This window comes from Rousettus aegyptiacus, unplaced genomic scaffold (genome assembly GCF_014176215.1).
Source record: "Rousettus aegyptiacus isolate mRouAeg1 unplaced genomic scaffold, mRouAeg1.p scaffold_m13_p_7, whole genome shotgun sequence".
NCBI classification, from domain to species: Eukaryota; Metazoa; Chordata; class Mammalia; order Chiroptera; family Pteropodidae; genus Rousettus; species Rousettus aegyptiacus.
In genome coordinates this window covers 111,730,007-111,802,095 of record NW_023416310.1, presented here as the reverse complement: position 1 = coordinate 111,802,095, position 72,089 = coordinate 111,730,007, and the positions used below count along the sequence as shown (strand labels likewise).

At 42.8% G+C, this 72,089-nt stretch overlaps 1 protein-coding gene and 1 pseudogene across 1 annotated transcript; one reads left to right on the top strand and one right to left on the bottom strand.

Annotated features, from left to right (window-relative positions):
- Positions 1–18,418: 18,418 nt before the first annotated feature.
- Positions 18,419–18,534, bottom strand: LOC118605688 (annotated as a pseudogene).
- Positions 18,535–22,870: 4,336 nt separating this feature from the next.
- On the top strand, positions 22,871–60,603 carry LOC118605332 (piggyBac transposable element-derived protein 2-like). The gene is made up of 4 exons (XM_036224756.1): positions 22,871–22,930; positions 25,976–26,065; positions 56,100–56,195; positions 58,007–60,603. The coding sequence occupies exon 4, from the start codon at positions 58,365–58,367 to the stop codon at positions 59,625–59,627; it is 1,263 nt and encodes a 420-aa protein (XP_036080649.1). The 5' UTR covers positions 22,871–22,930; positions 25,976–26,065; positions 56,100–56,195; positions 58,007–58,364; the 3' UTR covers positions 59,628–60,603.
- The last annotated feature ends 11,486 nt before the right edge of the window (positions 60,604–72,089 follow it).

The following is a 72,089-nucleotide window of genomic DNA, read 5'->3' as shown; positions in this document are numbered from 1 at the left end:
CCAGCCTCATGTCTGTGCCCCCACAGAGGTACTGTCCCTTTCCATTCTACATCACCTGCATGCACATGCAGCCTGGGACATGGAGAGCCAGGCCCAGGGCAAGGGCCCATGTCCCCTCTCTGTATCCCTTCATCCGCACATGGGAAACGAAGGTGTGACAGCTGTGGGGCAGGTTCTCAGAAAGGGATTCACTGGTGGAGGCAGCCTCACTACTGGCTCTCTCCGCCAGAGGGCCACTGTGCTCCGGCCCTGAGCCTGTGCAACCTCTTATGTTGGGCCAGTGGTCTCTCTCCCCGCCTCCCCGCACTCAAGAACTTGTACCATACCTTTGCTTCCAGGTGCATAGACCTGTGCCTTTGAAGTGACAGAGTTAGTGACAAAAGATAATGTGGTGATGGAAAGATTGGCTGTTTCCCCTTTGCTCAGTGGGTTTTCCAGGAAGCTAATGATTTCTTTGCAGCTAATTTGTGACTCTGACCCCAAAGAGCTGTGCTGTGGGCGTTATCTGAAACACAGGAGAAGGCACCATGGCAGGAAAGTGTGTGTGTGTGTGTGTATGTGGCAGTAGGGGGTATTTTTGTTACCAGCTCTACTCGGTATACTCTTTAGTTCTGAGTTTTCTAGACTCCCACAGGGATGACACTTTCTTCTTCCTGTCTGCCTTCTTCTATCTTGTGCAAGTAATTTGAAACTGCTTCACTCAGCGAACTGTTCCTTTTTAGTTTCAGGTCATGCGCTACTTATTGATTATGAAATCAATTTAATGGATGCAACAAGCATTTAAAAGTGAGTTTGGTTAGCATGAAATTAAATATAAAATTTAAGAGAAGATTATACCCAAAAAGGTGAGTCCGTTGTATATGTGTGTCAAACGTATATCTTAGAGCAAAGTGTAGATACAGATGTTGGTGGTCACTGCCTCGAGAGTCTCTGTTGGAACAGTATCATAAGTAAGCAGCATGTCTGCTCTGAGAAAACATTAGGTATGCAATTGCTAGTTCAAGAACAGAGGGTCATAGAAGGAGAACAGTGGTGGTGTGGCACATAGCCTGGAAGAAAGTGGGGGGCAGGAAGTTCACACCATTCAAGCATGGGCGTGTCTGCCAGGGTGAATGATGATGGTGACGATAACATGATGCTAATTATGTTGAAAGCAAAACTATTTCATCAACTCATATTTCCACCTTTTGACAATTCTTAAGTAGTAATGATTCAAGATTTAATGGCAAGTCATAGTTTACTTCACATTACTTCTTTCTTAGAATTTACAGTAGAAAGTGAAAATGAAAATCTTCAATTACGTTGTAAAAATTAACAAAATTTTCACTAGTTAGTCTCTGTGATGGTGAACTTCATATATCAACTTGGCTGGGTCACAGTGCCCAGGCATTTGGTCAAACACCAATCTGGAATATAAAGGCATTTTAAAGATGAGACTAACATTTAAATTAGTAGACTTTGAGTAAAACAAATTGTCCTATGTCACATGGGTGGGCTTTGTCCGATCAGTAGAAGGTTGTAAGAGAAAAGACTGAGGTCCTTGGAGAGGAGGGCATTCTGCCTTTAGACTGCCTTTGAAAACCAGCTATAATTTCAACTCTTCTCTAGGTCTACAGGTGGCCCTGCAGATTTTTAACTCACCATCCCCCAAAACTTCGTAAGCCAATTCTTTAAAATCTCTCTCTTTGTCTGTCTTCTATCTATCACTGCTTTATCTATCTATAATCTATTTATATGTATGCATCCTACTGAGTCTATTTTTCTGAAGAACGCTGACAAATGCAGTCGCTATTAACATTTTCCAAAAAATAATAAGAAATTATGTCTCAGTCAACTTTTATGTTTTACTTATTTTTATGATCTTAAATTTTTTAGATTCATACCCAGTTTTCACATTTATTTTCTTATGTTCGAATAGCAATTTTCTTGAACAAGGTAAGCTTTGCTTTTATTTTCAATTCAGACTTTCTCATTGGATTATTAGAATTTTGAAAATGTGGGTATTGCATGAAATGAAGAGTGCAAGTTTATGTCTACGCTATTTTATTTTCTGATTTTTCCAAGTAAAAGGAAGTTTGATCCATCTTTCTGTACTTGCATCTTGTACATTTATACTTGCATCTACTAATCATTTTAAGTCACAAGTTCAGGTCTGTGTACTTTTCTGGGCGGCCTTTGGTTTAGCACCACCCACATTCAGTGTGGGTGTATATAATCAACTGTTAAAACAAAGGTTTATGCTATGTAGAAATAACTTAGAATTATTCGCCTACTTTATTTCAGTTTGTTATTGGAAAAGAAACAACTCTATAGGCACATTTCTACCTGTCCAGAGAATCCACACGATTTCTACATACCTGAAATATTAATTATAATAAGATTGGTTAAGGTTGTAAGCATTTTCAACTGTTTTTGAAAAATATAATTAGTTAGTGGACACAACTGATTTTCTATAATAAATATTCTAACAGCTTCCCTTAGCTAACACACAATCAACTTTTAGGAAATAAATATTAAAATCTCTGTATTTTGCAAAAAAGTTCTTAAAAGATTTTCAGTAAGTACATGACAAAAATTGTTCTCCATTATGACAAAACATAGAACTAGAATAGCTGAATAACTTTATGCAGCTATCCTCTAAACATATCCTCCCCTTTCTAAACAAAAGGGGGTCTGCATGCAGTCCTTGTCCTTCACAAAGACTTGTGTGCAGTCTTTTCAAAGTTCACATTAACTATGATTCCAGCTGGTAGACATGGCTGCAGGTAGAATTTTAACTGAGGCATAATAACTTTATTTTGTATGACTATATCACTCTTTATCTTTTGTTTCCTTTTCCTTAATATCTGAAACCTGACCTAAATATTGTCTAATTTAGTGTGACGATTATCATAAAGATGCTGATAGCTGTTGCTGCTGCTGACATTGTGATTAATAACTCTTTTATAATTGGAACCACATACGTTCTTCTGTTTCTTTCTTGGTCGCCCAAATCTTACCATATCCTGGACCCTATGATAAAGGAACCCATGGGCCGTGGGAACGTGGACACCAGAGTGCTTGAGATGCGAAGGTGTGTGATCCAAGAGGGGACCTAGGTGGTCTTTTCCAGAGACCAAAAGGGAGCTGCTGGTGGTCACATCTGAGCTCACACTTCAGGGACAGGGTTAAACTGCCAACTGATAGAACATTTGTCCGTAGTCCTTGCTCTGTGGTTGCAGCTCTCAGCCTCCTACAGCAGAGATGCCCTTGCTACCTGTCTGTATCAACTTTATCTTTTGAGCCACTCTCTTATTGGTCTCTGCTACTGCAGGGCACCTTATACTGTAAATAGCAATCAAAGCCTAGATGAAGAACAATTTCCTGAGAGAATAATCACTGCTGTTTGTGGTGTTTTCACTGCCATGCACTGTCTTGTTGCTTCATTCTCTGTAGTGACTGTATGAGGCTGGTGCTATTTCCACACAGATATAGAGAGGGGGCTCAGAAAGGCAGGTTTGTGGACTGAGGACACAGTCACCCAGTGAGATGCCAGGTCTCACAGCATGCATTACTTGACCTAACGGGACACCCGCAAACTCTGTGCTCTGCATCCCTCCATCATTGTCCACACAGAGGTCTTGGTCCTGAAAAAAATGTGAACTTTTCTGACGTCAATTCATAAATACAGTGCAACATCAATCAAAGTCCCAATATAATATTGTTTTGGATTAGTAGTAGGAAACTCGTTGCGACATTCGATCTGGTAAAGCAAAACATGGTGACAGTCATGAAAATTCTAAATTTGAAAAATAGAATAATGATTGATGTTTTGTTCTAACAGATGACAAAGTATCTTATAAATCTACAATTACTAAGAGTATGCCACTTATACAGAAATGAATAAATATTGAAGAAACAGAATTGTTTTTTGTTTATTTCTAAAATGTGTGTGTGTGTGTGTGTGTGTGCGCGCGCGCGCGCGCGCGTATGAAATTTATTATATGGTAAGGGTATAATTTCAGTACAATGATGAAAATACAGCTAATGAAATAAGTTATTCTGAGACTTGAATAAACATTTGGAAAACATTAACTCTCACACACACAAACAGCGCAATTGGAATGGATTAAAAAACTAAGTTAAAAAATAGTGAATAATAGCAAGAACATAAATGTAATCTTTGAATTAAGAGATAACTTCAGACACCAATGCATAGAATCATGTCCTTCCCCTTGTCAAAGTAATCTGAAAACATAAAACTCAGTGTTCATTCAGAGTCTGGGAGACCCTCATTACCTAACCTCGGGTACCTGTCAGACCTCAGTCCCCCCAACTTCCTCTTACCCCACCCTCACACTGAGATCTTTCTCCTTCAAAGCATTTGCACTGGCTACTCCTCCCCAGGCATGTGTCTCGTGTCTCTGCTCTCCTTTCCTCAGGAAGAGCCGAGACAGAAGATCCTAGACTTCCTGTCACCTTCTCCAGGCTTAACTATCTCATCTCATCCTACATTCTCCATCGGCTGGCTTACTTAGTGAACTTGTGCAACACATGGAAGCAGTGACGTAATTTCTTTGTACTTGTATCTCCAGCCCCTAGGATAAGCCACATACATAAACTGTGTTTAAACAATAATTCATTTTACTGAATTAAATAATGAAACCAAGAGGGCATACATACATAATTAAGAGGGTTCAATACATAAAATTTAAAGCTTTTTTTTGTCACAAAATAGGCAAAAAATAGCAAAGGATAAACATCTCATTGGAAAAAATGATCTACCACTTATATAATGACAAAGGGGAATAGATTTATATATAAAGTGTTCCTTTAAATCATAAGGAAAAGTTAAAAAAAAAAACCATGGAAATAAGGAAAAAATCCCTGAAGAAACACAAACAGTCCCAAAATATTTCAGAAGCTGCCAAACTCACTTTTAATCAAATAAATTGATAATTAGGTAAGACTGACAAAGAGTAAAATGTTCTATAACATCCAATGTTAGCGAATTTGTGAGACTACATGCCTTGGCACACATTGCTGGTTAAAAGTCCAAATTTATTGTTTCTGAGGAGAAATTTAAAGATGTCCATAGAAAAATGTCAACATCATTGGCTTCATTATCTAAGACACATTTCCTAGAACAAGTAGTCAAGTTCACAAGGATTTCAATACATGTGTGTTCAATGTAGCTTCCTTTGTAATAGTGAAAATGGGAATATGTCCATGATAATTAGGTTTTCAGTATGTAGGTGCACAACATAGGTTGCCCTGAAAATACATCTATAATGTATTCAGGGGACAAAATGCCAGGAAGTTCTGAGCCTGCCCTTCTCTGGACTGGTTTCTCAGTTCTTGCATTCCTCTCTTGGAGTAAGGAGTTTGCCATGTAACTTTTACCTTTTATATTTCTAATACCATTTGGCTCCCAACACTTCATTCATTGTTCTGTGCCAAGCTGGAAGACAAATTGCTGTGTGTTGAGGTTGAGGAGAGTTCTTTGGTCTGCCGTCACCAAGGCAGAGACTGCCTGGTACAGGTTTATGACCTCAAAGAACAGGATAAGGGCAAAGATGAATTTGGCCATGACCAAGGAAGGTTGAGTGGTGCAGTGTCCAGTGGGGGCCAGGGAGCCATGGTAAATTGTGATATTGTGATCTAAGAAATATGTGTATGTGTGTGTGTGTATACACACACACATACACATATACACATATGTATGTACATACATACATACATACATACATGTGTGTGTGTGTGTGTGTGTGTGTATAGTCTTCATCCACAGTCCCCAGTTCCTGGCATATAACTCCCCAAAACCTTATAATTCCAAAGTAATTAGATTAGAGCAATAATTTTTTATATTTATTTATTTTTTTGCTAATGGTTCCTGAAATAGCTTTAGAGCAATAAAGATGAAATAGATGTTGTTTGTTATTCATAAAAAAGTCCTCTCAACCACATCCGAGTTTATGTTAATGAGGTGATTTTGGAAGGTCCCTAGATAAGCACCGCATGTGGCTACTTGCCACAAGGGACGCACCCTGTGGTTAGAGGGTTGGGACTCCAAGCCCATGCAATGTACTTATGATGTATTATTGATTGAATTGCACAACTGAAACATGTATAATTTTATTAAAAATGTCACCCCAATAAATTTAATTGAAAAAGAATACCCATAAAAACTCAAAAGAAAGGGGTTCAGGGAGCTTCTGGGTTGGTGAGCGGGAACCTGCCCTTTGTACTCCTGAGTTATAGCCAGTGGTCAGGTGACACCTGGACTTGTGAGTGGCATCTCACGGGAAGGCCTTGTGTGGAACCAAGCCCTTCTGCTAGGAGCTGGATCTCTGCAGGTGGGTGGTGGGCACATTGAGTTAAACAGTAACAGCCAGCTGCTTTTGGAGATTTGGTAGTGGGGGAAAATGACCCCAAATAAACACATCTGAGATGGGGTCCCTGAGAGATGGAAGGAACCCCTGGCATCTCTGCGGCCCACGTGGCTTCATTTCCAGGCCATGCATGTTTCTGTTTAGCACGTTTCTCATGGTGGGCAGCATGAGAGGAGAGCCTGAAGGGTCCTGAGTGACCCAGGGCATGTGTGCATCTGTGAAAGAGTTGTGGGAAAATCCCCAAAGCTCCAAAACCCAGCCTAACAAAAAATCAAGCAGCAACTCGGAGAGGATGATTCACATTTATTACGCGTGGTCCCAGAGGAGCTAGTGCTCTGAAGATCTGGGTGGTGCGCTCAGTGGCAGCATTCCTTATATGCAAAGATTTTACACAAGCTGATTGGTCAGTTTGAACTCAAAACTTCACAAATGTCAGGAGTTGTTACAGGTTACAGGCAGTTCATACAGGAACTTGGGCAATACATCTGTTATTTAGACAGGACAATCCAAGGGGAGGGTAAGTCTTCAGTTGATTTTGAGACCACCCTGCCCTTTGGCCTATGCAGCAAGCATGTTTACAGAAGCAGAACAAAGAGCTGATTACAAGGTTAATCATTTGAGTGGAAAATTCCTGAAATTTCCTCTTCAAGGGGACATCGAGTCCACGAGCAAAGCGTTGCTGCAAGGGGGCAGGAAGGACAGGCATGGCAGTAGAGCCTGGAAGATTCTTGTGCTCTGGGCACAGATGGGGCCCAAACCCAAAGGCAGGCTGTCAGTTTGCAATACGACCTTGACGCAGCTTTCTTCCTCTCACTTCAACTCTAAGACTTACACCCAAGTAGAGGGGTTCACTCTATTCATGTAGATGCCCCCTCACTCTTCTTCAGGCTGCACTGCTTTCTGGTGCCTCTGTTGAAGTGTCCCCAAAAGTTCTACTGGACATGGAACTCCTGGTACTTCTCCAGTTTTGCTTGGACATCAATCTGAAGCACAAATCACACTTTAAGACTGTATTCTTGTGTTCTGGAGAAGACATCTTCACTTTCAAGTATTTGGGTAGCGACGAGGTAAGCAGGTGACTCATCAGCCCAGGCTTATAAAATGACTAGAGAAAAGTATGAGTAATGGCCTCTGCCTTCTCTGTTCTAGAGCTGCTGGAGGGGGAGCAGGGTGGGGCTCAGAGATGCCTGTCTGTCTGGCTGCCCTTGAGTGACTGATGAGGGCCTAGTGCTATTCTGCATGGCCACATAGCCTGGAGGTCCAGAGTATGCTGTGTACTTGTGGAAATCTCGGCTTTCTTCTTGCTGCTTCTCCTTATCTGGAGGCTCTAAAAGCTTGACTGCTGAGCTTAAACAAAACACAGCAGACAAAGGAAATTAACAGTTTATATGAACACCAGGAGAGAGTTCTCATTCACCCTCCCCAGACCTCAAGGAAAGTTCCTCTTTCCGTATTCAGGTTGACCTTTCTCTTCAGATCCTGAAAATTTTCATCTAACAATATTATAATGACTCTGCACCATGACAGCTAGTCACTAGACTTAGCATGTTGGCCACATCACAAGGCATATGATTGTCGAAACACCAGGTTGTACACCTGAAACTAATATGATATACCAAGCATACTTAAATAAATAAAACTTGTCTTCCATTTGTCCTTTTCTCTTCGTTTTGTGGGTAGTAAACACTAAAAAAGAAAAAGTCATCTCATTCCATTTACTTCCATTCCAACTAAAGGACAATGCAGCCACGCACCTCTGGCTTCTCAGGTAAGTGCCACCCTGCTCCTTAATCTCCCTCTGTTCCTCAAAAGCTATGCATCAGTTAGCCACTTAGCAAAGAAGGGAAACACATGGACTAGCTTACAGCTGACTCTGCTGTTTGTGTGCCATAGGGAAGGGGCACCGCCATCCTGCAGCCCCTGAGCTCCCTAAAGGTTGGCAGCCACAGGACAGGCTTGCCCACAGGCAAACACCAGGCAGTTCATGGTCCTTAGTTTTTCAGGGAAGGATCTGTGCACTTAGGTTTGGATGTGTGACTTTAGAATGTGACTAAAGGACTGGTCTTTTGTTCAAGGACTTGAGGAGAACAAGACCAAGAAGTCTGGAGAGGAGGATGCAGATAAAAATTCTAAGGGGGCACAGGCCATGGATATATCTGAGTCCCACAAAGCTGGCTGAGGAGCAGGCGTCGCAGACATGGACCTCAGCAGTCAAGCTGATGAGGTGCTCTCCCTGCAGGCATTAGCAGGCTCTTCTGCCAGTGGCCCCTCTCCTTGGCTCACAGAAGTGAACACAGGAGCAGGGGTGGAGGCTGCAAGTGGATTCAGCATTGTGGGCTTTCTCTCACTGGGGCTGGCCTCTGATTCTACACAGTCCCTGGAGTTTGGGGGGCGGCTGGTGACATGTTGATGACATTGGACTGCTTTGATCACAGAGTAAGCGATGTTTGTCCTTATAAGGGTAAACGAATATTCTGGGTCATTCAGTCTTGTCCTTCCTGCTGCAACCACTTACAGAAGAGAGTTACACAATGCTTTAACTGTACAGCGTTACTTCCTACAACATCACCTGTGACCAGAGAACACATTTCATAGCAAAGGAAGAGTGGCAATAGAATCACTGCTGAAATTCATTCTTACTTCGTACTTTATCATTCAGAAGCAGTGGACTTGGTAAAACTGTGGAATGGCCTGCAGAGCGTTTAGTTCCTGTGCAAGCAGAGAAACGGTACTGTGCAAATAAGCATCTCTTTTCTTACAGGTGTGGTATGTGACTAAACTTGCAGTCAGCCCACAAGGCCTTCTTTCTTGTAACATGATACATGGGTTCAGAACCATCAGGTGAGATGGGAGTGAGTGTCTCCACTCACCGTGATACATAATAATCCAGTTAAAGGGTTTTGTTTCATGTCACTGGGAGTTTGGGCTCACTTAGTGTGCTGGTTAATTTTGTGTCCGTTTGGCTGTGATATCTAGTTTTTATTCAAACATCAATCTCAAAGTTACTGTGAAGATGTTTTTAAAGATGTGATTAACATTTAAATGAATAGACTGTGAGTAAAGTAGGTTATCCTTCATATCATGGGCAAGTCTTACCCACCTACTGAAGGCCTTAGAGAAAAGACCGAGCTCTGCCTGGAAGAAGTGGAGCCAAGTGCAGACTGCCTCTGGATTTGCCATCCCCAAGTCACATGAGCCAATTCCTTTGAGTTAATTTCTCTTCCCCCTCCCTTCCTCCCACTCTCCCTACACACACACACACACACACACACACACACACACACACACACACCAGCTCCATTTCTCTCAAGGACTCTAACTTTAGTGGATTTGAAATTTCTAGCACTGAAAGAAAAAATAATGCTTCTATTAGAAAACACAGATGGTAAAAGGGAAAGAAAAGGTTTTTCTCACCCCTCTTAGTTCCCTGACTGAGTCTGACAAAGACAGATTAATGGAGAAAAAGCAGGCAAATTTTACTGAATTTTTTTTTTTTTTTGTGTACTGGGCACCTTCACAAGAGAATGAAGACTTGAAAAAGTGACCAGAGCAGGAAGTTTTTATGTCTTTTAAATAAAGGGTTTGGGCTGGGCTGGGAGACAGCAAGATGACTGGGAGGTCAGGGCCAGTTTAACAGGGCTGTTGGCCCTCAGTTCCCATCTCTGGTGATAAGGGTGTGTCTCCCTCCTGATGCAAGGGAGGCACCTTCCACGTGGAAGGTTTATCTCCCGCTTTCCGAGAAAAGGAGGAGGTGAGGGCTTCCTGCTTCTGCCCCCTCCCAGACTCCTTTAGCCTGGGCCTTTAATGTGCCTAGGTGCCATGCTTTGAGTAATATTCCAAACCCCATTACTAGCTATGTAATTCCTCTAAATTAGAAGCAAGAACTGCCACTTGGTTGATTTTGGCTTGCCTGCCTCTAAATCAGCAGACAAAAAAGGAGGCCGTTCTGTCAGCTGGGGTGATCAATCTGATTACAACTGAGAACTTGGATTGTTGTCATAGAATGTCACAAGGAGAAGCACCTTGGCAGGAGAACTCTCAGTACAACCTTGCTCAGTAATCCTGGACAACAGGAAAACACAATTGCCAATTGCCCCTTTAAGGCCTCAGATCTCACATGAATTTTAAAGGATGAAGGTGTAGTTTTCTCCACCAAGTGAAGAATTCTTGTACATCCCAGATTCTGGAGGAAGCTCAGGGAAACGTGGATTATGGGGTGGAGGAGGCAGCCATGATGAAAGCTAAGTAAGAGCAGAGTGGACAGTACAGCTGTGTTTTATGATAAAGTGCTGCCCTCCTTCTGTCCTCCTAATTTATATTGAAAACACTGATGGTGGCGTATATTTCACGTCTTGATGAGCTTATCCCTGATAAATTGACATCACTTCTTAGTGAAATGGTGGCTGATGGGAGTTTTATGGTCTTGGGCTTGGAGATGTGAACTATCACCTAAAATAAGGACAAGGTGGGGAGACTGAGGGCCGTGAGGTGAAGCCCTTGCCCCTGTGGGTTTGCTCTCTACTTTCTTCAACATGCCCTATTCCCCCCACATGGACTGCACCAGCAGGCAATGAACCTTTAGTTGGTGGTTGTATTTGGCCAGTGTGTGTAGTGCCATGGGGCAGGGAGAGTGGGGTTGAGTGAGACCACATGCTGGTTCTCATCTTAAGTGCTGCATCCAGGTGTTTCTCTCCCAGAAATCATAGCTCCTACCCTGTCCCCCTATGCACAGCTCTTCTGCCTTCAGGTACCCCTGGTACCAGCCCAGGTCGGTATACTGTCCCTCCAGTTCCCCTAGGGTCTGCTCAAACTTTAGGTGGTTTTCTCTTTATTAAACATTATTCAAATTACCTACTTTGACATCTGTTTCCCAGTGGAAACATGATTAACTCAATAGTTCTGTAGCTGATGGCCAAGGCTGATGATAAACCTGGGTGTTCTGGCCAAATATCTAGACTCATTTCCATCCTACCTCATAGCAAGGTGAGATGGCAGGTGTCAGGTTAGCTGGAGGGCAGTTTTGGTTTACATTATCTTATTAACTCAAAGCAAAAGAGTATATGCCCTTTTGGAGGAGGGGGAGGTAGGGTTCTGTGTTCCTGGTCTAATACCTGGGAATGTTTTATAGAGGAGAGTAGGGTGACAAAATATGAAATAGAGAACTGATGAAAACAAATAGGTAGGATGTAATATTTGGTATGCAGGTGGATTTCATTTTTTAGGAGATCTATAAAGTAAATCGGCTGCATCAAAATCTGTTTCTCTGTTAATATGTGAGCAATGTTGGTAAAAAATGAAAATTATTATACTATTTGCCCCAGTAATACGTATTTTAGGGAGTATCTTAAAGAAATAATTCAATACAAGAAGGAAACCTACACAGCTCATATAAAATAGCAAGAAATAAAAAAAAAATAGCCTGAATGTCTACAAATAAAACAGTTGGAAGCAAAAGTATATCCACTGATTGGAATGTTATGTAATACTTTCAGAAATGTTATGAAGACCAAGCTGATGTGACCTTTTTATGTCATTTAATAAAGAAAATACTCTAGAAACAGCAGAGCACTCTGAAATTTACTGCCTGGGTTTCTTCATTTATAAAACGAGGATAAAGATGGTATCTAATGGATTTATTGTGGAAATTAAATAAGTGAGATCAAATAAGTTTCCTAGAACTGTAGCTAGCAACACTAAGCACTCACTATATCAGATCTGATTGTTGTTATTCTTAGCAGCAAAAGAAATAGAAAGTATGACTGTTCTTTGCTAACCCCTACATGTCAACAAACAAACATCTAGGAATTTGGCACATGTAAAATAATATGTAAAATAATCAGTTTTGGGTAGAAAGTGGGTAATTTGGGGTTTCATACATTTTTAGTAACCTTATTTTTACACTAAACACATACATGTATTAATTATTGGATCTCGTTTTCTACAGACTTAATTTTCACTAGAAAGAAGCAGTCTAAGAAGTTAATAGTTGACAAAGCTGATACTTTGTCAACCCCAATACTTTATGTGTTTATCCAAGAATCAAGCCTCTCAGTATCTGCTAGTATTGATCAAAAGAACAGTCTGAGAATATAAATGTGACATTTAGGGATATGTTTAAATCAGAAAAGTGTAGGCAATTCTCTGGAGGGAGGAATTTGGAGGAAGAAAAGATGACTTAAGAATAACCATGCAAAGTATTGTTGCAAAAGATAATTTTTTTTGCCCTCCCCTGCCTTAATGTAAGTCTCAAAGACAAATAAATGTCATCTTTCCTTTCTGGTCAGAATTTCCTCTCTGATCATAATTTTTTCATCTTGAAAATCAACTTACAACACTGTTTTGAACTTTAAATCAACAAACCCAGTGACTGCTCTGTGAATATGACTTCCCGGTCTTCGGGTGGTGTTATACGCTTGTTTCAATAATCTGCAGAAGTAGGTCTCCCTTTAAGAATGCACGAATGCTTGGATGTATGAAGAAGTAAGCAAATATACTACCTAGTAAATGAAAAAGACATCCCTACATTCCCTGAAGATGAAAGTTCTGGAGCTGAATAAGAAAATTGCTGATTTGGTAGTTATAGGCGACTATTATTGATGAAATCTCTAATTTTCTGTCAATTCAACTTAAAGTTTTACTCTTAAGACTTTTCTGTCTTTAGATTCCTCTTTCTAAAGGGGTATGAACTATTTATTAATAACACTTTTGACATCAAATGTGAGAGATTTTCCCACACCAATAGCCAGTTCTCCAAATCTCCAGAAACCCAGTGGGTATCCTATAATTCAATTCATTCTGACACAAATACCCAGAATTAGCACACACCACAAGTTGAAGGGCCCAGGGCCACAGACCACACTCAGTTAGAAGGCATTGCAAGTCCCAGGTTGCCACTGCACTATGACCAACCAGGTATAAATCAGGGGTTCCCAAGACCCCTTCCTCAGTTTCAATAATTTGCTAGAATGACTCACAGAACTTGGGGGGAATATTTAAGTTTACTGATTCATTATAATGGATACAAATGAACAGTCAAAAGAGGAGGTACCAAAGGAGGGAGGAAGATGGCAGACTAGGTAAAAGCAGGGTTCTTCTCCCAGGTCTGCATTGAAATTACAATGAAATTATAAAATAATCAACATGGAGAATCACCTGAAGTCCAGCTGATTGTTACACCTATGTCTGATAATATAAAGGAGCCACATTGAAGCCAGTAGGGGGGGCAAAGTCACAAATTGAGCTGGACCTGCACCTGCGGGTGGTAGAGGATCACTGAGAGGGACAGTGAGGTGGCAGAGGCTTTCCTGAAGGAGAGGGGGATCCTAGCCTCATTTGGGTGCTCCCCAGTCCAGAGTCCCAGCCCAGGAAAGAGGAGATTCCAACCACTCACTGTAAAAACCAAAGGAGACTGAAACCCTAGACTCCCCTTTGAAGGACCCTCGCATAGGCTCTCTGACCTGCAGACACTCGCCTGGGACATTGGTGGTGGGTCAGAGGCTGTTTTGCAGGTTTGGGGTACCGAAGCTTGGGGTGTGCCATCCTAGCAGCTGGAAGAATATGCAACGAGCATTGGGCAGATGCAACATAGCTTTATTCAGGCATAACAGGACACAGCAAGGCACAGGCACAAGGCAATGGCCCAATGTAATCTACTTGCCATCACATCAGAGGGGTATACTCTCTGGGAACTTGACCAAACTCCTGTTGACATTGTCGGGGATTTGAAGTGTCCCGTGCACAGATGCGGAACCATTCCCAAGAATCCTGTACCTGAGCCCACGTAATCGGTATGTCTCATTGTTGTCTCACAGATCACATGGTCTCAGCTCCCTCATATTACAACCATCAATGCAACCAGTGGACTACAGTGGGGGGCCCTTCTAGCCACCTTATTTTGGCTAGAACATCTATTTCATCATTCCCTGGAGACATTAACGGAGCATGTCCGGTGACGTGGTAGAGAGTAACATCTTTGTCTTGCCCTAAGCCTCATAAGTTTTGCCACGTGGTTTGTCCCCACAGGAGTCAGTTTCCTATCATCCACTGTTGCCACTTCCAAGTGGAGAGCCACAGGGGTAGGCCCTTAAAGACAGCCCAGCTGTCTGTACAGATTGTCAGAGGGCCATTTTCATGCATTATCACCATCCATATGGCCCTAAGTTCTGCTCATTGGCTGCTTTGCCCTGAACTCCTATAGACATCCACCTTGTAGTGGACCCTTGACTTGAGGTGTCAGTATACCAAGCATTGTCTGGGACAGGGGGCTTCTCCTCTTTAAATAGAGATGGCTCAATGTCTATAGGCTCTTGTTGTGGTATCTCTGTACCAGTCATAAACTCTTTGAGTCCTAAGACCTGTTGCAGTTCAGTTGTTGGTGGGCTGGTAGCTAACACACTTCTCTGCTCTAAGTTTGCACCCCATTTTATTAGGGCTGGTATTTGTGCTACCCCAGTCTCGGGGGGAACTGATCCAAGTATAGACCCACCTTTGTATGGAATATGTGGTCTTTATTACCACCTTGGCAGTCTCAGTGAGGGCTTCTGTCTCCTGCAGGGCCATATAGGCAGCAGCTAATTGTTTCTCTATCTCAGTGAGGGCTTCTGTCTCCTGCAGGGCCATATAGGCAGCAGCTAATTGTTTCTCTATCAGTGAGTATCTGCTCTCTGGTCTCTTCCAGAGCTGAGACCAAAACCCAATAGGTACTTGGCTCCACTTGGCGTGCTGCCAGAACCCCCAGCCATGGCCCTCTTGGGTCACGTGTACATCCAATTCAAATGGCCATCCAAGGTCAATGACTCTCAGAGCCTGTACTTGCTGAACAGCTCTTTTCGTTCCCCAAAAGGCCTTTTTCATTCCAATCTCATATAGCTTTCTTTTTTACTAAGGCATAAAGGGGCGGGCCATTTGCACCAAATGGGGTATGAAGGCCCTCCAATACCCTAGCAAGCCCACATAACTCTGTAGTTCTTTTATTGTTATCAGGTGTGGAAAGGCTTGGAATTTATCAATCACTGCCTCAGGAATAACTTTCATCTTACCTGACTAGATAACACCCAAGAATTTGACAGATAAGCCAGGCCCCTGTATCTTGGCATCATTCATGGCCCAGGCACATGTTTTCAAGTGCTGCCCTAGTGACAGGGTGGCTTGCTCTAAATCTGAAAGGGAAGCAGAGGTTAACATGATATCATCAATACAATGGGACAACACAACAGTCAGTGAACAATGCTATTCGGCCAAGTCTTTTGCTACCAAACCATGACAGATAATTGGGCTGTGCGGGTATTCCTGGAGAAGCATTGTCCATTGTCATCCTTCCCACGTGAAAGCAAATTGCTTTTGACTGGTAGGAGCCAAGTCAATGGAGAAAAAGGCGTTAGCCAATTCCACTGCATAGTGTCATGTTCCCAGTTGTACTATTAATCTGTCCATGAGTTCATGGATGGAGGGCACTGCAGCATGCAGTGGTAGCATTATTTTGTTCAGTTCATGATAGTCAACAGTCATTCTCTAAGTGCAATCAAGCTTCCAGATAGGTCACAGGGGGGCATTGAAAGGGCTGTGTGTAGGGTGTACTATCTGTGCCTTTTCTAATTCCTGGATAGCAGTCCTAATCTCTACATGGCCTCCTGGTAGGCAATATTGCTTGACATTCACCACACTCCATCGGGGCAGCACTTCTTGGTCTTGCTGAGATGTGGGACTCCTGCGGGAACATGCAAACCCATTACCAAAGTTGCTGCAAGACTGAGGCTGTATTAACCCTGCCCACCCTACCCACAAATTGCCCAGGTGATCCATTGACAGAGAACTGCCACAGCCCTTCCCATCCCCACCCCCCACCCCTGGATCTCCCAATCCACACAGGCAACAAACTTTGGCTAGCACAGGGAGGGCACTGCATGGAAATTAGTAGCAGGCAGACCTCTGCTGCCTACAAGAGTTGCAATAGAGTGTCTGAGGGCCGCAGGGGTCTGTGAGACCACCCCAGACTGCAATTGGTCTCACTGTGATCTGTGACTACAGGGGGAATGCCCAGACACAGAATATGCAGCAAAACTGAGGCTGTATTGGCCTGATGGAACAGTAGGCCTGGAAGGAGCTCAGCTCCTGCCTTGCAGCCCATTCACTCTCCCTCACAGCTAGAGCTCTCACCCAGGTTCGCAGCTTTGAGTACCATTTATATTCTCCAGCCAATTCATTTCTCTAGCTAGGACCTCTGCCCTGACCTCAAGCTGGGTCTACTGGCATGTCCAGTAAGCACCTCGCACAGAAGTATTCAAAAGGAACTCGTACTCTCTGCCCACCCCAGCTTGAACCTGTTCTGCCACAGCTGTCTTCCTGGTCTTGACTAATGGCACCTCCATACTTCCAGTGGCTCATGACAAACCTGAGGCATCATCCTGGACTCCACTCTTGCATTCACCTCAGCAAAGTCCATCAGCTCTACCTTCAAAATACAACCAACCACTTGTAGCACCTCCGCTGCTCCCAGCCCTGTCTTACCCACCCTCATCTCCTCTCTGGATATCTCCATGATAACTAACCTTGCAGCTTGTGTGGTCTCCCTGCAGCTGCTGTGCCCCTCCTCATCTACAGTCGGCACAGCAGCTGGGACCTCATCTCCTTCATGTCTTTACCTGGAGGTAATGGCATGATGTACTGTGGGTTGTAAGGCTCCCAATTAAATTTAAATTTTAGATAATGAATACCTTTTAAATATAAGGATATGTACAAAAAACATCAAAGAAACTCTTCTATTGCAACTCTTCTCATGTGTTCTGTCCATACCGAAGACATGAAATATAATTATTTATTCTTTTGTGTGCCGCGTTGCAGTGACTTTCCCCCTTTATATCCATACCAATACTCTGTATGTTTAATTTTGCATAGTATATGCTATATGTCGTCATACATGAATGTCATGGGCTACATTAATGTAGCATGTATTCTTGATAAGCATGTAAACATTGCGTTCTTGATATTACATCATCCATATTATATGTAACTGTGCATATATTTATTGTCCCCATGGATATTCTTTACCTATAGCAGTTCTTGACTTTATACAGGACATTAAATCCTTAATCATATGCAGTGCATCCAATTGATTCAACTCTCGTCAGCATGTGTGTCATCTCCAGTAGCATTGCTTAACAAACAAGTTTCAAGAAGCCAGCAACCTCTTGGTTAATGCTCCTTCTCTGGCCTGGGGCCCATCCCCAGTGGGAGGTGTTAGCCTGACACTATACTTAGCATCTAAGTCTTTCTTCAGAGCCATTTTGCCTAAAATCTCCACACATTCCCCTAAATAAGACACTTTGATGAGTAGCTGACTCATAAGCCCTTGTTCCCACGTATTATTGTGTCATGCCTGTGGCCGGCTCCATTGCTGGGTGGGGGCTGTGGTTCTGCTCACAGCTGTGACAGCTGAAACTTAATTGAATATTATTTACCAACACCGTCAAACATAAAGTGCTATTTAGTCAATGCTTGATGGACAAGAGAATTTTTATTCGTAAAATTTCACCTTGCATGTACACATGAAACAAACTAAATAATGACATAAATAAATAAAGCTATAAATTTAATTTCCAAAGTCACTTTCCCCACTCAAGTACCTATAACTACATCTTTTAAAACAATTTATCAGCTCCCTAAAGCAAGATAATATTTATAAACAAGTTATCATAAGACTTACATGACATTTACTCACAAGATAATAAACTTAATTTTAATAGTTTTTTCCAAAAATTAAAAAAATAACTTATTTAGCCTATTTCTCAATTAAAGAGAATTTCAAAATTTGCATTTTTAGAAATGATTCTGGTTTGATCAGCTGGATTTTTTCAATTCCTGTTACATAGAATTTTTTCCCTCCTTTTCACCCAAAATTTAAAATTTTTTCTAAAGTTTTGACTTTTTAAAATTATTATTAATGTACTTAATTCAAAGCAAGACACTGAAAATGTCTAGACAGGTTCTTAAAAATTTTGTAAATGTGTAGTCTTGGTGCTGATCTTTTTTTTTTTTTTTTTTAATTATTTCTACTACAGCACCTGGTCCTCCTAAGTGGTCTCCCATCCAAGTACTAACCAGGCCCAATCCTGCTTAGCTTCTGAGATTGAACATCAGGCTTATTCAGGGTGACATGGCTATAGACCATGGACCATGGCTCCACTGGGGTGTGAACCCAAGACCTTCAGCATGTAAAGCAGACTTGCTAACTGCTACACTATGGAACCATGTCCTATGCTGATCTTTTTATTAATTTTTGATAAAATTACATATGCTGGTATCCACATTACAGTGAGTATGCTTTCTGGATATTAAATATCTGAGGGGACAGGCAACAAGCTCACTATTTAGGTGGCTCATTATTCAGGTGGCTCATTACTCCTGGCTCAATCTGTCTCCATAGGACACAGCAGTCATACAAATTAAGCAATAAATGAAAGTTTGACCTATACAAAGCAGGACATGTGAGGGGTGGTGAGTTTCTTGTCAGTCACTGTGTCACATGATTAACTCAATACAATTTGGCATAAAGTATGCTTACGAGAAGCAAGAAATAAAGTAAAAAATTTAAGCAAAGCTGTAAAAAGCTTTAGCTGAAATAAAAATAAGCTACAAAAGGTGACTTTAATATTTCTGAATACATGACAACTAAGACCCCAATATGCTAAGGCCTAAACTTAAGAACAAATAAATTAGCCTTTTTTTTTTTTTGGCCAGAATCTAAGGAGCAACAGCTTAAAACTTAAAGGCAGGGTAAAGGATGTTTCTATAAGAGACAGAAAAGGAGAAGATAAACAAGACTTAGGGAAAAGCTATGTAGGCAGAGGCAGAGATGGGCATGATGAACCAGAAGCCTAGGAATGTTATGGACATCTGCTCTTGGATTCCGGGCCAGCCTCACATTCGTGTGAGATTGGGGTTGGTCTTTCATCCACAGCTGCAGTCAGGATGGTCTCATCTCAACTCCCTTACTTTTATTACATCTGCAAAAGAATCTTATTCCAAGTAAGGACATATTCTGAGGTTCTGGGTGGATATATCTTCTGAGGGTCTTCACCATTTGAGGATGGTTAAGACCTCAAATACCATCAGCAAAGCAACTGTTTCTTTATATACATCCTTCAATATACTCTAAGGAGATAAGCCAGTCGAGGAGAAATCAGATAGGCTCACCTGAAAGACCCTGATACCCACCTCTCCATCATCCTTCTCTTCTTTCTCTTCTCTAACTTCCATCCATCTTTCCATGACTATCTTATTTTCCCTCTATTTTTGGTCTGTACTCATTTCTCCCTTTAACCTCGACCCCACTTCCCCATATATCTATAGTCCTTAATAGCCTACAGTGGGCACCTGGTTGGTATGCTGATTTTTTCTCAGATTCTTCCATCTACCACCTGAGCCACAGTCTCCCGCACATGAATAGTGATGTGCTGCTTAACGACAGGGTATGTTCAGAGAAATGTGTCATTGGGTGATTTTGTCATTGCACAAGCATTACAGGGTGCACGGACACAGACCTGGCCCACTACTACACACTGAGGCTTTATGGTACAGCCTACTGCTCCCGGGATACAACCTTGGACAGCATGTTACTGTACAAAACAACACAAGATTAAATGAAATGCAGGAGAAAATGAGGCTGTGCATGACATAATGTTCTAGGACAAACTTGTTTTTTTATAAGAATACACTTAATGATAAAAAGTATAGTGAACACATAAACCATTAACAGCTGTTTATTATAATTTTCACGTAGTACATGCTGTACATAATTGTACGTGCTATACTTTCATATGACTGGCAGCACAGTAGGTATGCTTACACCAGCATCACCACAACACATGGGAGTAGTGAGTTGTGATGTCATGATAGCTCTGATGTCACTAGGTGATCGGCACTTTTCAGCTCCACTATACTCTTATAGGACCAGCATTATACGTGTGGGCATCATCCACCCAGATGCAGTCCCTCCACACGCCCTTTCTACTATCTGAGGACAGAAGTGCGGAGATGGGGGGAGGGTTCAGTGTAACCCCTCCCCAGGTTACGCATAACGTATTAGCTAGAGGTTGTGAACATTCCCATCACCCACATGGGAGCAAGGAACCTTAATTCCTGAGGGGAACAATGCTTTCATCCAAGCAAGATTACAGGTTTCCTACTGAGCACTTATGTGGGAGAAAATGGCTTAGGTTAGAATCCACTTATTAATTAGGACTAAGGCTGGGTATGTGCCATATCTGTATGTCTCTACCTAGATAAGACAAGTCAGTCAGCTGCCTTCACTAACTTGCTAAGAAAGGTCCCAAAAGAATGAAGATTCCAGGACATAGCTAACACATGCAACCCCAAAATCCTGCCCTCTCACCAAACTACCTCTCCTTTCACAGCTGGTGGAAGTGCCGTTCTTCTACTCATGAAGCCAAACCCTCGAGTCTTTCCAGACTTCTTTCTCCCATGTCCTCCATCCAACTTATGAGCAAATTCTGTCATCTCTACCTTCAAATTATAGTCAGAACCCTCCTGCCTCTCTCCCTCTACCATGAGAAACCTGGTCCGAGGGCGTGTTCCTCATGTCTGGTCTGAACTAGGATTGTACCTCCTGCCCAGCTCCTTGTTTCTGCTTCGCCACAGAGGTACTTGTCAAGATCACATCAACTGCATTCCCCCTCTGCTAGAGCCGCGAGTGAACTTCTGTGACATCACCTCCTTGACTGTCCTTGTCCACTCAGCTCCAGCCATGTTGCTCCTCAAACCTGCTAAGCTTGCTCTTACCTCAGAGCCTTTAAACATGGCTTTCTCCCTGACTCAAGTATCTTCTCCTTGGATTCTGCATGGTTTGCTCTTGAGATCTTTTGGCTTTTCCTAAAATATAGTCTTCTCAGTGAGGATCTCCCTTACCACACTGTTTAAACCTGGATTCACTATCCTCCTTCCCTGCTTCATTTTTCTCCATAGCACTGCCCATTTGGACAAACTATGTATTTTACTAGTTTGTTTGTCGTCCGTTTTTATCACTGGAATGTAAGTACCATAAAGACTCCGTGTGCGTGTGTGTGTGTGTGTGTTTATAGACACACACATGTTTGGAGAGGATGGGGGTAGACTAGAGTAAAGGAGGGGACATTGGAGACATTTTCAGTTGTAACTGGAGGGGCAGGGCTGTGGTGAGCTACTGGCACCTAGTGGTAGAGGACAGAGATGCACAATACCCTACAATTGAAGAGGAATTTTCACTCAAAAGGCTAATCATAGTTCTTTGTTCTGCTTCTGCAGATATGCTTGCTGCATAGGCCTTATTCAAAATTAACTAAAGACTCATCTTCCATTTTGCTTGTTCTAAGCAACAAATGTAACTGCCTGTACCCCCTAGCAACTCCCACACTTTGTAGCTCTTTGTAACTGCCTGCCACCCATAGCAACTCCAGTGCTTTATAACCATCTGAGGACAAATTAACCAATCAGCTCATGCCAAATAATTCTACATAAGCGATGTTGCAATTGAGCTCCCAGCTCAGATCTTAAGAGGGCTAGCTCTTCTGGGACTGCTGGCCTAATAAACCTGAGTTCTCCAACTCTGAGTGCTGCTTGGTTTCTCGCTGGTCTGATTTTTGCAACTTTTCTGCAACACAATCAGGGGTGCCAGCTTTGACAAATAAAATACACGGAGTAAGAACGGTGGCCAAATGAAGTACAGGACTCCCAGTTAAATTTGAATCAGATTAACAGAGTTATTCATATGAAATGCAAATTCAATTGGGCGCCCTGTGTCCAATCTGGTGACTCTCCTTACAAAGCACAGGACAGGCGCCCACAAAAAGATTTATGCAGGCCACACATCCAGTGTGAGGAGGCTGAAAAACCTGTCACAGGGCAGTGGTTCTGGGACCAGGGTTTGCATCACTGCCCACCCTCAGCAAGTGAATTGGTAGATCTGCGCAGGCTCCCGCATCTGCTCTTCTATCAGGGTCCCAACATGAAGCTACCATGGGCCTGGGACCACGTGGGAGAACCACCATCCTGGAAAGAAATAAGCCTTCGTGCCCTCAAGAGCAGGAGCGAGGACGGTGTGTAACTAGCAAACAAGGGAGCAGGGTGGCGGAGGCAACTGTAGCGAAGGGGTTAGATTCGTGGTCCAGGCCAGGCATCGGCGGCACTTTTGGGGTCCCTCTAGGCGTCGCGGAGGCCTGGGCCTCTCGATGATCGCTCGAGTCGGGGGCGCGGCACAGGCGCAGCTAACGCTCACGTGCCAGACGTTGCGCGGCCGCGACGCCCCACGCTGCTGCAGACGTGGTGTGCCAGCCTCAATGCTGGCGGTGGTGTGCGGCTCAGCCGCAGAGGCTCGCGTCGGGCCAGCGCAGGTAGGCGTAGCCGTGCTCGCGCTGCCGACTGGGCCCCGGCTTGGGTGAGGGGGCGGCAGGCCCCGGCGTTGGCCCTCATTGCCACGTGCAAGCGGCGGGCGGATAGGACTCGGACAGGAACAATGGGTCTCCCGGCGCCGAGCTCCGAGGGTCAGCACGGGGGCGCTCCGGCTGTGGGTGAGGAGGCGGGGCCGGGCGGGGCCGGGCGGGGCCGGGCGGGGCCGGGCGCCTCCTCAGGGAACGGGCGTCTCTGGCCCGGGCGCGCTGCGCGCCGGATGTTTCTGCGTTTGTGCCGGTTTTGCCTGCGTCCGAGGTCCCCGGGTTTGCGGGGGGTGTTTTTGGTCTCTTTGTTGGCTGTGAGATGGGGAGGATAAGAGAGGGGCCCATGTCTCACAAAGGCCATTTCAGACCATTTTGCACCTGGCCCAGGGGTCATTTACATTTATAAGCTGTGTTAAGAAAATTCATTTCGAAATAATTTTATGAAAGTTACAAAACCAGTACAAAGAATTCCCACATTCCGTTCACGTAGGTTCCACCTTATTTAACAGGAGAGTCGGCACAGCTAGGACAGTCACGTCAAGTCTCAGAGTCGTCTGCTCTTCTTCCCTCCACCCTTTTTGTGGTATAGGATCCAAATCAGTATTTAGTTGTCGTATCTCATTGGATCAGTTTACATTTTAAACAGTGGCGGCCCCATTCCCCAAGATTTTTCAGAGTCACTGGGCACCAGGCCTCTAAGAAAGAGCCTTTTTTTCCTGGGTGCCAGGGCCAGTGAAGAACATGCAGCTGGGCCTCTGGCAGTGTTGTATAGGTGGTTGCCCCTCCCTTTGTGTGGTGACCCACCATGCTGCCCAGCCTCTCCAGGTGTGCTTGCGTAGGCCCACCTTTGGCCCTCATCTTTCTGAACGCCCGTCTGGGCCATCTCTTTCCTTGTGGGCCTCCTCCCTGGGTAATCTCTTGTGGCCTCAAGGATCCCGTGGCTTTGGGCATTCCACAGATTCTCAGAAAACACACTCATATGACTCTAGCCCAGGCCATTTCTCTATCCCAGACCTATGGAGCCTGTGGCCTACCTGCTGACTTTCCAGGTCATCTCAGAAGCATTTCCCTCTCAATTTGGGTAAAACTCAAATGGAGCTCACCCACACCTGGTCCCCTTTTGGTCTCTCAGCCTCTCTGAGTGGCACCCAGACCCAGTCATGCAGCCAGGACCTCAAGTGGGCTCCCCATCAGCCCTTCCCCTGCTTTTCTTCATCTCTCCCATCACCTTGCCTTCCTGTCTGTCTCCCTGTACCTCCCTTGGTTGAGGTCTTCACTCAGCTGTTGACATCACAGTCAGAATAAGCTTTTGAAATGCAAACCTGATTGTGGTGCTCTGCCTGCCATCTTTTTTGATTTACCTTTACTCTATGATAAAGGCAAGGCCGTGTGCAGCAGGTGCAGTCTTCTCCTGTGTCCACTGTTTCCCAGGTGACCTGCTCCAGCCCGACTGGCTTTGCTTTCCCCCTTTGTTGTTCCCTCTGCAGGGAACTCTCCTCTGCCTACTCAGAGTTCCTGCTCTTCTTGTAGTTCTCTGTCTGGTCATCCTTTACTTAGGGATGTGCTCTGTGACCTCCCTTACTGGGTTCAGCTCCACTGCCCTCCTTGGTAGCCCTGGTATAGCGGCAATTTTATACAAACATCCTTGGTACCTAGTAGACACTTCCAATGTTGGCCAAGTGAATTAAGAAGTGATGGGGTACTTACTGTGGCTGCCTCGTAGCCTCTCGCTGGACATCATTGCCATTGGGAGCTGGCATGGCCCGTTAAAGCACTGCTTATTCTTGTCCCGTTCCTCTGTTGGTTCCATCAGGCAGGACAAGAAGGATGGAGTAGCCACACACAAAGGAATGGAGGGCCTCAGGGGCAAAGCCTGGGGACCTCTGAAAGGGAAAAGTGGCTTCTGTCACCTTCCTGCCTAGCTACCCCCTCTGTCCTGGCTGAGTCCACTGTCTTGAGTGACTCTTCCTTGACACATCTTATACCAAGGTTTAAGAGAATCTTTAGGAAGGTGTTGGTTAGAGCCAGCATACATCATATGTTTCTAGTTCCATTCTAAGCAGCTGACTGAAAGCCACACAGGGAGGGTGGACATGCAGGGCTTGCTGCAGGATGATGGGGAAGGTGCCCTGAGGTGGCACTTTTGCTCAGCAGCATGAGTTATTCAGGTCAGTGAGTACTGTTGAGTGCCTGGTGCACGCCAGGAGTCCTGCTGGCTTCTGAAGGTATGAAGTGCACCCATTCTGCACCCGTCCCACCATCAGGACATGTGGTGGGGCCAAGAGCAGTGATCCAGGTGAATGCTGTGATGGGGAAGCCTTGAGCTGGAGAAGGACAGTGCAGGTCAAGGGGTGGTCTGAACTGAGACAGGTGCTGGTTGAGGGGAAGGGTCGGGACTAGGCTGTGAGTGGTGTCAACCTTATTCGGGGCCTGTGGATTGTGACCAGGGGTGGCTCTCTGCAGGCCGTGAGAGTGGGCTGGTGTCAGCATGGCTGGCTGCAAGCCATCATTGAATGTTGGCGAGTGGACGAAGGGTAGACTAGAGCACAACAGAGGGAACGATGATGCATCTGATGAGCTGCCGAGGGTCAGAGTGACTGTGAAATGGTCACACAGGTCACATTTCCTGACCCAAACCTGTCCAGACACAGGGAAAAAGTCAGGATGTTTGAATTTCGTCAAAGTCGTATGAAGCATCCCTTAATCAAAGGTATTTCTGCAGCAAAATGCAGTATTTATAATAAGTAAAGGAAATAAAGATTATAAAAAACCTCACACCATGTCAGATTTTTCTGCCAAAGAGTTTGTTGTCAAGTTTTGAAAAAATGTTCAGTTTTCACGGCAATTTTTAATTCTGAGAATTGTGGGTGGGTGGGTGGGGGGTTGTGGATCTGAAATGATAAGTGACATGTGTAGAGCAGGCCTGTTGTGTGTGTTTCACATCCGGTGACTCATCACAACCACTCTGTGGGACATGGCAAAAATCCCATTCTAGGGGAAAAGCAGGTGACCACCTATGGTCACCCAGCTTGTCACTGAGCTCTGTAGAGCTGAAGGGGCAAGGTGTTTCTCCTGTTCAGACCCCTGGCACCTGCACAGTCAGCCCAAGCGCCAGCAGGGTCAGAAGACGGGGGGCACCCCTCAGAGACTGTGCTTACACACCTGACTTCCATTTTCCAGATGCTGGAGCCTGTGGTCTGGCCGGGTGATGAGCTCTTATCACAAGCTGTAGTTGGAGTGACACACAGTATCATGGAGCCAGAGGAAGAGGTTGGTGGTCAGGACACCATGCAGACCAGCTGGGACGCATGCTGGCTGGGCGTTAGGAAATTCTGGTGAAGAATTTCATCGGGATTTCATAACAGAGTCTTCAGGACACTGGGGAGATGACGGTGTTTTAATTTTCTTGTGGTAGCTGGGCAGGATAGCTGTGTTCTGGACATCTCAGATGAGTGCCTTCTGCCTCCTACTCGCCCATCACCGCAGACAGTGGTCTACACCAGAGGCATTGAGGGACTCAGCTGTCTCCTGTGCCTTTGCATGTATATGTGTATCTGTGAGTGTGCGACACATTCAGTATATATAAAATGCACAGGAACAGTTTAAAGAATAATGAAACAATTTTGAATATCACACTCAGTTTAAGGAATAAATCCTTATCAAAACCTTGGAGTTCCCCTTTGTGTCTACCCTGATTGCACCGTTTCTCTTCAGAGGTAACCACTGTCCTGAAGTTCCTCCTCGTCCTTGTGTTTCTTTACAGTTTCACCATGTGTAAGTGTGCGTCTCCAGATTCTGTATAGTTTCCCTTTAGTTTTGTTTACCTCTTGGTCCCTGTAAAGTGTACTTATGTGGCAGGTTTCCTGGTGCATTGCTCCGTGTTCTGTTGAGGACCCTTCAGTGGTGTGTGCAGCTGATGTTCTCCACCTTTTCTGTTGTGTTCCCCGTGTCCCTTTTGCTGGTGGCCACTTGGGCTGTCCAGTTTTTGCCACTGAAGAGGTAGTGCTGTTGAGCGTCCTGCTCCGAGTGTCCTGGTGCACAGGTATGCCGATGCCTCTGGGGCTGCTGGTCCTTGAGCAGGGTGTGGTGGGAAGGGAGGCAGATGCTTGGTTGTCATACTGGGAGGTGGGGTGCTACTATCTCTGGCGGGTAGAGCCTACAATATACAGGACCCTCCCCAACGCCCCCCACCCCCACCCCGGATCCCAAAGCTCCCTCCCAAAGCTCCCACAAAGGTGCTTTTGCCCATGGCTGGCTGCCAGGTCACTGTGTGGAGATTTGCAGGTTGGTGCCCTCCTATCCACCATCTTGCTAATGGACCCCCACTCTGTTCAGGGTAGAGCAAGCATGTTTTGTAACTTTTTCAGCCGAACATTAATCACTGAAACTCATGTGTTGGAATTTCTTACTATGATGAGAGATTTGTCAATTTCTGTAATTCTGCTATTTTTTTTAAACTCTATTTTGAAGTTAGATGCATAAAGTTTAAACTTTTTACGTATTTCTGGTAAGTCAAAACTCTTTTTCTCTTGAAGTGACTTTCTTGTTCTCTGATAATGCTTCTGTTTTTTATTTTACGTTATCATTAATGGGAAAGAAAACCGCAGCACAATTTACCATCTTTAACCACTTGTAAGGAGTGTTAGGTATACTCACGTTGTCATACAACCAGTCTCCAGAAATTTTCCATCTTGGAAAACTGAACCTCTACACCTGTTAAACAGCGACTCCCTGTCTCCCCCTCGACCCAACCCTGGTGACCACCATTTTGCTTTCCGTTTCTGTGAATTTAAGTACCATACATGTTTCATAGAAGTGGAATCATACGGTATTTGTCTTTTTGTGGTTGTTTTGTTTCATTTAGCATGATGTCCTCAAGGTCACCTGTGTTGTGGCACATGAAAAGATTTCCTTCCCTTTCGAGGCAGCATACTAGTCCATTGTAGCTATGCACTGTGTTCTCTTCACCCACTCACCTGCGGTGGACACTTGAGTTGCTCCCTGCTGCTCGGCCATTGTGGATGTTGCTGCTTTTTTTTTCTCTTGTGGTTATATGACCAGGGTGGGATTGCTGAACATATGGTACTTCTGTTTTTAATTTTTTGAGAAACCATCAAATACCGTTGTACATAGTAGTTGCACCATTTTACATTCCCATAAACAGTGCAAAGCGTTCTAGTTCCTCCACATGCTGTCTGTTTCTTATCTTCTGTGTTTTTCATGGTGATCACTGTAATGGGTGTGAGGCACTGTCTCATTGTGGTAGGGATTTGCATCTCTCTAACAATGTTCGGCATCATTACATATGCTTATCGGTCATCTGTATGTCTTCTTTGGAGAAATGTCTATTCAGATTATTTGTCCATTTTTTAATTGGGTTACTTTTTTTTTTTTCTTTTTTGCAGTTCAGTTGTAGGAGTTCTTCATTTTCTAGGTATTAACTCTTTATCAGATGTGTGAATTGCACATATTTTCTCCCATTCTGTGAATTGTCTCTTCTTCTGTTGAATGTGTCCTTGATGCACTTTTAAGTTTGTTGTAGTCCCGTTTGTCTATATTTGCTTTTGTTTTCTTTGCTTTTGGTATCGTAGTCAAGAAATCATTGTCACATCCAATGTTATGAGTCTTTTGCCCTGTGTTTTCTTTGAAGAGTTTTATAATTTTAATGCTTGCATGTAGGTCTTTGATATATTTTAAATGAACTTTTGTATATGGTGTAAACTAAGGAGTAAGGGCCCAACTTTATTCTTCTGCATATGGATATCAAATTTTTCCAACACCATTTGTTGAAGAGACTGTCCTTGCTGTATTGGCAGTCTCAGCATGCCTTTGAGGATGACCTGGTTGTGTGCATGAATGTTTATTCCTGGCTGTTCTGACGCGCTGGTCTGTGTGTGCATCCTTACACTAGCACTACACTGTTTTGGTTTCTGTAGCTTTGTAATATGTGTTGAAATGAGGTAGTGTGAGTCCTCCAACTTTGTTCTTTTAGAAAATTGTTTTGGCTATTCGGAGTCCCTTGATATTCCATGTGAATTTTAGGATGGATTTTTCCATTTCTCTGAAAAATGCCATTGGCTTTTGACAGACACTGCATTGAATCTGTAGATCACTTCAGGTCATATGAACATATTAGGAATATTACGTTTTACAGTCCATGAACACAACATGTGTTTCTAATTTTTGTTTTTATAAAATTGTTTTCATTAATGTTTTGTAGTTTTCAGTGTACTGCTCCTTCATTTTCTTCATCGGGATTATTCCTAAATATTGTATTCGTTTCAATGCTGTGCTAAATGGAGTTGTTTTTTTGTTTGTTTGTTTTTTGTTTGTTTGTTTGCTTGTTTTTTTAATTTAAGTAACATTGGTTGATAACATTACTTAAGTTTCATGTGTACCACATTATAATTTCTTATCTATATATACCATAGGGTGCTCACCACCAGAAGTCTAGTTTACATCCATCACCGTACACTTGTCTAAAACAAGAACATGTCTAATAGAGGAAAGTAGGCATCTAAAATAATGCAAAGGTAAGAGGTTACAGAAATGATCAACTCAACTAGTTAAAGTTCATTCCTAACTGCCCTCTCCCCACTCCAGGAGTCTCCAGCTAACGTGTTTTCCTCCATAGCTATCTCCCCCATCTCAAGGACTGTCCAGCTCGCATCTGTTGATTCATGGCTTGCTAACCAACTAATGTCCTTCCTTATCTCTGTAGCTGCGTAGAAATAACAAGATTGTATAAAACTGCTTCTTATGTTACAATTGGGGCTCAGCCTTTGGATGGGAATCTGCTGAGCAGGTGCTGGCATTAATAAGTGTTACTTCCTACTTATAACCTCAATGTCCCGTCTTTCTGTTCAAGAATCCTATAACAGTGCTGATAACGCCAAGGTCATAAGACAAAAGACTTGTAAGACCAGTGGTCTGAAAATTCCTCCCCCCTTGTAGCCCTCCACCCGAAGGTCCTCCTCCCCATCCTGAGTCATAAGGCAGACGGGAAACCTCAGACAAGGGAATTACGCATCCCTTACATGGACAGTGCAGAGGTATATAAACTAATAAATCTAACCAAAGCAAGTTTGTGCATAGAGTTGTTAACCCCACGGACTCTGCTGGCCAATAAATTCTCCTTCCTCTAACAAAGTTGTCTGAGCATCCAAATTCCTCCATTAGGTGTCGCTTCCTGCAACATAATCTTTTAATAACACGTGGAATATCTATGCCCCTCTATATTTTAAGAAAAGCTGCACTCAATTTTATGCCTAAGTACTCCTCAGCATAACCTCATTACCATAACAGAATTGACCCATTTTGCCCTCCCCCCACTCCCTTCCTCTCTGGAAATCACCAGTCTGTTGTCTGTATTATATGAATTTCTGTTTTGTTTGTTCATTCGTTACTTTAAAAAAAAATTCCACCCTCGAGTTAAATCTTAAAGTTTTTTTCCTTTTTCGCTTGACTGACTTCATTCAGCACAGTACCTTCTAGGTCTATCTATGTTGTTGCAGATGGTAAGATTTTATTTCTTTTTTTTGATGGCTGAATAACATTCTTGTTGTATATATGTACCACATGTTCTTTATCCAGTTGCCTATGGATGGTAGTTGCCTCCATATCTTGGCTATTGCAGAGAACATAGGGGTTTGTAGATCTTTTTGAATTAGTGTTTTGAATTTCTTTAGATAAATACTCAGAAGTGGAATTGCTGGGTCATAAAGTAGTTCTATTTTTAATTTTTTGAGGACCCTCCAGACTGTTTCCATAGTGGCTGCACTAATTCGCAATCCCACCAGCAGGGCAAGAAGTTTCCCTTTTCTCCACATCCTTGCCCACTTGCTGTTTGTTGATTTATTGATGATGATGATCTTACAGGTGTGAGGTGATCTCATTGTGGTTTTAATGTGCATTTCCCTAATAATTAGTGATGTTGAACATCTTTTCATGTGCCTTTTGGCCATCTGTGTGTCTTGGAAAAGTCTCTGTTCCTATCCTCTGCCCATTTTTTAATTGGATTTTTTTTTCTATTGTTGAGTTGCATGAGTTCTTTATTTTGGATATTAATCCTTGATTAGAAATACTGTTTATAAATATCTTCTCCCATTTGATTGGTTGCTTTTTGTTTATTGATGGTATCCTTTGCAGAAGCTTTTTTGTTTAATGTACTCCCATATATTTTTGTTTTTGATTGTTTTGCTGGTGGAATCAAGTGTACAAAAACTTCACTAAGACTGATGTCCATGCTCCTGTGTTTTCTTCTTTGCATTTTGTGGTTTCAGGTCTTACATTCAAGTCTTTAATGCACTTTGACTTAATTTTTATGTATGGTGTAAGATAGTAGTCTAGTTTCATTCTTTTGTATATGGCTGTCTAGTTTCCCCAAATCCCATTTATCGAGAGTTTCCTTTCTCTATTCTATGTTCTTGCCTCCTTTGTTTTAAATTAGTGTTATTCATATATATATATATATATATATATGGGTTTATTTCTGAGCTCCCAATTCTGTTCTATTGGTTTCTATGTCTGTTAGTTTCTGTCAATAGCATACCGTTTAGATTACTGTAGCCTTGTAGTATAGTTTGGAGTTGAGGAGGGTGATACCTCTGGCCTCGTGCTTTTTTACGCAGGAATGCTATGACTGGGTTCTTTTATGGATCTACAGAAATTTTAGGTTTTTTTGTTCTTTTTGTGAAAAATGCCATTGGCATTTTGATAGGGATTGCATTGCATCTGTCAATTTCTTTAGGTAATATGAACATTTTAACAGTCTTCATTTCATCTACTACTTCAATGAACATGGAATATCTTTCCATTTCTTTGTGTCTTCAGTTTCTTTCAACAGTGTCCAGTAGGTTCAGTGTACAGGTCTTTCATCTCCTTTGTTAAGTTTATTCCTAGGTATTTTATTCCTTTTGTTGCAATCATAAGTATTTTTTCATTTTCCCCTGAAGGTTTGTTGTTAGTGTATAGAAATGCACCAGATTTTTGCATAGTGATTTGTATCCTGAAACTTTACTCATTATTTCTAATATATATTTTTTTGTGGAGTCTTTAGGGTTTTTATATATGAAATCACATCATCCACAAACAGTGACAGTTTTACTTCCTCCTTTTCAATTTGGATGCCTTTTATTTCTTTCTCTTGCTTGATTGCTCTAGCTAGGACTTCCAGCACTATATTGAATAAGAGTGGTGAGAGCAGTCATCCTTGACTTGTTCCTGATCTTAGAGGGAAGGCTTTCAGGTTTTCATCAAGATGTTAGCTGTGGGTGGGTTTGTCATACATGGCCTTTATTATATTGAGATACTTTACTTTCATACTATTTTATTACGTGTTTTAATCATAAATGGATGCTGTATCTGGTGAAATACTTTTTCTGCATCTATTAATGTGATTTGTATCCTTTATTTTGCTTGTGTGGTATATCACAATCTATCTGTGAATGTTAAACCAACCTTGTGCCCCTGGAATGAACTCCTCGTGATCATAATGTATAATCTCTTGAATGTTCATTGTTTTATTCAATTTGTTAGTATTTTGCTTAGGTTTTTTTTTTTTAAATTAAAAATCATTGGGGTGACACTGATTAACAAAGTCAAATGAGTTTCAAGTGTATCATTCAACAGTAAGTCATATATATATAGTGCATTGCGTGTTTACCACCAGAGTTAGATTTCCTTCTGCCACCAAATATTTGACCCCTTTCACCCTTATCTCCCTGACCCCTCCCCTCTGATAACCACTAAGCTGTTGTGTGTCCATGAGTCTCTGTTTGTTTGTCATGTTTGTTTGTTGGCTTTCAGTTTTATATCCCACATGAATGATAGCACATGGTTTTCAACTTTTTCTGTCTGACTTATTTCGCTTAGCATGAAAATCTCAAGACCCATCCATGTTGTCACAAATGACAGTATTTCATCTGTTCTTATGGCTGAGTAATATTCCATCGTATGTATCACATCTTTTTTATCCAGTCATCTATTGAAGGACACTTCAGTTGTTTCTTGGACACCCTGAGTAATGCTGCTGAGAACATTGGGGTGCATATATCTTAATGGATAAGTGTTTTCAAAGTTTTGGGGTAAATACCCAGAAGAGAGAATACTGGGTCATGTAATAATTCTATTCTTAGTTTTTTGAGGAAATTTCCATACTGTTTTCCATAGCGGCTGCACCAGTTTACATTCCCACCAGCAGTGTTATAAGGGTTCCTTTTTCTCCATATCCTCTTCAGTACTTGTTACTACTTGTCTTGTTGATGATAGCCATTCTAACAGGTGTGAAGTGGTATCTCATTGTGGTTTTGATTTGCATTTCCCTAATAGCTAGTGATGTTGAGCATCTTTTCATATGTTTGTTGGCCATTTGTATGTGTTCCTGGGAGAAGTGTCTGGTCAGGTCCTCTGCCCATTTTTTGATTGGATTGTTTGTTGTTTTTTTTGTTGTTGTTATTGAGTTGTATGAGTTCTTCGTATATTTTGGATATTAGGCCCTTATTGGAGGCGTTGCTTGTACATATATTTTCCCATTCGAATGATTGTCTCGTTACCTTATCGGTGATTTCTTTTGCTGTGCAGAAGATTTTTAGTTTGATATAGTCCCATTCATTTATTTTTGCTTTTACTCCTCTTGCTTTTGAGGGCAAATTCATAAAATCCTCTTTAAGACCAAGATACTTGAGTTTAGTTCCTATGTTTTCTTCTATGCATTTTATTGTTTCAGGTCTTATACTCAGGTCCTTAATCCATTTTGAGTTAATTTTAGTGTGCGGTGAAGGACAACAGTCTAGTTTCATTCTCTTGCAGGTGGCTTTCCAGTTTTCCCAGCACCATTTGTTGAAGAGGCTTTGCTTTCTCCACTGTATGTTTTTGGCTTTTTGTCGAAAATTATTTCTCTATGTAAACATGGGTTTACTTCTAGACTCTCAAATCTGTTCCACTGGTCCTTGTGTCTGTTTTTCTGCCAATACCATGCCATTTTGATTATCATCACTTTGTAGTGTAATTTGAAGTCGGACAGAGTGATACCTCCAGCCTCATTCTTTTTTTCTCAGGATGGCTTTGGTAATTTGGGGTCTTTTTGTGCTTCCATATAGATCTGATGATTTTTTGTTCTGTTTCTTTAAAAAATGCTGATGGGATTTTGATGGGGATTGCATTAAATCTGTATAATGTTTTAAGTAAAATGGTCATATAAGTATATTGATTATTCCAATCCAAGAACATGGAATATCTTTCCATTTCTTTGTATCTTCTTCCATTTCTTTTAACAGGGTCTTGTAGTTTTCATTATATAAGTCTTTCACATGTTTCGTTAAATTTATTCCTAGGTATTTTATTCTTTTTGTTGCAATTGCGAAAGGAATTATTTTTCCCACTTTTTCTGACACTTCATTGTTAAGAGTATAGGAATGCTATGGATTTTTGAACATTGATTTTGTATCAAGAAACTTTGCTGTATTTGCTTATTGATTCTAGTAGTTTTCTTGTGGACTCTTTAGGGTTTTCTGTATAGAGGATCATGTTATCCTCAAATAGTGACAGTTTGACTTCTTCATTTTCTATTTAGATGTCTTTTATATCTTTCTCTTGCCTGATTGCACTCACTAGGACCTCCAACGTTATATTGAATAACAGTGGCGATAGTGGACAGCCTTGCCTTGTTATTGATCTTAGAGGGAAGGTTTTTAGTTTTTCACCTTTAAGTACAATGTTGGCTGAGGGTTTGTCATATATGGCCTTTATTATGTTAAGATACTTTCTTTCTATACTGATTTGTTAAGCGTTTTGATCATAAATGGATGCTATATCCTTTTGAAGGCTTTGTCCGCATCTATTGATATGATCATATGATTTTTATTTTTAACTTGTTTATGTGATGTATTACTGTCCCGCCCGCGGGACCGGTTATTTGGTGGGAGAACCGAGGAGAACCCAACCTAAAGAAAAGAGGGGTAACACGGACGAGAGAAAAGAGTGGAGGCAAGACAGTGTTCTGATCAAGCCTCAAATTTTATTCTGAGCAGCAGTTGCTTTTATACAGGAAATAAGAGAAAGGGGTAGGGCTGATTAGGGAAAGAGGAGTATATGGCATGATCTGATTGGCCAGCTGGTATCAGCGTCGTTCTGTCCTGCGGTTATTGCGGCCTCCTGTTGCTTAGTTAGAAGGTGCTGAGTGACTTATGCAAAAAGAAGAACAAGTTCTTTCTGGCTACGTGACCTTCCTGGTAATTTATAATGGCGGACCTCTAGTCTTAAGATGGCTCCTGACATCTCCCCCTTTTTTACTTCTTAAAATGCCAAAGCCTTTTTTTGCTGAGGCGCAGATAGACTGTGCCTGTCTTAGGCGACCCCTCACCAGTCTGGGCCTTACCCGTCATCGGCACATGAAAGTCATGCAATCATGCCCTGTCTTAGGTTGGTCCCAGCCCTGAGGGATTCTTACCCGTCTTTGACTACCAGCCTCTGCGTCTTGGGGGTGAGCTTTAACCGAGTGAGGGAGCAGTGGCCTGACTCCTCCCGAAGGCTGGGAGTGGCAGAGTGATGTCAGCTAACCTCTAGGTAGCCAGGCATGCTCTCAGGGAATTCTGGAGCAGGTCAGGTAAGGACCTTCCCTTGCACTATTAGACGTTGCACTCAGCTCGGTGCCCAGGCCTCTTGTTTTATATCGGAAGAGGCGGGCCTGTCTCCAGTTACCAGGCCGTCCCCGAAGGGCGGGAGCTAGGTCCTACGGATAAAGCGCCATATTCTGCTATACCAGGGAAGGTTCATTTCTTCATCGAGGAAGGAGAACTGCAGACCAACAGGCGCGGTGGGCGGTTCTTGATTGTAGCTGTCAACCGGCTCCTGGGAGGCAAGGCGATGGTAATGGACTTCTAACGGTCTTTTGATTGCATTGTCAACCTGGTCTTTGATTAAGGTTGTAAGACGATTAAATGCCCAAGGCCCAAATGAGATTAGTAAGAAAATGCCTACAAAAGGTCCTAAAAGGCTAGGTAGCAAGGTAGTAAGCCAAGGGGAGGCAGAGAACCAGTTTTGGTACCAAGACTCTTGTTGTTCTCTAGCTCTTTTTCTATTTTCTAGACTCTTTTTTACCTTGTCAAGGCTATTTTGCACAAGGCCTGTCTTATCAGAATAAAAACAGCATTCTTCTCTAAGGGCCACGCAAAGGCCCCCTTCTTTGAGGAAGAGGAGATCAAGCCCTCTTCTGTTTTGCAAAACTACCTCTGAGAGGGACGCTACAGAGTCTTTTAGGTCTTGTATTCCTTCTCTGAGGTTATTAAGGTCTTTGTCAATAAGAGATTGAAGTTGTAAGTATTGGTTGTTGGAAGTGACTAAGGAAGCAATGCCAGTGCCTGCTCCTATGGCACTGACACCTAACAAGACAGAAAGGGTGATAGCAGTGAGGGGCTCACGCTTGTTACGAGACGTGGCATCTGGATCTATGAATTGAAGGAAAGTATTAGGGTCGTGGAGAAAAAATCGGGGGAATAAAACAACAACTACGCAGTAATCGCGAGAGGTCAAAAAGTGGGATGTAAAAACGTATGGGGTTAAGCCAGAGGAGCAAGCAAAATAAGTGCCACTAGCAGCAAGCACATATGAGAATGTGTGATTGATTGTCATGGTTTGGTTACATATGGGAATTAGGCTGGTCGGGGGACGCATTGCTGGTCCTATGAGACAGAGGCCTAAGCCGGAGATAGATGTTAGGGTGAGGGCTGTAAAGGGGTCTTGAGTATGTAACAAAGCACCGCTATCATTTGTAAAAAGGGGAGGTTCAAGGGTCGCTATGCCTTCATAAAAAGGAGGGATAGGCGAGAAGCAAATCCAACATTCTTGATGGGCTGTGCTGTTTTTGTCTCTGAGAGCCTCTAATGAGGCATTAATCAAGTCAACTATAAGTTGTGAAGAATCAGGAGGCCCAGGCAGGATGGTAGGCTGAAAAGGGGTGGTTTTTTTATGGCTGGGCTGGGGTGTGGCTGTAAGCTTAGGAGCAGAGCGTTTAGGTTTTGGAGCAGTGCCTTCTATTTTGGATTGGCGCAGGACTGGGTTAGGTCCCAGGTAAGCCGCATTTCTGTTGGGACTTTCTTTAGAAAGTTCAATAGAGAAAAGCATTCCTTTATCTTTCCCTGAAAAATAGCCACGAATGCCCCAATGTCTTTTCCGGGTGGTTTGCCAATCATTCAGGTCGGCCTTAATGATAGATATTTGGAGGGGGTTGCACCACCCTGGGTCGCTACAGGCTTTATAGACTGATGTCGGGATGTTGTTTAGATCATTTTCAGGAGAGGGAGGATTAAGCCTCTTTACTTGTATGAACTTGTCAGAGGCAGGCTTCCAGCTTACATCTCCAGTGGTTTCACAGCCCCAAGAGGCACAATAATAATCAGCCTGGAGACCACATTTATAATCTAACCCTCGCGGCCTATGAGCGCCGGGACAGACATAGTATCCCCCTTGTTGCAGCCAAAGAGAAGTGCGACCCCAAGGGGAATCGCAGGTTGGAACGGTGTGATAATGGTCCGAATTATTGGGTGCCTTGACTAGCGGAAGGAAATCTGTGGCAAGTCCCCATAAAGGGTCCCCTCCAGCTGCCAGTTGGCAAAGATCTACTTGAAGGGAGGCTAGTTTGCTCTCTATCTCGGCCATCTGTGCAGCAAGCTTATCTTTGGTTTGTGAAAGGTTGTTGCCGTTGGAGGCGGGGAATGGCAGAACAGGCGCACAGAACTGTGGATTGTAGGGTGGGAGCCAAGTAGAAGACCAATCTGGGTTACGATATCGTACGGCCTCATCTCCTAAGGTGGCGGCATCACCAGGATCTAAGGGGTCATTGAGTGGTCTTTTAGTCAGTAAGGGATTGGTAAGAGGACTTTTAGGAGAAGGGGGATGTTCTGTGGGCAAAGAAGGGTATATGCCTTTAGTTGGAGAGGGATCGCTCATGTCTATAACGACTGAGGGACATCTAGAGGGGGGCTTCTCAGTGGGAAGAGAAGCAACGGATGCTGAGCGAGACAGCGGTTTAAGGCAGTACTCCGCTACTGACAAGAGTTGTCGTCTTTCGGGGTCATCGGAGGCGGTTTCTACAATATCTCGAATTAGTCCCCAATAAGAGAAAGCAGAGACGGGGACGGCATCAGGGCCTTCCTTTTGTAACTTATCGTTTAAGTCTCTGCCTACCTTTTGCCATTTTTTTGGATGGATTTCGGGGCCATTTACTATGAACCAGGGACAGACTTCATCAATGAAGAGAAAAAATTTGACTAAATCCTTCTTTTTTACTCGGATTCCTCGTTCCTTGAATGAGCGTTTTAAGTCTTTTATGAATAGTGCTTCTCTGGACAAGGTTTGTCCCATCTTTTTGTTTTATTTATCTAAAAAGAAAGAGGGATAGGAACTGAGGAAGTGAACATAGGTATCAAGGCAAAAAGGAGGAGAAGGGAACTTAACTTCTCTCCCGCGTGGGCAGCCGGTTAGTACAATCCGCTAACACGGACCCCCTGGGGTGCGATGCCTACGGACGTCCCGCCGGCTGTGCCTTTGGGCATAGACAAGGCTCTTTTACAGAGGTGCCAGAGGAGGGATTATATCAGAGGTCTCGACGTGGGCAGTCGGTTGGTACAATCCGCCAACACGGCTTCTCAAGAGGCGAATCGCAGACCTACAGCTCTCTCCAGGGCGGAGGGAGAGGTCTACGACCGGGATGCCCTCTGAGTGGACGACTTCTGCCTTAAAGTCGACTGACACACTGTATTTTCCCAACTCAGAAAAAGCAGCCTCTAACCTCAGGGGTGGACGGCTTGTGCCGAGAAGCGGGCTAGAGAGAAAGGTCCCAAATCCTTTGAAAAAAAAGGAAAAGACAAGAGGACCTAGAGAAGACAGAGGGAGTTATGCTCAACTCTTTTCCCCGTTTAAAATTTGTTACTTATGATCCTAGCAGTCCGTGTTGAAACTAAACTAAGGCGGATGAACACTCACCGAAGACGGCGATCTCCGGTGAGCCGAAGACGAGGACCTTCCATGAGCGGTGAAAGGCAGTCTTCTCTGAAAAACTTCTCCTTAACGAGCTGCAGCCTCTGTTATTTCGTAGTCCGCCTGGGTAAGGGTTCTGCACTCGAGCCCCACGTTGGGCGCCACTTGTCCCGCCCGCGGGACCGGTTATTTGGTGGGAGAACCGAGGAGAACCCAACCTAAAGAAAAGAGAGGTAACACGGACGAGAGAAAAGAGTGGAGGCAAGACAGTGTTCTGATCAAGCCTCAAATTTTATTCTGAGCAGCAGTTGCTTTTATACAGGAAATAAGAGAAAGGGGTAGGGCTGATTAGGGAAAGAGGAGTATATGGCATGATCTGATTGGCCAGCTGGTATCAGCGTCGTTCTGTCCTGCGGTTATTGCGGCCTCCTGTTGCTTAGTTAGAAGGTGCTGAGTGACTTATGCAAAAAGAAGAACAAGTTCTTTCTGGCTACGTGACCTTCCTGGTAATTTATAATGGCGGACCTCTAGTCTTAAGATGGCTCCTGACATATTACAATTATTATTTGCATAGGTTGGACCGTCCCTGTGCCCCTGGGATGAAGCCCGCTTGGTCTTGGTGTATAATCTTTTTAATATGTCGTTGTATTCAGTTTGCTAGTATCTTATTTAGGATTTTTGCATCTGTGTTGACGAGAGATACTAGTCTGTAATTTTATTTTTTGTGTTATTTTTACCAGGTTTTGGTACTTGGGTTGTATTGGCCTCATAAAACGAGTTAGGAAGTTTTGCCTACTCTTTGACTTTTGGGAAGAGTTTGAGGATAAAGGGTATTGAATCTTCTTTGACTGTTTTGTAGAATTTCCTGGTAAAGCCATCTGGTCCTGGACTTCTACTTTTTGGTGATTGTTTCAGTTTCCATACTGCTGATTCAGTTCTTGATGGAGTCTAGGAAGGTTATATTTTTCTAAGTCCTGGTCGACCTTTTCTTCCAGATGGTTAAATTTGGTGTTATATACTTTTTCATAGTTTCTTGTATGATCCTTTGTATTTATGGAGTGTCAATTGTAATTCCCCCTCTTTCATTTTGTTTCTTTGTATCCTTTCTCTTTTTTCTTTCGTGAGTCTAGCCATAGGTTTTCAATTTTATTAACCTTCTCAAATAACCAGCTCTTTGTTGCATTTCTTTTTTCTTTAAATTTTGTTTTCAATTTCATTTAATTCTGCTCTAATTATGATTGTTTCTTTCCATCTGCTGACTTTAGGTTTCACTTTTCTTCCTTTCCTAGTTTTTAAGATGAAGAGTTAGGTTGTTTATTTGAGATCTATCTTGTTTTTTGAGTTAGGCCTGTAATGATATGAACTTTCCTCTTATGACTGCTTTTGCCGTGTCCCAAAAGTTTTGATATATTATCCTATCATTATCATTTGTTTCTATGTATCTCTTGATCTCTTTTTATTTCTTCTCTGACCCAGTTATTCTTCAGTAGCATGTTGTTTAATTTTTATGTATTTGTGATTCTTTCCGCTTTCTTTTTACAGTTGATATCTAGCTTCAAAGCATTATGATCTGAGAATATAGTTGGTATGATTTCAACCCTCTTACATTTGTTGAGTCTTATATTTGTTGTCCCAGTATGTGGTCAGTCCTTGAGAATGATGCATGTGCACTAGAGAAGAATATAGAAGCAGCTGTTTGGGATGGAAGGCTCTGTATTGGTCATTTATATCCAGTTTATCTTAACGCGCCATTTAAAGATGTTATTTCCTTATTGATGATCTGTTTGGATGATCTGTCCATATCTGACAGTGGGGTATTTAGGTCCCCTACTATGATGGTGCTTGGGTGTTTTATTCCTTTAATTGTTAGAAATTGCTTTATGTATTTTGGGGCTCCCTGATTGGGAGCATAGATATTAATAAGTGTTATGTCTTCATGGTGTATGACTCCTTTTATTATTATGAAGTGTCCCTCAGTATCTTTCTTTACCTTTTTATTTTGAAGTCTGTTTCGTTCGATATTAGTACTGCTGCTCCCATTTTTCTCTGAATGCCATTTGCTTGAAATATCATTTACCACCCTTTCACTTTGAGTCTATATTTGTCTTTGGAAATGAAGTGTGTCTCCTGGAGGCAGCATATGGTTGGGTTTTGTTTTCGATTCTATCTGCAGCTCTGCGCCTTTTCATTGGTGAGTTCATTCCATTTTCATTTAGGGTGATTATTGAAATATGAGGTTTTCCTGTAGCCATTTTATGTTTTGCTTTCTGGTAGCTCAGTGTTTCCATTGCTTCCTTGTCCTTGTGTTTTCGTTTTTGTTTTTCGTTTTTTGTGATTTTGTTTTCTTTGTTTTTGGTTGAGTTTTGTGGATTTTCCCTCTGGTCCTTCTCGTTCTATGTTATATACTTCAGTTCTGAATCTTTGGCGTGTGGTTAACTTTACAAATGTGTAAAGGATAGTGTTTTATATATATATGTATGTATGTACACAAACATATATATACGCACACACATACATACATACAGTCATCCATTTTTTTCCTGTGCATGCTTTATCTCCATCCCCCTTTCCGAATGTAGATCTTTGAATCCTCCCCTTTTCTGTCATTGTTGTCTCAGTTTGTCCCTATGTATGCTGAATGTTCATTACTATCTTGCTATAGCAAATCTCTTTTTATTGTTTAAATTTATAATGCCCTGTTCTTAGTAAGGGTTGCACTCCTCTACTTCTATCTGTCTACCAGTCGCCTTATTCCTAGTTATGTATTTTTCTGTCATTTTGTTTTAGGTGAGTTGACCCCTTTCACTACTTCCTGTAATGTGGGCCTCTCAGTGGAGAATTCCCTCATTTTTTGTATGTCTGGACAGGTCTTTATTTCTCCTTCATATCTAAAGAAGCTTAGCGGGATACATTATTCTTGGTTGGTAGTTTCTTTCACTTAATAGTTTGAATATTTGATTCCACTCCTTTCTGGCTTATAAGGTTTGTATTGAGAAGTCCAAAGATAATCTGATGGTTTTTCCTTTATAGATTACTGCCTCCTTTTCCCTGGCTGCCATGAGAATTCTTTCTTTGTCATTTATTTTGATAATTTTAATACAGCTGTCTTGGAAAAGGCCTTTTTGGGATGAGATAATTGAGTGTTCTGTTGACTTCTTGAATTCCAAGCTCCAGTTCATTCCTTAGGTTTGATAAGTTCTTGTCAACTTATTTGTCTGAAATGCTTTCTAATCCCTGCTCCTTTTCCTCTCCTTCGAGAATGCCCATTATTCTTATGTTTCCTTTCCTGATGATATCAGCTAGTTCTTGTATTTCTCTTTCATTACTTTTCATTCTTCGGTTTCTCTCTTCCTTCTGATTTGCTTCTAGATTTCTTCTTCAGTATCACTGATCCTTTCCTCCATTTGGTCGACTCTGTTTCCCAAGCTTGTATTTCATTCCTCGTCTCTTTCAGTGTGTTCTTCATCTCCAGAAGTTATGTTTTATTCTTTTTAAGGATTTCAGTATTCTTGCTAAAAAACAACTGATTCTGCTGATCTAGTTGTCTTTTCAACTCATTGAGTTTTTTCAGAAGTACCATCCTGAATTCTCTGTCATTTAAATTGCGTATTTCTATGTCTTTCAGCTTATTTTCTGGGGATTTTTCTCTTTCTTTCTGAGCCGCCTTGTTACCTTAGGCGTTCATTGTATTTAATGGAGTATTTCTCTGTGTGGGGATTAATGGAAGTGTATTCTGCTTTTTTTGTTTTTTTTTTTTCCCCGCCAGAAAGAATATTTTTTATATAAAGGTCTCTCTTTAGCCTGTTGCTAAGAAGGCTTTTGTCTTTTGGTTTCCAGTAGGTGGTGTCTAAGCCTCTTGGATCGCTGCTTTATGTAAAGTCCTAATAACGCCTTTTTTTTTCTTCTTACAAATATTCAGTCATAATCACCTCATTCTCAGTCTCTGTCAGTATCAGCAAGAGTTTCGGTATCATTTGTTCAGATTCCTTTGGGACTCCGCCATGTTCAGTCTTGGAGTATATGGGGTTGAGGGAGTGGGTGCTGTGGCTCAGCCTCTCATTTTGCAGCTGCAGCTGGTAATAATCAATTGTTACTCCTCTGCCATCTCTACTTCTCTGCCTTCTACCCTGGTCCCTGGGTACTGCTGCTCTGTGGAGCTTACAACTTTCTCAGACAGGGCCGTTCAGGGAACCCTCCACACCTTCTCCACTCCCCTTCTTTCTGCTGGGAGCTCCAGCTGGGAGAGGTAGCTTCTTTGTTTCTCCCAGCCTACCACCAGACTCCTGGTGTACTGACCTGTGGTAGCTCTTATGCGCAGATCCCATGCTCAGATGTGCTGGTGTGCAGGTTGGGTGTTTTTTGTTGAGTTTTAGATTTTCAGCTTGTTGTTGTTTCAAGAGAAGAGATCTGGAGATATTTCTCACTCTGCCATGTTTCTGATGTCACTTCCATTATTTCTTTAAGTTTAAATAAACTTTTCAGCCTTGCTATCTCCTCTTCTGTGACTTCCATAATGTGTGTGTGTGTGTGTGTGTGTGTATGTTTGTGTATACCTACATACATACATACAGGTATACATACACATATATGCTTAATGGTGTCTTATAAATCTTGTGGGCTTTCTTACTCTTTTTCATTCTTTGTTTCTCTGTTTCTCTTCTAACTGGCTAATTTCAGATTACCTGTCTTCAAGCTTACTGACTTCTGCATGATAGTCTGATGTTGAAGGTCCCTGTTGAATTCTTCAGTGCAGTTATATTCTTCAGCTCTAGGAATTTTCTTTTGATGGTTTGTATTTCTGTGTTGAATGTCTTGTTTTGTTTACACATTTAAAAAAAAATTTTCTTTTCCATTTGTGTATTTTTGTAGTTTGTTAAACTTTTTAAAGAGGATTATTTTGAATTCATTGGCATTTCATAGATCTTTATTTCTTTCTGGTCAGTTATTGTAGCTTAATTCAATTTCTTTCATCATGTTTACCTGATCCTTTACAGTACTCACTTTCTTAGATTGGTATTTGTGCATTTGTATAAGCCGTCTTTTCTTCCAGACTTCACTGGTTTGCTTTGGCAGGGACAGTTCTTTTTGTTTGGGTCATCTTGGAGTCTCAGATATGCTCGTTGATAGTGTGCTTGGGCAGGTGAGGCTTGCTCTCAGGATATGATTTTGGGTGAGTGCACTGCCTGAACTCTGAAGTCAGGTGATAAGCAGTCGTGCTGGCCGAGAATAGCTGGATAGGACAGCTGGCTTGGTTCCTTGTTCAAGCGAGGCCGAAGGGTGGGCTTCGTGGTTGCCTGGTTTTTCCTGTCCAGCTTCTTAGATGCTTGGCACTGGGTACTGTACTCAGCAGTAAGCAGGGCTGTGAATTAGCTTTCCTGCTTGAGTGAGGCACCAGAATGGGCCCCACGGCTAGCTTGGCTTGTCGTTTGGGGACCCAAGTCAGGTAGGACTGTGCGCTGAATTACTTGGCCAGATGGGGCCACTGATTTTGCTCTGCAGACAGTTGTGCTCTGTGCTGAATGCCGCTGGAAGTGCAGCGGTAGGGTGGGCTGTGGGGTTTACTGTACGCATTGGGTAGGTTTCCTAAAGGCTGTTTTCCACAGCCGAAGGGGCTATGAATTAGTTTCGCTGCCCAGACAGGACCAAGATGGTTTTTTTATCAGTTGAAGGTTTGTTTGGTTGCTGTAAATGTTCATCTGCTTTCAGAGGTCCTACAGAGTTGTTTTAGACAGCCTCTCGTGGTTTTCATCAGCACTTCTGCATGGGTGAAAGCATGGAGTTTCCCAGTTCCCTGTTTTGCTGATGTCCCTCTTGTTTCTTTGAATTTTTGATTTTTTATTACATAGTTTTGTTTCTATATATTCTTTTAAATTTTATTTGGTTCCTTTCTTATTTGTTTGGTATTGTTTATTTGGTATTGTGGTAGTGTTTTTTTTTTTGTCGTTGATTTTTTTAGGTCTTTTTTTTTTCTTTCTTTCTGGTTTCCTTTAGGTTTACTTTCCTTTGTGGGTTTTTTTTATTTTTATTTTTTTAATTTGCTGCTGGACTTTTTGTTTTTCAAAATTTTGTGTGGTTCTTTTTTAACTCTTGTTGACCTTTTTATTTCTTTTTAAATTTCTTGTTAATGCTGTTTCTCGGAACTTATTAAACATACTTATTTCATATTTTTCTGATATGTATAGTATCTAGTTTCTGTGGGTCTGATTCTGCTGTGTGTTGTTTCTGCCGGCTTCATTCATGGTGCTTTTGTTCCCTTGTTTATTTTGCAACCTTCCTTTTTCTCTGATTGTCAGTTTATGCTCTTTGGAATTGTTCTCAGTGGAGGTCTTTTAAAATCTTATTTGGGATATATTACTCCCAAGAGATTTTTGTTTGTCTCCACTATTCCCTGGGAGGCACTACCAGTGAAGGTCACTTTCCATTTAAATTTTCACTTGAGGTTATTGGGACCACTAAGAAATGTGAATCGGCCTCATAAACATTCATGGTTAAAAATTCTTAGGCGATCCCTGCCCTCCCCACTCTTATGCAGTGGTGTTTGCTTGCTGGCCACTTCTGTACAGTGGGACTGTTTATCGTTTGTCCTTGTTTCCTGGTGCAGCTCTGTGCAGGGTCTTCACGCAGTCCTGTCCTATTATCCCGTTGTGTAGGTCTGCTTCAGTCTTCTCTAGTCTCTACATTTTATGTTGTCCTCAGAATGGAAGCTCAGCAGCACCAGGAGGATGAGAGCTCCTGAGGGAAAATGCTTGCTGATGAACTAACGTTCCTTTTGAGTTGTTTATCTTTTTCTCATTGTTTTGTAGGAATTCTTTGTAGGAATTCTGAACACTAGCTTTTTCCTGGTTATAAGTATTTTGAATATCTCATGACAGCTATAACTTCGTTGTTTTCAGTGCTTTGTTGTATAAACGTTAATATTAGTTACCTTTTGCTATATCACAAATTACCCCACAATTTAGAACCTTTAAACAACATTATCTCTTTGTTTCTGCCAGTTAGTAATCCCGGCGTGACTTAGCTGAGTTCCAGTGGCTCATCATCTCTTGAGATTGCAAATTGTCAGCAAAGGCTGTGGTCTCCTCTGAAGGTGTGATTTGTCCCGACCCGCGGGACTTGTTATTTGGTGGGGGCGAGGGAGACCCAGCCTGTAAGGAAAAACGGGCGGAGAAAAAGGAGCGGAGGCAAGACAGTGTTCTGATCAAGCCTCAAATTTTATTTTTGGATAACAGACATATTTATACGGCAAGAACAAAGGGGGGCAGGTAAAGGGTACCTGTTGCAATATGATTGGTCTTCAGCTGGTGGTGTGAGGAGCGGTAAGGACAGGGGGAAGTACGAGGTGGGGGGGGAGAGCAGGAGCCTATCAGCACCTTCGGTGGTCAGCCAGTTCTCGGAAAGACTTGTTTATCATGGGTTTGGTTCTCACAGCCTGAGGGCTTGAGAGACCAAGGGCGCAGCTCCCAACATCTCCTCCCTTTCTATTTTAGAAAGGTGGGCCTTAACCGAGTGGGGGAACATTGACCTGGTTCCTCCCGTGGGCTATATACGCCCATCTATTGTTGGCTCTTGGTATCTTTTGGGGAGGAGAGGCAGAGCCGGTTTTAGATTGTGATTTGGATACCAACCTCTATGCAAACCAGGTATGTTCTCAGGGAAGGACAGAGGGGACCCTCTGATGGGGGTCTTCCCTTGCAGTAGCTTTGCATCTGCACCCATCTTGATGCCCATACCTTCCCTTGGTCTATAAAAGGTGAAGGTAGACATTCCTCTGTCTCTTATGTCGTTCCCCATAGGGAGGGAGCGTTTTATCGCCACCCGAGTCTGGAATACCAAGGTTTGTGAATATCTTCAACGAGGGTGGAAAAGTGGAGGGCGGTGCTGGGGTCTTCAGGGGGCTCTTCGACATTAAGGCGGTGATAGTAAACTGTGAGAGATTTTTGCAGCAAAGCGTCTACTTGTTTTTTAACAAGATCTGTTATGCGTCTGAAAGCCTAGGGCCCAAAGGTTAAAAGAAGCAGCAAGCCAACCAGGGGCCCTAACAAACTGGGTAGTAAGGTGGAAAACAAAGGAGAGGTAGAGAACCAGTTTTTGTACCAAGATTCATCCTTTTCTCTCTGTTTCTGTCTGGCTTCTAAGCTTTTCTTGACTTTGTCTATGCTGTCTTGGACTAATCCTGTCCTGTCTTTATAAAAACAGCACTCCTCTTTAAGGGCGGCACACAGTCCCCCATCCTTAAGGAATAAAAGGTCAAGGCCTCTGCGATTTTGTAATACTACTTCTGAGAGGGACATCAGAGACTCTTTCAGGTTGTTGAGACCTTCTTGTAAGGCCTGGATATCTTTATCTATTGCCAGACTAAGAGTAAATAATTGTTGTCTTGTGGATATAATAGAGGCTATACCTGTCCCTGCACCGGTGGCTCCCAGGCCAAGAAGGACAGCGAGGGTGATTGCTGCTACAGGCTCTCTTTTTGAGCGCGGGGAGTCAGAATAAAAAGGAATTAAGTCTGTGGGGGGACGAATAGAGATTCGGGGTACTAGCATAACTACCACACAATATTCATGATTTTGCGTTAATAACAGAGGGACGATAGAGGGTGTTATTCCAAATGAGCAAGCAAAATAGGTTCCATTAGGGGCTACCATGAATTGATAGGAAGTATTAGGTGCAAGAGAGGAATTACAAATAGGACTTAGTTCAGGGGGGAGGAGCAAGTCGGAGCCATGAACACAAACGCCAATTCCAGACAACTGAGATAGCGTTTGCCCAGGAGAGACCTGTGACTGGGGAAGGCCTATCCAGCGCGTGAGGCCCGAGTCATTAGTATAAATGATTTCTTGAGTTATAATTGCGATGCCCTCATAAAAAGGGGGGACAGGTGAAAAACAAATCCAACAGGTTTCATAAGATGAATTTGTAAGAGATAAGGCTGTGGCATTTGCTAAAGACATTAGGGTGCTACCCGTGGAAGGCCCAGCAGGGGATAGGAAGGCTTGGAATGGAGTGTGTTGGGTAAAAGGAGAGCTGTAACTATTATAAGTGGGTATGGGAGAACTTCGGGGACGAGGGGGAGCAGGATACAGGGCTTTATTCTGCCCTAGGATAATTTTATTTTCCGTATTGGGTATTTCTTTGGTTAGCCTAACCTTAAACGTGAGGCCCAGGTCCGGCCCTCCTATATGGAGCCGTAGACCCCATTCGTGCCCTCTCAACCATCCTTCAAGGGGGGCCTTTTTTCCGGCCTCAGTAAATGTAATAATAAGAGGGGTGCACCATCCTTTTGTGGCGTTTTCCTTGGTGCACACTGGATTGGCTGAGGTTCCCCACCATTTAGGGCCTGTGTCATTCCACCCCTTTCTCACATAGATATAATCCCAAGTGGAGCTAGGATGCCAATAGGCGTCACCTGTAGTCTCACAGCCCCAGGAGGCACAGAAAAAGGATTCTCTATAGCCACACCTGTAATTAAGGGCCCTATCTCTGTGTCCACCCGGACAAACATAAAAGTCGGGCTCTCTAAGGACAGTTCTTGCTTGGCCTGAGTCACATCCCGCAGGGGAGGAGGCTCGATGGTCAGCATTAGGATTTTGGGGCGCCTCAGAGAGAGGGAGGTATATATCTGGCAGTCCCCAGTCTGGGGACGCCCCTGCGGCTAGGCGACAAAGGTCTGGGGTGAGTGAATTCCAAGGTGTGGTGGCCGCCAGTGAGGAGGCAGAAAAGGCGACATCGCCTGCTTCATTAATAATCTGCCAGGTGTAATTAAATATTTGATGGGCTAAATTCGAGGGCAGCAGTATACAAAGTAAAAGTAGGAGCATATTGTTAAGACTGTGAAAGGCTTGTAGGCTTTTGGGACTAGGAAGTACCTCTTTCTATTGGGTGTGATTGACCTGGTTAAATGCAGGTGCAGAGTGTGCAGACCCCTAAAAAGGTTAAATTACCTAGTAGCAGGGCCAACCTGCATTTGAGGGGGATTGCTGGGTCGACACAAAGCAGGGTCAGATTCAGGATGAGGAGGAAGCTACGGCAAGGACAAGAGTGGCGGGGGACCAATCGCGGCAGTTCATATTTTTTCTTGTGATCCTCCAGTAACTTTCTGCAAAAGAACACATGGTGAACAGGATTCTCAGGGTTTTGGATCCCTGGGTAGGTTATAAAGTTTGATTAATCGGTCCGGAAGCCATCTAGCATTTTGTGCTTGGGTGTCATAGACGCAAGCATGTCCTTTTCCCCAGATGAGGATGAGGTCAGGGCCCTGCCATTTGTTAGAGAGGGGGTCTCTCCACATGGCCTGTGCGTAATCAGTAGCTGTAGACGGATGCCAAAGGCGGTCGGCAGCAGACTTGCCTGTGGCATCTAACGTTAAAAAATTTAGGACAAACAATGCATGATTTAACAGTGTTTTAGAGTTACCTGTTTTATTGTATATGACTTCTCCCCCAGACTGTAATTTAAAGAGCATATTTTTAAGAGTTTGATGTGCTCTTTCAACAATACCTTGTCCCTGGGGATTATAGGGGGTACCTGTGATGTGTTTGATGCCTAACTGGGCACAAAACTGTTTAAAGCCAGTGCTACTATAGCCAGGGCCATTGTCTGTCTTAAGAATTTTGGGTTGGGGGGTAGTTGCTAAGCAGGAAATAACATGTTGAATGACATTTTTGGTGGCTTCTCCTGCTTGGAGTGAGGCGCAAATAAAGCCACTATAAGTATCTATTGATACATGGATATATTTAAGTTTGCCAAAAGGGGGGTAATGAGTAACATCCATTTGCCAAAGTTCACCAGGGACTAGCCCCCGAGGGTTCACTCCTAGGTGTGGCTCAGGCAAAAGTGTCAGACAACCTTTGCATTGTCGAACAATCTGGCGGGCCTGTTCTCTGGTTATGGAAAATTTGAGGCGAAGGGTATGTGTGTTGAGGTGATGTAGAGCGTGAGCTCGTTGTGCGGCAACAAAGGGGGTGTCTTCCTGGGCGGCAGCAATCAATTGGGTGGCCTGGTCTACTATATTATTTCCCTCTGTGAGAGGCCCAGGTAAGCCTGAATGAGCGCGAATGTGTCCAATAAAAAACGGAGCATTGCGATTAATGATTAGTTTTTGTAATTTGGAAAACAAGGGGGAAGCATTTGTGGAGGGACGTATGTAGGGGACCGTTTCAAGTAGGGGTACAGAGACAGCTACATAGGCGCTGTCAGTATAAAGATTGAAAGGAACCTCACTTAGGAGTTCAAAGACTGTAATTATAGCTGTTAGTTCAACAAGCTGTGCAGATTGAAAGGCTGTCTGTATACGGGTAACCTGTCCATTAATACTAAAGGCTGCTATGCCTGAAGAGGAGCCGTCAGAAAACACTAGCGTGGCTCCCGCAATGGGAGTGGCTTTGGTTCTCCGGGGAAAAACAATGGGGGTTTTCTGTAAGAACTGAATTAATCTGTCAGCAGGATAATGATTATCAATTGTTCCTTGGAAGGAGGTGCAACTAATCGCCCAGTCATCATCGTTTTGAATTAGCCATTGTACCTGAGCTGTATTATACGGGAGGGTTATAGTGTCAAGGTCCTTTCCAAAGAGTTTTAAGGCTGACTCCCACCCCAGGCGCAAGAGGGTGGCCACTAGTTGAGGGTAAGTGGCTAGAACTCGGGGGGGGGGGGGTGAAGCCGGTAGATAGATCCAGAATAACGGGTGATTTTGCCAAAGCAAGCCCGTAGGGGAGAAAGGGGTGGGGAGGATAAGCAGCCAAAGGCAGGACTGTGGTGAGTGATATCCTATGTTCTGTTGGCTGATAGCAGTTCCGACCTTTTCTAATGCCTGTTTGGCCTCTGGGGTGAGGCAGCGAGGGGAGGTCGGATCTGGGTCCCCGCGCAATATGTCAAATAAGGGCTTGAGATCTCCTGTGGTTAATTTTAGATATGGTCTGAGCCAATTGATATCTCCAAGTAGGCGCTGAAAGTCATTAAGCGTCTGTAAGGAATCTGTTCTTAATTGTATTTTTTGAGAAAACACTCTGGTAGGGAAAAGTTCAAAACCTAGGAATAACTGAGGAGGATGCATTTGTATTTTCTCAGGGGAGATATTTAACCCTCTTTCTTTAAGAGCTTTTATTAGTTCCTGACCGGCTAGATGTAGCTGAGCCTCCTCGGCCCCTGCCAAAAGGATATCGTCCATGTAATGAATAATGTACAGGGCAGGGAAGAGTTTGCGAAAAGGGTCAATAGTTTAGGCTACGTATTTTTGGCAAAGGGTAGGGCTATTGGCCATGCCCTGAGGGAGCACCCTCCACTGAAAGCGGGGCGTTGGCCCAACATTGTTTACTATGGGGAGGCTGAAGGCAAAACGTTTACAATCTTTAGGATGGAGAGGGATTGAGAAAAAACAGTCTTTAAGATCTATGACAAGTTTAAGGAAATCACGGGGAATGGCTACGGGGGAGGGAATTCCAGGCTGTAAAGCACCCATAGGAACCATGGTTTTGTTAACTGCCCTGAGATCTTGTAAGAGACGCCACTTCCCTGAGCGTTTTTGTATGACAAATATAGGGGTATTCCAAGGGGATGTGGATGGTTCAATGTGTCCCGCAGCCAGCTGTTCCTGCACTAACTCTATGGCTGCATCAAGTTTTTTGTGGGGAAGGGGCCATTGGTCTATCCAGACAGGATTATCATTTTTCCAGGTTATTTTATCTGCCTGGTGTGCAGGAGGAGCAATGGCCCTTACAAAAAATGGTTATTAAATCCTAGGCCCGAACGATCTGGTTTAGGCGTAGCCATTACAGGATTGGGGTCTCCTTGTCCTGTTTTTCCTAAGCCCCGTCCAGGGAGATAACCCTGAGCTAACATTTGATGAGTAACGATGTCATTGGGGCTGCACATAATGACCTTCATTTGGGAGAGAATGTCTCGTCCCCAAAGGTTTACTGGTAAGCCTGGAACTACAAATGGTTGAGTGGTTCCAGTATTTCCCTCCTCATCTTCCCAGGTTAATAATTGTGAACTTTGTAAAGTATTTTTCGATTGGCCAATCCCTTGCAGGTGGGTTAGAGAGGCCTGTACAGGCCAGCTAGAGGGCCATGAAGCCCGGGAAATTACAGTGGAGTCTGCTCCAGAATCTAGAATGCCTTTAAATCTTTTCCCTTGAATTTTAAGTGTGAGCATGGGGCGTTCTTTGGTGATTGCTTGGACCCAGTATAGGTCAGAAGAGCCCGGTTTAGAGGGGCCTCTTTTTGCATTAAGGGCAGGCTGGGAGGTGTCTAAGGGCAAGGACAGCGCCTGTGCTAGGCGCTGGCCCTGTGTGATGGTAATTGGGCCCTGAGACGCACTGGCTAGTATCTTAATCTCCCCTGTATAATCATTATCTACCAGGGAGGGATGTATAGTAAGGCCACTCAGGGTAGTCGATGCACGGCCTAATATTAAAAAATAAGTGTCTTTTGGGGGTGGGCCAGAAATCCCCGTGGACAAAACTTGAACACCATCCTCTGGTTTTAATATCGTTGAGGAGGAGGCACAGAGGTCCATTCCTGCGCTCCCGGGTGTAGCTCTGAGGAGGGCGGGAGGTTTATTGGTTGGCTGTCCCCCGAGGCCGGCAGAAATGAAATCGGTTGAGGGGCCCGGGGCTGGCCCCTCTGGCCGTTTCCCTGACGGGAGGGCATTGGGTTACCGAATATGTCGGTGGTAGAGCGGCAATCCTTAGCCCAGTGGTATCCCTTCTTACATTTTGGACAAACTGAGGGGGGGAATGTAAGAGGGGGTGGGTTATTAGGGGGATTGTTAGGACATTGTCGAGCAAAATGGCCAGGCTGGCCGCATTTAAAGCAGGGCCTATGTTGATTTTGAGGTGCGTGGACGGCAGCTCCCACCGCGAGATTAACAGCCTGAGATACCTTGGAGGCAAGGGGGTCTATGGCCAGATGCATGGCTTGGGACATTTTAGAGGTGAAGGGATCAACGTCACGGCACATGCGCAACATTTCATCAAGGGTTTTATCTCGCGTCTTTCCGCGCAGCACCGCGCGGCAAGAGGCATTGGCATTTTCGTAGGCCAATTGTTTAACGAGCCTGTCATTAGAGGCTTCGCCCCCGAGGGTTCTTTCCGCCGCCTCTAGGAGCCTACTGACAAATTCGCTATAATCTTCTTGTGGTCCCTGAGTGATTTTTGTAAGAGGAGTAGTCGCAGCCCCTGAGATAGGGAGTGCCCTCCAGGCCCCAAGCGCAGCGCTAGTGGTCTGGGCGAGGAGTGCAGAAGGGAACCTTCTCTGTTTAGCCTCCGCGGAATATTTTCCCTGTCCCGCAAGTTTTTCAAAGGTCCAGGTGGCAGAGGGAGAGCGGGGGTCCCTGTGGTTAATGACAGCGGTAGACTGGCATCGTTCTAAAAAATCAGCCCGCCACGTAAGGAATTGTCCGCGGGTCAGTACCGCCTGGACTATCCGAAACCACTCGCTGGGCAGGAGCTGACCCCCTCGTGCAAGGGTTTCTAGAACCGAAAGGGTGTAAGGGGCATTGGGTCCGTAAGTTTTAACGGCCATGTTGAGTTCTTTAAGGTTTTTGAACTGAAGCTTATGAAATTCTCTATGTTCAGGGTTAGTCTGCTCCTCCTTCTCACTATCCTCCTCCTGAGCATGTTCACCCTCCTCTTCTGAGTCAGAGGCAGGGGCCTCCGAGGTAGCCTCAGAGGTGGAAGTGGGCGGCGTGCGGGTGGAACGGGTAACCACGGGAAAGTTAAGACTCTTTTTGGGAGGTTTGGACGAAACCTTCGGGGAGGACTTTTGTGGTGGCGCGGTAAGGGTGACGTTTTGGAGGGTAGCTTGGAGGGAAGTGAGTTCAGCCGTCATCTTTAAAATCTGCTTAACCTTAATAATCTGTGCCGAAAGCCTTTTTTCCGTCTCGGACAATGTAGAGGGGGAGAGCAGGGGCGGCAAAAGAGTGAGTGTGGGAGCTTGAGAAACATAAGATGGAGGAGGCCCCGGCAGGGCATAAGGCGGCCATTCTGGATTATGGTAACGGGCAGCCTCATCTTCTAGCGTAGCAGCATCGCCGGGGTCGAGGGGGCTGTCCCCTGGGTCTTTAGCAATCATAGGAAGTGTCATTTGGACTTCCGAAGGGGGGTGTTCTTTGGGGAGAGGGGGGTACAAACAACCCGTGGGGGCGGTCGGTGAGTGATCGGTCATGTCTATAATCACAGAAGGGGGTTTAGAGGGGGCCTTGTCTTGAGGGAGAGAAGTAGTGGATGGCGCGCGGGAAAGGGGTCTAAGACAGTATTCAGCGACAGAAAGCAGTTGTTGTTTATCTGGGTCATCAGAGGCGGCCTCAACGATGTCTCGTATTAGACCCCAATATGAGAAAACGGTGGCAGGGACCGCATCGGGCCCCTCCCTTTGGAGCTTATCGTTTAAGTCACGACCTACTTTCTGCCATTTTTTAGGGTGAATTTCAGGTCCATTAACAATGAACCAAGGGCAAACCTTGTCTATAAAAAGAAAAAACTTAGTGAGATCCTTTTTCTTAACTCTAACTCCTCTTTCTCTAAGAGATTCTTTTAGGTCTCGAATAAAGACCGCTTCTTTAGAGAGCTGGGAGCCCATGTCTCAGGGCGGGGGCCCGTTTGAGGGCGGGGGCCCGTTTTTCTGGAGACGGACGAGGGGAGACTTACCGAGGACGGGTGACTCTCATGAGCGGTGAGAGGCGTCCTCAACTTCAACTTCTCTCTTCTGTGAGGGGGCTCGAGCGACACACTTCGGCTTCAGGGGTCCGTCTCGGCGAGGGTCTCTACCTCGGGCCCCACGTTGGGCGCCACTTGTCCCGACCCGCGGGACTTGTTATTTGGTGGGGGCGAGGGAGACCCAGCCTGTAAGGAAAAACGGGCGGAGAAAAAGGAGCGGAGGCAAGACAGTGTTCTGATCAAGCCTCAAATTTTATTTTTGTATAACAAACATATTTATACGGCAAGAACAAAGGGGGGCAGGTAAAGGGTACCTGTTGCAATATGATTGGTCTTCAGCTGGTGGTGTGAGGAGCGGTAAGGACAGGGGGAAGTACGAGGTGGGGGGGAGAGCAGGAGCCTATCAGCACCTTCGGTGGTCAGCCAGTTCTCGGAAAGACTTGTTTATCATGGGTTTGGTTCTCACAGCCTGAGGGCTTGAGAGACCAAGGGCGCAGCTCCCAACAGTGATTGGGAGGGGGTGTCCCTCAGGGTTCAGTCATTGTGGTTGTTGGACTGAGGGCCCAGTGCCCTCTGGTTCCTGGCCATGGACTTCCATTGGTTCCTGGCCCCAAGGGCCACTCCCATGGGAAGCTCAGAAAATTGTAGCTGGGTGCCCATGGAGTCAGTCAATCAGGGCATGGGAGAGTGAGTGAGCACAAGGTGGGGCCCATCTGTTTGTGGCCTGACCCCAGAAGAAACAGCTCACCACCTTTACCACATTGAGTTTATGAGAAGTCACAAGGCCCAGCCTCCTCAGGGGAGAAGATCACACAAGGTGTGAACACCAGGGGTGAGGGGCTTTGGGGGCATCTTAGAGACCACCTACCACGGATTTGCTGGAAGTTCCATGTAGTGCATTTTACCCAACTTCAAGTTTTTATGTTTTCTACAAGAAAGACTTCCTTGTTCTGTGGTCATTAGTATACTTTAAACATTTAACAGTTTTGCCTTTTCACAATTAGTTCTTAATACGTCTAGGGCTTCACTGTCTAATATAGTAGCCACCAGGCAGCCAAGTGTAACTATTTAAATTAAACTTAAGATTACATAAAGTTAAAAATCCAGTTTCTCAGTCACGTTAGCCACATGTCTGTCACATGCTTAATAACCATGTGTGGCTGATGGCTGCCATGTCAGGCAGCATTGGTGACAATGTTTTCCTCCTCAAGTAGGTTCCAGTAGTGGTGCCGACTGGAGCAGTTGTCAGCCAGGGCACAGTTTGTCCCCCGGGGACACTTGGCGAAGCCTGGAGGATTTTTTGTTTTCACAACTAGAGGGATGCATGTTCTCCTGGTATTTGGTGGGTAGAGCCCTGGGATGCTTCTACTATTAAACATCCCATAATACATGGGATGCCTCCCACAATAGGACTCATCCGGCCCCAAATGCCAGCAATGCCAATGTAGAAAACCCTGCCCTAGGTGTATCCTGTTGTGAGGCAACAGAGCTCATTCTGTTTCCCTCTGACTAGAGAATTGGCTAGACACCATTTCCTGTATATACTCGGTCCATTTCCACTGGTTGGTGGTGAACATTAAGCTCGAGATGTTTTTCCTTAAGTGGTAGAGAAGGTCTAATTGCCTTGCTAGTTAAGGTACAATTTCTAAAAAATCGACTTCTGTTGTCTTACAGATTCTTCGATTATGCACGTCAAGACAAACGTGTTTGTAGTTCATCATGGCTTCAGCCTCAGTGTAGGAGTGCTGTTTGATGGGAGGCTTCACGCAGGTAATTACTCCTTTGTTTTTGAAAGGCCAAGCCCATGATGATTTTAGCCCTTCATCCTGCTGGTCTCACTAAGTCCTTGGTGTCTAGGAAGCGAAAAGGAGGAAGAAAGAGGAGGGGTTGGAGAAGGTTAGAGGAAAGACAGGTAGACAAGGGAATATGTGGCACTGGTGTGGCTGTGAAGCTGCTGTGTCTGCCCTTGATGGAAAAAAACATGGTTTATGTTGAAGACAGAAGGCACATCTCCCCACAAGCTCTCCCACCCATGGGGCAGAACAGTTATGTGCCAAGGGTGTTTTGGGCCTGGGGGCAAGCAGCAGGTGGTAAGGTGAGGCTCATAGGGGCCCTGGCTGGGTTAAGCCGGAGGACGAGGGAAGGCAGCTGCTGCCCTGACCTCCATCTCAGTGTGCACTCTGTGGTAAGGGCTTCAGCCTTCCTCCCCCTGGAAGGCGGAGCTCCCTTCCTGGCCTGTGTAGAGCTTGGAGTGCTCAGAATGGGGACTTGGCCTCAGCACAGACATGAGCTTGCAATAAGTGTATAATGCACCTCACTCCAGACATGGAGGGCAGGTCTACGAACAGGCTCTGTGCTGAAGCCCGTGCCTCCTTCTGGGCTCTCCACGTGGAGAGGGGCTCAAACAGCAGTGGGCCCGCTGCCCCCATGCAGCCCGTTTTCGCGGCCAGAGAGCCGTGTCTGACCCCCAACATCCTGTGTCCCCTCACCCCCCTACGGGTTTCCTGTGACAGTCACACACACTCAGTGCCGCCAAGGGCCTCTGCAGCCCGTGGGGCCTGCTGCCACCTCAGCTCTGCTCTCCTTCCTGCACTGCACCTGTAGCCTCACCTGGCGTCCTTGCTGTTAGCAGGTACCATTTCTCTTCAGGCTCGGAGCCTGTGCTGTTGGTTCTTTCTCTGCTTGGGCCACCCTGTCCACAGCTGTCTGCAAGCCTTACTCCCTCAGTTGCAGGCTGTTCGCCCTGCGAGCCTTCATTTACCCTCTGCCTGAGTAACACCCCAGTCCTCTCCTTGGCTGTATTTTCCATCCTCATCCAGGATGGCTGGCCATCATCACCCAGTGCCATTCAGCGGTGTCACTTGCTTGTTGATCTGCCGTCTGTCTCCTCCACTTAGAACAAGTCCTGAGCAGGTGGGCATGGAGGGTGTCCGCCCCCAACCTCTGGGCAGTGCCTGTTCATGAAATAGTGTCTCTTGCCATCCATTAAGTTCCCATGGGTCCAGGCAGGGGGTTTCTGTGTTTTCCAGTGGTATTAGGTCTGGACTGCAGTGAGTGTGTGGTGAGACGTCTGGTGTGGATGCTTCATCTGAAGATCTGTCTGGGTCTGTTCAGATCTAGAGCTTGGGTAGCAAGAGCTCACCTAGCGAGAGTTCAGCTAGTGAGAGTTTGAGAATTTGGGGAGTGGAGACACTTGTATTTGCCAAATGAATACGAGAAAGGGAAGAGACAGGTGAAACAGCAGCATGAGGCAGAGCTGTTGTGGCCACTGAGTCAGAGGACATCCGTGGGGATCACTTCTGTGGCCCAGACATCCCATTGGTGGTTACTGTGATCCGGATGAGACCAGATGCCACCATCATCACCCTCTATTCAGGACATTTATTTAAGAAGAAAAGAAGTGTGGAATGCCTCTTTAGAAGGCCTCCCATCATTAAAATAGTTTAAATCAGTGTTTGTCTGGAAATTTACTTCCTGGGCACTGTGCCTAGGGTGCAGGTTCCAGATGCTGTTCAAGCCCAGGTGCTTTGCAGTGGGGGCGGTGTGCTAACAGGGCGTCATTCTGTTTCCTGTTACTGCAGTGGATTCACCGCTAGCAGAGGTTCCAGCCTGAAATCCACAAAGCTACTTGAGGTTCTGAGCGCTCTGGAGGATGGGTCCGGCCATCAGAGAAAGGAAATCGTCATTGCCCCACCCGACAGTGCCGTGGGGGACTTCACTGATGAAGACTCAGGGGATGAGGATGGCCAGCCAGGTGCCCAACTGCCCAGCCATGTGCTACATGCCTCTGTTTTGCCCGAGGATGATGGCAGCTGGGACGAGGAGGACCCGCAGCTGCTGGTGCCCTTGAAGAGGTGAAAGGCAGCCAGGCCCAAGCGGGTCTGGACCGAGAGGGACATCCGGCCGGACTTCAGCAGTTGGCCAGCATCAGACCCGCATATGGAGCATCTCAGGAGCCAGGAGCTGAGTCCTGTAGGCCTCTTCGAGTTTTTTGATGAAGGAACGATTAATTTTATTGTTAATGAAACCAATCGTTATGCTTGGCAGAAAAATGTCCATCTGGGTCTCACGGCCCAGGAACTGAAGTGTGTTTTGGGCATTCTGATTCTGAGCGGGTACATTTCCTATCCCAGGAGAAGGATGTTTTGGGAAACTTCTCCCGATTCGCATCACCATCTTGTGGCAGATGCCATCAGGAGGGACAGGTTTGAACTGATCTTCTCGTACCTGCATTTTGTGGATAATAGCGAGCTGGACCACAGCGATAGGTTCACCAAGGTAAGGCCTCCCCTCGTGCGGATGAACCACAGTTTCCAGCAGCATGCACCCTTGGATGAGTTCTACAGTTTTGGTGAGTCGTCGTGTGAGTACTTCGGGCAGAGCAGGTCTCGACGGCCCTCGGGGCGGTCGGGGCAGCTGGGCTGCCAGGTCTGGTGTGGCACGACCAGCAGCGGCTACCTGGTGTGGTTCGAGCCCTCTCAGGGCACGCTGTTCACCAGGCCGGATGGCGGCCTGGACCTGGGCACCAGCATGGTGTTGAGGTTCACAGATGTGCTGCAGGAGCGCGGCCGGCTTCCCTACCACATCTTTATCGACGAGGTGTTCACAAGTGTCCAACTGATGTCCATTTTGAGGAGAAGGGGGGTTAAGGCCACAGGAACTGTGCGCGACTGTAGGACAGAGCGCTGCCCCCTTAAAGATCCCAAAGAACTGAAGAAAATGAGGAGGGGTTCGTTCGATTACAAAGTGGATGAGTGCGAGGAGGTAATCGTGTGCCGCTGGCGTGACAGCAATGTGGTCACCATCTGCTCCAATGCCGCAGGCATAGAGCCGGTGAGGTTGAGCAGTCGTCCCGCAGGTGCGGCTGGGGCGCGGGGCCAGGTCCGCCTGCGGTGCCTCTTGCAGCTGTACCAGGAGAAGGCGGGGGGCGTGGGCCGCATGGATCAGAACATGGCCAGGTACAGGGTGCGGGTCCGGGGCACCAAGTGGTACTCCAGCTTCATGGGTTATGTCCTGGACGCTGCCCTCAACAATGCGTGGCAGCTGCACCGGATCTGCTGCGGCAACGCGCAGGTGGACCTCTTGGCCTTCCGCAGGTACGTGGCCTGCGTGTACCTGGAGAGCAACGCCGACACGTCGTCTCAGGGAAGGCGTGGCCGGCGGCTGGAAACCGAGAGCCGCTTCGACATGATCGGGCACTAGATTGTGCACCAGGACAAGAGGACCCGCTGTGCCCTCTGCCACTCCCAGACCAACACCTGCTGCGAGAAGTGTCAGAAGGGCGTGCATGCCAAGTGCTTCCGAGAGTACCACGTCCGGTGATGCGGGAGCAGCGGGAGCCTGGTGTCTGGCGGAGAATGAGATGTTTAGCCATTGGAGGACTTATGTCTCATTTTTGTTGGGAAAAAGAGACCCGAACCCATGACAAGAGTGGTGTATTTTCTCTCCACCTCCATATCAGTTACCTGTTTATTATCCTCTATTATACCTACATGAAATACAGACGGGTATTTATATTAGTAACCACCAATGTTTGTAAAACTGTATTTTGTACTGTTATTTATTTCACCTTATGAGCCCCTTTTCAAATAAAAATCTTGCTTCGGATTATAGCTGAGTCCTAGTGAGGACAATCAAATGTAATCAAATCCTTTAGAGAAACTTTACATGAACAGTAAAAAGGTTCTACCATTGTGTTCTGTCGATTATAATCTAAGATAAAGGCAGTAGTATATAAAAATTATGTCAATATGATGGATATCTTAATCACATTTATTACACTTTAATCCGTGCTGTCAGACATTCCAGGCATAATCTGCCTCGAATATATCCAGAGGGCTAGATTTGTAGTTTGTATTTTCTTGATAAAAATATTTTCACAATACATATTCTCATGTGGAATCAATTTTTATAGTGTGAAGTAGGAATCCTTTTTACCCAAAGTGGATGGTTTGCATTACTTATTAAAAGTTATATATATTTCCCCGCTGATTTAAATTCTATCTTTATAAATTCCTGAAGTTTGGGGAAAGTATTGAAATAGAGGAAATAATTTAGATTGGAAAACATAGTGGAATACATTCCAGAAGAATAAAAGAAACACATGTAAAAGTTTGGACCTATCAAAAATCAAAGAAACATGTTGAATATCTTCTCTTTATATGGAAAAGAACTTTATATAAATGCAAATTTAAAAACATCAGTATATTTGATTGTATAAAACAGTTAAATTGACATTATCAGAATTAAAATGCAAAGAAATTGAGAAAACATATTCCAAAGTGAAAAACAAATGAGTAGTAAAGATAAATAGAGATTCCACTCTAGTGGCAATAAAATGCAAAGGAAAACAATTACTATACATCGTTTTCTCATCAGATGCATTTAGTTATACATAATAGTGTTGGTGGGGTATAGAAAGATGACAGAACAATGCAGTACCTCAAAGAGTGTAACCATTCTAAAGGCAATTTAAAGTCCATCCAAAATCCTAAAAAATGTTTATACCCATAGAATAAAGCACATGTTTAGTTCATAGCGATATAAATAAATAAAAAGGGGAGAAAGGACATAGCTTTTCTTCAGTAAAGTATCGATTAATAAATGTAGGGCGGAAATAAAATACTCTCTGGTGAACACCACACATTATACGGGTACATTCTGAGAAATACACCACTAGGTGATTTTGTTGTGCAAACATCATAAAGTGCACTGACGCAGACCTGGATAGTGCAGCCTATTGCACCTAGTCTGTATGCTGTCAGCCTGTACAGCATGTTACTGTACAACATGAGATTTAATCACACAAGAGACAACGATGCGATGAAGAGGCATAGTAAGTAAGTATGAGATGAGGGTGCCGGCAGTGTGCACAGCTACTGTTTTACAGCGCTTTATAGGAGTATGCTCTAAAATACTGATAAAAAGTATAGTATAGTAAATACATAAACCAGTAACATAGTCATTCTCATCATTGTGTATTATGTACCGTACATAATTGTACATGCTGTTTCGATAGTATGACAGGCAACGCAGTAGGTGTGTGTTTACACCAGCATCACCACAAACATAAGGAATGCATTGTGCTACAACATCAGGATAGCTACGATATCAGTAGGCAATAGGAATTTTTCAGCTTCATCATAATCATGGAACCATCATATATACAGTCTGTTGACTAAAATGACATTATGTGGTGCGTGATTGTAACAATTTTGCAGGAAGAACTATTAGTGGATGCTAAAGTTCGTAGGACAAAGCATCTCACTGGATACCCAACACTTACAAAGGGAATAAACAGTAACTCCTTGGTGAAGAAATGAGGCAGACACCACTTCAACCAAGCAATCCAAGGTAAAACCTCCCGTAACAAGACAGAAGCATGCTGTGTGTCTCCTCTACCCGCTAGGTATGGTGCACTCTGGTATTCCTGTCAGAATGTACAGACTAAATTCCAAGTTATGAGAAGACTTAGGGCAGACCCCAATTGAGGGGCTTTCCACGAAATGGTTGACTAACACTGGTGGTTTCAAGGCTATATAAAACAATGAGAATAAGGACCTGTAGATGATTGGACAAGAACAGGAGGTATGACAAAGGGCAGTGTGCAATCATGGCCTGGGTGCCACAGAAATGGTTTACGAAAGGGACATGAGAGGGAGAATTGATGAAACGAATAGTCTGTGGATTAGTGTATACTATTTTATAGACATTAATTCCCAGGTTTGATAACTGTGCTATGGTTATGCAAAGGTGTCAGCATCTGGGGAGGGTGGGTAAAAGGAATTCTATTACTGGGGAATTTTTGTATGTTTGAAATGCTTTCAAAATGAACATTAAAATATTCATACCTTTGGTTCACTATTTCTATCTTTAGAAATCAAGCCTAGGAACTCTAAGATGTTTGTCCTAAAGTTTGTTGAGCAAATTATAATTTTTCAGTTTTTGCCTCCTGCATCATGATGATCCAGAAATATTAGCAGATACTTGCCAAATATTTTTTTTGCCTTACTACTGATTGTCCAAATAAATTAATTGAAATGATTGTGAAATTAGGTTGTAAAGCTTCCAGAAGCTACAGAATGGGCAATGGCAACTCCTTCCTTAACAGCTAAAAGAAATATTACTCCTGGGACAGACGAGTGGTCTCAGGTCATAATAGTATCAGGAGAATGTGCAATGTTTCCCAGGTGACTACCTGAAGCCAAAACTCAAATTCAGTAGAAGCCTGCATGGACTGCATCAAACATCACATCTGGCTTCCAGGTTAGATGACATTTCTTGTTGGCATATTCTGAAAGGAAGACTTTAAGGTACAAAATGAAACTATGGGTGGTCACCACCCCTACAAGTGGGGAAACACTTGAATAGATTGGCTACCTTGTCTCCTCTAGTATGACAGAACCATGTGCATCTTGTAAGTGAAAAGGATATGAAAGTTGTCCTGGTATTCTGGGTACCATTTCAAATACCTTTCTAGTTGCTAGGGAACTGAACACAATAAAATATTTAGTACACCAGACAGGCAGGCTTGGAGAACTCCGAAGCTCTTCAAGCCACGAAAATGACGTTGTCTATAAGACTTCACTGATTGCTGGGTAGGTAATTATGTCTTTTAAAAATGTGGCAAAACAAAATTTATCATTTTAAACGAATAGTTTATTAGTGTTAAATAGTCACATCCTTGTGCAAAAGATGTTAGCAATTTCTCATCTTGCAAAACAAAATATACACCAAGTGAACAACTGCCCATATATTTATCCCTCTCCCACCCCTGGCACTCCCTATTGTACTTTCTGTTTCTATGAGTGCGATCTCTTGAGGTACCTGGTACAAGTGGAATTGTCTCTTTGTGACTAGCTTTTTTCACTTGGAATAGTGTTCTCAAGTTCCATCTATTATAGCATGTGATGGGATTTTCTGTTTTAAGGCTGAATAATATATCATTATATAACATATTCTTTATCTCCGTTGATGGGCGCTTGGATTGCTTTTGTCTCTTGTCTATTGTGAATAATGCTGCAGTGAACACAAGTGTGCAATTATCTCTTCTGAATCCTGCTTTCCATTCTCTTGGATATAAAGTCTATGGAGTGGCTTTGGTCTTTTGCCAGGACCACAGACTGATGGGACTGTTGGTGAGATTGCAGTCAGGCGGGGCTGGAGCCAGTATATGACTGACGCTCTGTCGTCTTTGGGACTAACGTCAACAGGCCTGCCACCAGAGGCATGGATAAGCATGTCTCCCATCAGATCCCTGGGGAGGGCAGAGGGAGGGGTAGGACTGCCCCTGGACTGCAGCAGATCTGAGCCGGTGTGGGGTGGTTGTGTGGTTTCTGGGTACACAGTCAACAATTATGATAGTGTTTTTTGTTTTAAAATATTTTTCAAGTAGATTTGACATTTAATATTTTATGCTAATTTTGGGTGTACAGCATCGTGGTGAGACATATAACTTATGAAATGATCCCACTGATAAGTCTAGTACCCACCTGGCACAATACTAAGCCATTACAATATTATTGTCTGTAGTCCCTCTGTTGTACTTTAATGACTACTTTCTAAGCGTCCGTTTGTACTTCTTAATCCCTTCACTATTTCCATCAATTTAGAAGATAAGGTAGCAAAAAACAATCAGAATAGCAAAAAGAAAATAAAGTAAGGATAGTTTAAGGGACTTCTGGGACAACATCAAGTGTACTTCAAAAAGTTCTAGAAAAAGAAGAGTGCTAGAAAAAGAAGAGAGAAGCAAAAGATTGAAAACCTATATTTAAAAGTGGCAGAAAATGTCCCTAATCTGGTGAAGGAAGTAGACGTACAATCACAGGGAGCACTAGAGTCCCCAAACAAATTGAACCCTAAGAGGCCCACAACAAGACACTTCATAATTATGATGCCAAATATTAAAGACAATGAAAGAACCTAAAAGCAACAGAAAAGCAGTTAACTACAAAGAAACTACTATAATACTGTCAGTTGATTTCTCAACAGAAACTTCACAGGCCAGAGGGAATGACAAAATATTCAAAGTGATGAAAAGCAAGGACTGACAGCCAGACAATCTACCCAGCAAGGCTATCATTTAAAATCAAAGGACAGAGAGCTTTCCAGACAACAAAAAGCTAAAGGAGTTCAACACCACCAAACTTGTTTTATAGGAAATGTTAGAGGGACTTCTTTAAGAAGAAGAAGGTGGAGGGGGAGGAGCTTATAAATATGAATAACAACATGGCAAAAACATTATCAATAGTCGCTTTAAATGTCAATGAATTAAATGCTCCAATCAAAAGACATAGGGTGTCTGAATGGATAAGGAAACAAGATCCTTACATAGACTGTCTACAAGACACCTACTTCAAATCAAAAGACGTAACAGACTGAAAGGGATGAGAAAAGGTATTTCAAGCGACAAAGCAAAACAAAAAATGTCTGGGGTGTCAATACTTAGACAAAGTAGATTTTACAGCAAAAGCTATAATAAGAGAAAAAGGATATTACCTAATCAGAAATGGATCAATACAACAAGAAGATAATAAATTCTAAACACTTGTGGACTCAGCTTGGAGCACCTAAATATACATAGCAAATATGAACTGACATAAAAGAGATCAAAAGTAGTAGAGTCACAGTAGGGGGCTTAAACATCTCATTGACACCAATACGCAGATCTTCCAGATAGAAAATTAGCAAGGAAAAAGCTACCTTAAGTGACACACTAGATCAGATTGATTTAATTGACATTTTTAAAGCCCTTCACACAAAAGCAGCAGAATGTACATTCTTTTCAAGTGCGCATGAAACATTTCCCAAGATCACATATTAGACCACAAAACAAATCTCAATAAATTTAAGAGGTTTGAAGTCACATCAAGCTTTTTCTCTGACCACAGTGGTATTGAATTGGCAATCAAGCTCAAACACATGGAGGATAAATAACATGCAACTGAACAATGAATGGGTTAGCAAAGAGTTCAAAGAAGAATGAGACAAATGAAAACACATTGACTCAGGATCTATGGGACACAGCAGAAGTGGTCCTGGAAAGGAGGAATTTCCCAATATTATTTTATGAGGCCACAATTACCCTGACAAAAACCAAAGACTGTGTAAAAAAAAAAAAAAGTTTCATACCGACAACCATGATGAATAGATGCAAAAATCCTCAACACAATGTTAGTAAACTGAATTCAGCAATACATTAAAAGATCAGTTACACCATGATCGAGTGAGGTTGATTTCTTGGATGCAAGGTTGTTTCAGTATTTCCAAATCAAATAACATGATACACCGCATGAAGAAAATGAAAGATAAAACAGCAAATGATCATATGAATAGATTCAGAAAAGTGTTCAACAAAATAGCATTCATTTATAATAAAACCTCTCAGCAATGCGGGGGTAAGGGAAACACCTCAATGTAATAAAGGCCATATATGACAAACCCACAGCTAACACTATATTCATAGTGAATATCTAAAACTTTAATACCAGGAAGAAGGCAATTCTACTTTCATTATTTTTATTGAACAAAGTAATAGAAGTCCTAGCCACAGCAATTGCAAGAGAAAAAGAAATAAAAGGCATTCGGATAGGAAAGGAAGAAGTAAATCTGTCATTATTTGCAATTGACATGATTATATAAAGAACCTTAAAGATTTCATGAAAAAACTATAAGAACTGATAAATGTATTCAGTAAAGTAGTAGGATATGAAATTAGTATTCAGAAATTGGTTGCATTGTTATGCACCAATAGCAAATTATCATTAAGAGAAATTTAAAAATTCCATTTACATTTTATCAAAAAATTAAATACTTTGGAATAAATTTAACCCGAACTCAGAAAATTATAAGCCACTGAGGAAAGAAACTGAAGAAGATACAAAAAATGAAAACACATACCAAGCTCACAGAAAGAAAAAATTAACATTGTTAAAATGTCCATACTATCAAAGCAATCTATACATTCAGTGTAATTCCTATTAAAATAGCAATGGCATTTTTCAAAGAACTCAAAGAAATAATCCTAAAATTTATATGTAGCCACAAGAGACCCCAAATAGCCACAGCTTCTTAAGAAAGAAGTGCAAAGTTGGAGGTAACAAATATGTGGTATCAAATTATACTACAAGGCTATAATAATCAAAACAACATGGTACTACATAAAAACAAATGGATCGATAGAACAGAATAGAGAGTCCAGTAGTAAACTCATGCCTAAATTGTCACTTAATCTATGACAAAGGAGATGAAATATACAATAAGGTAAAAACAGTCTCTTCAATAAATGGTGTTGAGAAAACTGAACAGATATAGAGAAATAAAACTAGATCACCTTCTTATACCATATATATAAATAAGCTCAAAAATGGATTAAATACTTAAATGTAAGACCAAAACCCATAAAATTTCTAGAAGAAAACATAGACAGTAAACTCTCTGACATTGCTCCTAACTAATATTTTTTCTGATATGTCACCTCAGGCAAAAGAAAAAAAAATAGAACAAATGGGATCACACGAAACTAAAAAGTTCTTGCACAGTGAAGGAAACCAATAAAATGAAAAGGCAGTCTACTGAATGGGTGAATATATTTGTCAATGATAAATCTGATAAGGGGTTAATATTTAAAATTTATAAATAACTCATACAACTAATCACCAAAAAAATCTCACTAAATTCAATTAAAGATGGGCAGAGGACATAAATAGGCAGTTTTCCAATGAGGGCATACAGATAGCCAAGAGACATAAAACGATGCTCGACATTACTAATCAGAGAAATGTAAATTAAACCCACAATGAGTTATCACCTTACACCTTTTCAGAATGGCTATCAATAAATAGAAAAACAGCAACTGTTTGTAAGGATGTGAAAAAGAGGGAACTTTTGTGCACTGTTGGTGGGATTGCAAATTGGTACAGCCACTATGGAAACGATATAGAGGTTCCTGGAAAAAAAAAAAGACCTACTGTTGACCCAGAAATTGCTCTTCTGGGTATTTATTTTAAGAAAACCTAAACGAATCTGAAAAGGTATGTGCACTCCTAAATGCCCATCAATAGATAATTAGATAAAGTTGTGGTATATATGTACAATGGAATATTACTCAGCCATTACAAAAGTTCAGTCTTATATTTGCAACAACATAAAGGAACTAGAGTGTATTATGATAAGTGAAATAAGTGAGGCAGGGTAAATCTGTATTCTTACTACAGCAACAAACAACAACAAAAAAAACCTTTTAGGGACCAAAAATGATACTCCAAGCATACTGAAATTCTGAGGAAAGTAAGTGTAGTCGTATTTATATCTGACAAAACAAATTTCAAGATAAAAAATAACAGAAGAAAAATATGGGCATTTTATAATGATAAGACAATAAGAAGACAGAATGCTTATCAATATACATGCACTCAACCTGGGAGGAGCAAAATATGTAAAGCACTACCAATAGAAAAAAAGAACTGACAAAAACACAATTATACTAGGAGACTAAATACCTCATTGACAATTATGGATAGATCATCCAGACAGAAAATCAACAAGGAAATATCAACCTTAAATAACACACTAGACCAGTCGAATATAATCAACATTTACAGAGCCTTTTATCCCAAAACACCATGTTACACATTCTTTAGTGCACATGGAACATTCTAAAGGATAGACCATGTGTTGGGACACAAAACTAGCTTCAGCAATTTTAAAAAGACTGAATTCATACTAAGCATATTCTCCAATCATAATGTTTGAAACTGGAAATTAGCTGCAGAAAGAAAGCAAGAGAAACCACAAGCATACAGAGATTAAACAACATGAAACTAACAACTGGTCAAAAAAGAAATAGAAGAAATGATCAAAAGATTTTGAAGACAAATGAGAATGATAAAACGACATATCAAAACTTTTGGGATATAGCAAGCAGTATTAAGAGAGAAGTTTGTAGCATTACAGGCCTAACTTAAGAAACCAGAAAAAATCTCAAACAGTTTAACATTTCACTTTAAAGAATAGAAGAAAAACAAATGAAACCAAAAGTTAGAGAAATGGAAATAACAAAATTAAGAGAGTTATGTGGTATCAAGAACCAAAAACAACAACAAAAAAATACAGTAAAGAGCTTCTTTAAAAATAAAATTAGAAAGCCTCTGGCTAGGCTCACTAAGAAAAAAAAGAGAAAACACAATTACAAAATCAGCAATGAAAGAAATTACAAGGGCCACCTCAGAAATGAAAAAGACTATACAAGAATACTACAAAAGGCTATATGCCACAAATGTAATTATCTGGAAGAAAAGGCATCCAAATTGGGAATGAAAAATTAAAATTGTCATTTTTTGCAAAGGACATAATTCTTTTTTAAAAAATTAATTTATTTCCTGGTAACATAATTCTTTATGTAGAAAACTCAAATGACTCCGCCAAAAGCTAACAGAAGCAAAAAAATAAAGTTGTGGGATTTGTACAAATCAATGTATAAACATTCCTTGCATTCCTATATACTAATAATTAAAGGTCAGAAAAAGAAATAAATAATTCTATTTGCAGTTACAAAAAATAGAATAAATTAGCAAGGAATAAACTTAACAAAGGATGTGAGGAAGCTACACGCTAAAAACTAGTGTATTTTTTGAAAAAATTAAAGAGGACACTAAATGAAAAGATATTCTGTATTCACGATTGGAAGAATTAACAGTTGAAATGGCCATATTACCCAAATTCATATACAGGTTAAATGCAATCTCCATCAAAACCCCAGTGGCATTTCTCAAAGAAATAAACAAAACTTAATAAAATTTGTATGGAACCACAAAAGACCCCGAATAACCAAAGTGATCTTGAGGAAAAAGGATAAGGCTGGAGGTGTCACTCTGTCTGATTTCAGATTTTATTACAAATTGTCAGTAATCAAAACAGCATGTTATTGGCAGAAAAAAACAGACACACAGACCAATGGACCAGAATTGAGAGCCCAGAAATAAACCCACATCTATGTGGGCAAGTAATTTTCATAAAAGGAGCTAATAACATGCAATGAAGAAAAGAAAACTTCTTTAATAAATGGTGCTAGGAAAGTTGAAAAGTCACATGCAAAAGAATGAAACTGCTATTTGTCACCATACACCAAAATTAACTCAAAATTGATCACAGACCAAAATATAAGACCTTAAACAAATACACTGAAGAAAACATAGGTACTAAACTCATGGACTTTGGTCACAGGGGGGATTTTATTAATTTGACCTTAAAGGCAAGAGACGTAAAAGCAAAAATAAATAAGTGGAGCTATATCAATCTAAGAAGCTTCTTCACAGCAAAAGTAATCATCAACAAACTAAAAAGGCAACCAAACAAATGGGAAAAGCTATTTGCAAATGATACCTTTGATAAGGGTCTAATATTCAAAATACATAAAGAAGTTACACAACTGAACAACAAAAAACAATCCAATTAAATTGGGCAGAGGACCTGAGAAAATATTTCTCCCAAGAGGACATGCAAATAGCCACCATGTATGTGAAAAGATGCTCAACTTCACTAGTTACAAAGGACATACAAACGAAAACCACAGTGAATACTACCTCATACATGTTGAAATGGCAATCATCAACAAGACAAGAAATAATGTGTTGAAGAGGTTGTGAAGAAAAAGGAACTCTCATACACTGCTGGTGGGAATGTAAGTTGGTACTACGGAAAACAGTATGGAGGTTCCTTGAAAATTTAAGAATAGAGCTACCTTGAGATTATCATGCTAAGTAAAATAAGTCAGAATAGTTGAGAACCATGATTTCACTCATGTGGGATATAAAACTGAAAGCAACAGATGAAGAAGACAAACACAGACTCATAGACACAGACAACAGTTTAGTAGTTACCAGAGAGAAGGGAGGGAGAAGGGGGTAGGGAGATGGAGGGAAAGGTGTCAAATATACGATGATGGAAGGAGATTTGACTTTGGTCAGTGAACACACAATGCAATATACTTATGATGTATTCTAAAATTGCACATTTCAAACATATGTAATTTTATTAATGTCGCCTCCAATAAATTTAATAAAGAAAAAAAGAATAGAGCTGCCTTTGACCTAGTAATCCCATTTCTGTGTATCTACCCAAAAAACTTGAAAACATTTATCTACAAAAATATATGCACCCTGATGTTTATTGGAGCATTTTTCAAAGTGGACAAGATTGGAAACAACTGAAGTGTCCCGTAATAAATGATTGGATAAAGAAGATGTACATATACACAATAGAATATTATTCAGCCATAAAAGATGAAATACTGCCACTTGCAACAACATGGTTGTATCTTGAGATTATCATGGTAAGCTAAATAAGTCAGACAAAAAAGGTTCAGAACTGTTCGACTTAACTCATGTGGGATATAAAACTGAAAGCAGCAAACAAACAAGACAAACACACAAATAAAAACTTACAGACACAGACAACAGTATGGTGATTAACAAGGGGAAGTGTGTTGGGGAGGCTGAAGAGGGTAAAGGGGGTCAAGTATATGGTGACAGAAGGAAACTAAACTTTGGGTGGTGAATGCACAATGCACTATGCAGATGATATATTTAATATTGTACACTGGAAACAATTTTATTAACCTATGTCGCCCCAATATATTTAATCTAAAAAAAGACCCTTTCAAGAGGGTGACAAGACAAGTTAGACACTAGAAGGAAGTGTAGAAAATCCATGAGTCTATTCTGATATAAATGAAAGAGAAAGAAGGAAAAAAAAAAGGAGAAAGAAAGGAAGGAAAAAATGAAGAAAAAAGAAAGGGATGGAGGGAGAAGGAAAGAAGAAAGGAGAAAGAGTGAATAGTGAGAGGGAGGCAGGGGTAGACAAGCGCCTGTGTGGGAGTATTCTAAATACTTTATGTAGATACCCTGCCCCTCAGGAAGGTGGAGCTGGAATTCCCTCCTGCCTTGAGTGTGAGCTGCACTAAGTGACTTGCCCTTGAAAAGCAGGGTATGGAAATGGGGCAGGAGGGATAAGTTTACAACAGAGAAACATGACAAACACCATCTCAGCCAAGTCACCAACACTAACATCATCAGCAACAAGTCATATAGAAATCCTATACTGCTCACGTGACATGATGATAAGGGCACTTTACGTCTGCAATCTTCCTTCCTCAAACCTGTAACGTTAGTCTAACTCTGAGCAAAAACATCAGACCAGCACAAATCTAGGCATAGTCTACCAAATACTGATTAGTGCTACTCTGCCAGGGCTGATGAAAACAGTCTGAGAAACTCTCAGAGGCTAGAGGAGCCTAAGAAGACATATCGATGAATAGGATGTGGTCTCCTGAAAGGGATCCCGAAGAGATAAAGGACATTAGGGGAAAATGAGTGGAATCTGAATAAAGCACAGGATTTAGTTAATATTATTGAACAACGATGGATTCTTTCATTGTACTAAAAACCAGTGCTGGTTCATTTAAAACCAAACCCACTGGATGTTAGTTCCATAAATTCATTCTTTGAGCATCCACCAATTTTGCATCTAGACAAATTAACACTTTTATGTGTGGTTGCAGCAATGTCTACATACTTTTCTTGCTGTGCTATCTCACAGATCATAATCTGTTTTTAATTAACCAGTTTTTCTTATTTTACCAGACTTTAGTGCCTTTACTTTTTTATC

Coding starts and splice junctions, on each gene's coding strand:
- LOC118605332 (XM_036224756.1), top strand. CDS start 58,365: ATGGAGCATCTCAGGAGCCAGGAGCTGAGTCCTGTAGGCCTCTTCGAG.